Here is a 72089-nt window from a genome sequence, read left to right as displayed (position 1 = left end):
AATTAACTTAATAATACATTTATCAATTTGACAATTCTTTGGATACGATCATTAGAATACTTGTATATTTCATTGTAATAAAAATTATATTATAATTTGACTTATCACACTTACAGTAAAAATCACACTTCAATCTTTCTTATATATATTTGCATATTTTGGCATCTTGACATCGGCAATCATTCTTGCTATAAATTTTAATTCATTTGTAGAAGAGATTTTGTTTTAATCAAAGTTTTCAAAATTCTAAATATTCCTGTTTGAGTAAATATATTGGAGAATTCAAAATTTGTGAGTAATTTCAAGAGGGATTTTAAAATTCAATTTCCTTTTCTAATTTCATCTAGATAGTGGTTTTCAAATTTCCGTATAATTTTATTTGATTAATTCATATAGCCCACCATAAGATAAAAAGCTTAAACTTTAGAAATTATTTTATTTAATTTATAATAAATAATTTTAAATTTTATTTTATTAAAACTATTTGAAAATTTTTACAAATATAATGATATTCATAATGAATTTTTATATTATTTATTTTAATATAATTATTCTTATTTTATAATTTTAAATTTCTAATAATTTAATTTTTCCTTAATCAATTGTTATCAAAACAAAACAATTACAAATTCTAGTATTTTGAATTAATGATTTTGAAATATTAGCATCTTAAAATCCAAGAAAATTTTAAAATTTTCGACACTTTTAATGTCTTCAAAATATTAAAATAAAATTATTAGTTATTACGTATAACATAATATTATTGTGGATTGCCAAAAGAAACTTTTCAATCGTGAAACTATCAAAATACTTTTTATTTTATATTAGTTTGTAACTTACTTTTTGTATTTATTATTAATATTTTTAAAATAATATGTTTTAAATAAAATTGTCATAAAACTATTTTAAAATTTTCTTAACAAAGTATTAAATTTAATTTATTTACTTACTAGATAATATACAATTAATTTATTGTAAATATATACACTAATTTAGGATTTAAGATGTGTTTGATAAAATAAAAATATTAAGTGTTGAAAATATAAATATTAAAATTTTAGGACTGAATTTTATAAGCACTAAATTTTATTATAAAATTGTTTGATACATTAGTAAAAAGTAAATATTTAATATAATTAATTTATTTGATAATTATAATTAATATTATTCATCGTTATACAATTTGCATTCATATTTATAATTATAATTAATAAACAATGTTTATTCTCACAATTTAGCAAGTTTGATTTTTTTTAATTATATTTTATCTAGTTGGTTACAAATTGCAAATCCATCTCTTTAAATACACTAATTAAAATAACAATATAATTAATAATATAAAATTGGTTTTGAATTTCGCCTTAGGCGTGTAGAAATTAAGATCATTAATCTCGAGTGAACTTATGGACCAATCTTATATATTTTAAAATAAATAAATAAAATACTTTTCTCATTTAAGTTTTGTTAAATGGATTAGGCACAATCCTTAGTTAATCCAAATAAAATAATTGATAAGATATTTTTCTTATAATTTTTCTAAATGGAGTAGGTATGATCCCAAGTGAACACCAATTAACTTACTTTTCTATGTTACAAAGTTTAAATAAAATAATTGATAGAATTAGGTTTGATCCTAAATTAACATATTGTTTTTTTTACAATGTTTTAAATAAAATTAAAATAATTGATCAAGTTTTTTTTTTTAAAATGGATTAGGTATGGTCCTAAATTAACACGAGTTAACATACCTTTTTGGTATAAAGTTTAAATAAAACAATTGAACAAATACATTTTCTCAATAAGTTTTATTTTAAAAAAAATGGATTAGGTATGATCCTAAATTAACACTTATTTAAAATATTCTGCTTTTTGGTATAAAGTTGAAGAAAATGGAGGACAAGAAATTACATTAATAGGGTCTGAATAGTGACTATTAACAGTGTCAACAAAAGACCTTATGCTATTGACTAATAATATACAGACTAAAAAAAACAAAAACCAATTTAGAAACTACAAAATAATACCTTGATATAAAATGTCCATCTTACAATTTTCAACAACACACCTCAATAGAATATCGTCTTTCATCAATCCTTTTAAAAGGTATGTCATTTAACATTACGTTTCAGCTGCTCATTTAGATGCTACTCAACCTCATCGGAATGCAGAGAGTCAAATAGGTTGGTCTATTTTCTAGTTAACTTCTAAAATTTCCTGCTTTGCTACCAACAGAAACACTTATTATGGGTCCACATATATGAAGACAATTCATATTTAAAAGGCAAACTTTATAGTAGTGGCTTTACAAGGTAAATTATTGATGCTAAAATTTACATCAAACAATTTCATATACAGAAGAGCTTTTAATTTAACATATCTTGCTTTGGAGAAAATGCCCCAAAATCAAGGATGAAGCCATTCATTCTCTTATTACATGATTTTCAGCTTGCATTGAATCAATGTACTCGCAATATATTTTGTGGCTAATGCTCCTATCTCATCCTTGTGTTCTCCAAATTTTGAAAAAATTTTGTATTCAAGTGGTTCTTTATCTTGTGGTTCAGAGGGGCAAGAAAAGCAAAAAATAAATCACAAAATGACAACATAAAAAATACAGATTCACCTCACTGATTCTTGAATTCGTCGATATTGACCTCTTCTGCAGCACCGCATTCCAGTGCTGCTGGATTAGGAGAATCTGAAGTCAGGTAAGAAGGTTGTTCGTTCTTCCGAGTTTGCAATCCCGAGAAGCGAGCAAGATCAACCCATTGCTGTGCATTCAAGTCAGCAACAAAACTACATTAATGTTCTAGACCTGCATGACTGTTGCTAGAGGACAAGGCTGCTATTATAAATGCCATCTCAATGTGCATTAATCAACTTTACCAAGCAATAGTCCTTGTGGAGACTTGAGAAAAATAAAACTCATATCAAATGGAAGCCATGCAGTTCATGTTCAAATTAAGTAACATAGTTTCACTGGCCACATAATTTAATGTAGTAAGTAACATATGATTACATAGTTTGCAATAATATAGTTCTCAGAATTACGATAATGTTGCTATAACACGACATTATCTAAAGGATCTAACTTAATAATCCTAAAGAAATGAAAGTACCAAATGAAGATAATTCTGACCTGAGTTCCCCAGTAAGAATTGATAGTCCGAACAAAAAAGGAAAGCATATTCACAAGAAAGATTTGAGAAGAAAATTCATCTGAAATTCGATGCTCCACGATTCCAGCAATAATCTGAAAATTTTAGTATACTTTAATTTTATATCAAGCAGATGGTAGGCAAAACTGAAAGTACAAATATGCATCAGTTGGAATGAGAGAGGTCATTGTGAATCTAGCTCTAAACCAGGGGTGCCAAGAGTTGGCCAACAGAAAATGCATCATATTGATCACGTGATTAGATAAATCATCTCGGTAGTTCCCAACATAAAGAAAAGAAAATATTCTTTTGCAATGAATACAACCGATATCATCAATAAATTATTACTAACAAATGCCAAAGTCTATGTTGCTCAAACTCAGGTGTGAATGTTGGACAAGGTCATGTTTCTAAGACAAGTAAATTAAATTTTCCAAGTGTTTTCTTATATTTGGAGAGCTATGCTCCTGCTTCCATGCCTGCTTAATTGTTAGATGAGTCTGACACAATAAATGAACTAGAGGAAAAACAAGAGTCTAAAAATAGGGAGCACGGACAGACATTGGAACGACAGGACAGATACTGCAGCATAGTAGTTTTTAGAAAATTAGGACATGGGCACAACAAGACATGGGAAAAATAACTTTAATACAATGAAATGCAAAAAATGTAAAATTGATACTTTTCAATTACATATTTACATGAAATAGCTTTTAATTTTTAAAAATTATTTTTGAATAAAAAATCTATTAGAACCAAATTGCTCATTGTTTATTCCGCATTTGACAGAAAAAGCAAAAAAAAAAAAAACCATCATGCATCCATCAACATCCAGGCATGTCCAGCTGTGTTTGGCTATGTTTAACTGTGTCTATTTTTCTACTTTTTTGAGGTGTCCTGTGTGTCCAACATGTACTTCGCTGTGTCGGAGTCCAGTCCATGTCAGACGTGAGCATGACAAAGCAAGTCCATTTATAGGCCCAACATATGCCAGAAAGTTTTTTAATGATAAAGCAAGTTCTTGGCATCGCTGAACTTATGTGACAAGCATTCTTACCTGATAACGAAGATTTGCCGATGTCCCTAGAAAGCCTCCATAAACAAGAGCTGTTTTGAGTATAGGTGATCTTTTAACTTGTTGGTTAGAAACCAATTCTGGATTGAAGATTTTTCGAACCGCATACAAAATATTTGAGGAAGCCACAGCTCCAATGCTGGAAATAAATCCAACACTAGCCAGTTTCAGACCACCAACAAGCACAGATGCTAACCTGTGACTGATGTTCCAATCTTTCCCAGCAAGATTCTTCTGAAATGCATTATCAGGTATTGAACCAAGAAGACCTTTTATTGCATCCATGTTGTCAGCTCCATCAGCATTTGAGAGGAATGAGATAGTTGGGGCAGGAAGCCATACGGTAAAGAAATCAACAACTATTCCTCGGGCCGTGTCTGTAATAACATAGTCAAGCTCTTCAAAGAAATTTTCTTTACGCCTCTCATACTGTGCTAAGAGAGTAGTTGTTATCGATATAGCTTCTTCTATAGCTAGTCTATGCAAGAACTTGGGATCAGCTAACAATCTTTCCCTGAATCCCTGCACCAAGATCATATATGGTTAGCTTGAGCACCTTTTGACTTGGACAATGTTGCAAGTGATTTGTTTATTCTTTCCACTTAAAACACATATAAGTATCATCTTCATTGGACTTGTGAATTATACAATAAACCATGACAATATTAATCTACAGATAATGGCATAATTACAATAAATTTCATTTCAAACAATTGAATATACCTGGAAGCGATGAGTGAGCTCTGAAATAAGAGGATATTGCTCCAGATCGAAAAAGTTCTGCAGGACCTCTGGAGATACTAAACCAAGGTCAAGTCCTTTTTGAAGGTCCTGTTGCAAAATTTTCACAATGAATCTTTACGAGCAGAGGTAAGCTTTGTCCTTAGTAATTTGATAAATGATAATTTTATAAAATATAAAATAATATTGGGGGGGAAAAGAAGGAAGAGAAAAGCTTTTAACCAACAAGGATACCATGTCAAAGTACTTAACCTACCATATAAATATTCTAGCAGCAATCAAGAAAATTAGTGGAACTGTGGTTCTTAGATTACAGTCAACCATAACACGAGATACTGCAGAATATGCAGTTACGTTGACAAACATCTAGGGAACTAACTATTATAGGAAAAATGACAATTTTTACTTGTTAGGTGAGTCATTTGCACTTGATAAAATAACCACTCCACACTTTTAAAAAACATAATAAACTAAGCGAAATTTCAGCGAACTTGATTTATAGTTGACTTATTCATATCATTCAATTATCATTAGTTCATTGTCCAATAAATATAAGCAAGTCAGTCACATTTATAATTTCCCTTTACCATCTGTGGATCTATTACAAGTAATGACAAGGTGGTAACTGCCATTCCAAAAGCATTTTTCAAGTATCTTATAGTATGCATATGAAAGATAAGTCATTTAAAAGTTCAAACTCTATTACTTCTAACATTTGCCAACATTCTGGAAGGAGCTGAACTATATTGATTTAGCATCCAAAGAAAAGTCATACTTTTTCCTTAAAAGAGGTGGTAACCGTCCTTAAAAATATATATCAAAAAAGGTATCATTCAAATCGTAGTAATTGTATAAACCTTCACACGTTGATATTTATGAAGTTAAATGTGTGTATCCATGCATGTATTCTATGTGTAAATGTGTGGATCCATGCATGTGTTTCTGTGGATCTTCAGCATAAAAATTTGAAAACATCAAGATTTTCTTTTGAACCAAAACATTTAAAAACATTTAAGTTAAAAATTGGTATTTAGAGGGATGAAACTTAGCACAAATCAACGGAACAACCTTAAGTCAATCCACCGATGCATCCAAAAAATATATATACCAATCAAGTCAAGGAGATAAAACATGCAATACTACCATGAAGGCTTAAGCACAGATAACCTGGGGTAGGGCATCTCGCTGCCTGCCAGCTGCATTCATGACTCGAGCAATTTCAGCACGATCAAAACAATTACGACTGCAAGGTCTGGCTGCAGAATACCACAAGAAATCAGCAACAGGGACGTCTCCCTCTCTTCTTATGTATTGCCTTTCAGGATTAAGAAGTATAGCCACTTGGTTCTTCTTCTGAATCTTTTTTGAAATTCTGGCAGGCACCCCTGTCCCTCTAGAACCAAATTGGACATGGTTTGCACCAGTCACAACTACTAACAAACTTGTGGCTCCTCCATCTGAAACTTCTTTCAAAATAATTTGGGACATGTTATATTCGTCAACCACTCTTGCTTGTGCAGATAAATATGAACTAGGACCGAAGGGAATTGACTGAGTCGGGAAATGATTTTCCATAGACGATCTACGTGAAATAGAACTAAAGCCTGATATGAAACCTGAACCAGCTGGAGGAGAATATGCCTTACGCTCAGCCTTAGAGAGGCCACGAATACCTTCAGCTTGCACAGTCCGTAGGATCTACATCAAATTAAATAGAATACTCCATATTACTATTCTCCTTGTGCACAGCCAAACTGATAGAATGATAACATAATATTGGTAATTTGGTATGAATCTAAAACAGAAAAAAGAAAATTTTCTTTCTCCCTTTCTTATAACATAGGAGACCATAAATATCTAGGATTACATCAGAGGATATCCTCTCCATCCCTATTTAAAATTGAAACCCATAAGTAACCCAACCATAATAAAATAAAAAATAAAAAAAATCAAGTCTTCTGAACATGATGCAACTAATAAGACCTATTACAACAAGCTGACAAGATATTCTAGCCTTTTAGACACCCAAAATGGTGTAAATTAGATCAATCAGCTTTTCTCAACAAATCCAACAGGGTGATGAAGCAATAAGTTAACACCAAAAGGATGATGGCAGAGTTAATGCAAAAAGGATGAGTAGTACAGAATCCCCAGTGACTACATAACAACTTAAATTACCTTTAAAGGAGTTCCACAAGCAACAAGGCGAACTTCATTATCGCGACAATAATTTAAAATGGGTTCATACTCCTGCCACCTTTGAGCTGACCAATGTGAAACATAAGATTTCAGTCCTTCTCCATCTATCCTGTCAACACAGAACTTTCAAAACTATAAGCCTTTTCAACACTTAAATACAGATGTTTCAATTTCTTTGCCGCACTAGATTGTCTCTATTTTTAACAATATACACACCAGGGTTCAAATAATGTGTTATGTGTGTGTAAATAAGTATGATCAACTTTTAAGTTTTTCTACTAATAATATATGTTCAGTAATGCAACTATAATCATTCTGCCCGTACAATTTCGATTCAATCCAATACATCTATCATAATAATGGTTTTTCAACATATATATAACAATTGAAATTTTTACATTCAATAATTAGAAATTTTCAATTTACATGAAATCAGCATGTAAACATTTAACACGAATATGATTGTTGAATTAAACAGATATTAAGTGTGTAAACAATTATGAAATTATGTAAAACTAATTTACTTAGAGATGAAAAGTCATATATGTATTTAGAAAGAGAAGTCAATGCAATAGAAAGTAACCTTTTAGCCATAAACTGATCGAGTTGGTTTTGTAAATCGGAAGGAAAAGCTTCGAGAGCCAAAGCCAACGGCCTCTGGTTCTCAACGCAGCGTTTTTTCAAATTCTTAACAATCTCAAGCTCCAATTCTTTATCGTCTCTAATTGGAACTTGCTCAGCTTCTCCTAAATAAACAATCCTGGCATTCATCAACTTCTCCCACACTTTGCTCTTATCTTTCCCCACCGCCAACGGCTCCCCGATAGCTGTAGCGTCGTATATCCTCGCCGACACAAGCGCCTCCTCTACGACCACCTTAGGCGGAGGCGAAGTCACTGGAGAGGAAGGCAGCGTTATCTCCTCGGCCAAGGACTGGGATTGTTGTAGGAGGAGAGTGCCAGCGGCGGCGAGAAACGGAGTGAGGAGAACGGCGCGTCGAGAGACTGCGGAGGAGCGGCGGCGAGCATCGTGGGGGTTGTCGTGAGGGTGGAGAGAGAGAGTGAGGAGGCGAGTAAAGGAAGGGAGACGGCGTCGTATGAGAAGGTGAGGTGGGGGTGAAGGATTAAAATTAGAGGTGATGATGTGAATGTGGGGTTTCATTTTTCTGATTTGGAGGAGCAGAGAGTGTCGATTAGTCGGAGTGGTACAACAACATTCCATTACATACAAGGCTGGTGAGGAGAGGCTAGGAATCATTTGAGACTTTGGAAGTTTGTGTACGAGAATGAGACTCACACAACTTCCCCAAGTACCCAAACGAATAACCTATGGTGTTTTGAATGCCACGTAGGCTATGCATCTGCTACTCTTCTTTTCCGATATTATATGTCTTATATGGTAAAAGTACAATAGATGAGCTTATATTAAGAGTTAAATTATTTAAAAATTAAGAAAATTAGTCTATACATGTTAAATTGATCCTTATTGTTAAAATTTTTATCATTTATACGGTTAAAAACTAGTGTGTTGACGGAATAACAAAAAAGTGACATGTGGTATGTCACGTGTACCTAATTTTGATGTACGATGATCAATTTTTAACGGTAAAAATAAATAAAATTTTTAACCAATAGACCAATTTACTATTTGATCTGACATACAAGAATTTATTTGCCCTTTTTTTTAGTAGGAGGGCAAAACGTAATCTAATTCCTAATACAAGGGTCTCTATAATACTTTTAACGTCTTATATCTATCTATTAATAAAATATTAAAATAATAAATAACAAATTTTAGTACTCCATTTTAAAATTAAATAAACTTAAAAGGAATAGTAAAATTTGAAAGATTTTAAATTAAAATTAAAAATAAAATAGTAGATATCCTCAAGGTTCAAATTAATTTCATTTTTTCAGAATAAGATATTACATATAACCAGCTACAGATAAACTTACATTTCTTTTATAAATAATAATAATAAGAATAATAATCAAATTGTATAATAAGAGAAATTAACATATAACCTAATAAGCTGAAGTGTCATCTTTGGTATTCTACTTTCTTCAAACCTATTCTCTCTCACTCCTTGCGTTTACTTCTCCGACTCTTTTTCTACTCTTTATCCTTGTTTACTCGTTTTATTCTCTTTTTCCTTCTCTTTATCTTTTTTCTCCACAAAATGTCTTTGCTTTTGTCTTGTCTTGGCCCCGTGATAATAGAAGGCCATGAATAATGTGGTGAGCAACTCAAAATCAATAATCGTATTTCACAAGGTAATAATGTGTTCACGAAAAATTGACAAATTTAAAACCTTGTTTACAGCCAACGTATAGTTGCCGACAAGTAATATAACAAAACATTCGTCCACGAGTATTCTTATAAATGAAACCACCATGTTGAATGTTTTGATATAACAAATAGCCTTTACATTAAATATGGTGAGTGAAGTCTGCTCTCTAGCATGATTTTAGTCTGCCCTTGTTGACACAATTTTGTTTGTTTCATTTTCTAGTGTTTTTTTTTTTTTTTTGGTTTCTTTGATTATCGGTTTCTCGATTGGTGTTTCAATAGAAGATGATTTGGCGAATCTTTGTTTTTCAAACGAGGAAGAGGATGCTTTTTAGAAGGACGTAAAAGTGATGGAATGGGATATGGACTTTTCACTGGTTGGAACTGTTTGACCAATAGCGTGGTTCACTTTCCGTCTCTTCAGTATACCATGACTGATTTATGGCACCCTATTGGAGGTATCGCTATAACTGATATAGGAGAGAAACATTATTTATTTAAGTTTTTTCATGTGGTTGATATGAACAGAGTTTTAGACAGTCTACCGTGGGTTTTAATAACCATTTGTTATTATTAAAACTAAGTAAAAATCACATTTTCGCTATCAAAATTAAAATTAAAAATTGTGAGTAATAAATAAATAGAAAATTAATTAAGCTTTTTTGAAGAAGTCATTGTTACTTAGAAATTTAAACTAAAATATTTTTTATAATTCGCCACCTTTTTAAAAATAGACTAATTTTCTTTAAAATAAATAAATATTTTAAATTGAATGTTTTATAAACTCGATAATACTAAACTATTTTAGTGGTTAATATAATCTCTCAAATTTAAGTGTAACATCTAGAATGTTACAATCCTTACAATTCAAAGAGCTTAAAACTCTTTTCTTTCTTTTCTCTTATGCATGGACGAAGGTAGAAGATGATAATATTGGTTCTTAGTTTTGTCTGTTTCTTCCCACTATCTTTTATCAATTAACTTAATTACTTTAATCAACTTATTTTTAATCAATGGTCTGTCGAAACTATTTTTAATTTTTGAAAAAAAGGGGATCGATTTTAAAACAAGGTATAGAGTCGCCACCAATCTTTTTTTGTTTTGGTGTGATCGGATCATCTAATAAAATATTTTATTTTATTAAAAAAAATTAATTTTGGCCTACGAAATTCGAGAAAATAGGTTCGGGAGTTGGTTACATACGAGGAAAGATTAGCACCCTCGTTACGTCCAGAATTAGTACGAAATTGATTAAATTATGTCATTATGTCCAAGTTTTTATTTTAAAAAAAAATTGAAATATGATTCCTTTTAATACTTTTGGATAATTTGAAATGGACGTTAAAAATCTCTTGTTTCGAAGGGATATAATATCACATCCAGTACGTTAGGACATGATCTTTTAAACCCTCGAGACCATGATCAATTTCCGATTTCTAAAAGTTCATACATTTGAAAATTACAAAAAGGATATTCAATTTATTGGTCCAACGAAAAACCGAAACCCAACACGTTAGGGCACGATTTCTCGAATTTCTAAATGTTGAATATTGCCTTGTTGGGGTTTAGGAAATATGGACGAAATTAAAAGGGATATTCGATTATTTAGACAAACGAAATTGAAACCCAGCACGTTAGGGCACAATTTTTCGAATTTCCAAAAATTAAATATTGCCTTTGTTTTAAAGTTTTAGAAAATGCAGACCAAGTTTTAAAGGGGCATTTAATTATTTGGATAAACAGAAAATCGAAACCCAGCACATTAGGGCACAATTTTCGAAATTTCCAAACATCAAACATCGCCTTTGTTTCAAAGTCAGTTCAAAATTCATTAATTTGACTTGAAATAAAATGGAACAATTAATTTCAAATCGATAGGTTGAAAATTACAATGCGACAATTGTGAATGAAAGACAAAACTATAAACATGGGACAATATACATGAATGATGTATCCTACCAATGAGTAAAAATAGTATAGACGTAAAGACAAAAAGTACAAATTTACAAACATACCATAACAATGAGCTCACATCCAAACATTAATAAACAAAATAGTGAAAACTAGAAATGTAGCCAATTAAAGAAACATATTAAAATAAACTACAGCAAGTTTTCAAACACAAATAGATAAAATTAAGAAAGTAACACCAAAGACTAATTGACAACATGAAATAATAACATATAAAACAATATGAAAACCAAAACACACATGATATACAAAACAGTATGGAAACTAGGAGTCAATACCAAATAATGCAAAAACTATATGAAAAAACTTACAAATGAATAATATATCTTAGAATTTAAAAAAATTGCATATATATAAAAAATAATATATAAATAATTACTAAAAATAAATGTTATAAAAAGAAGAAATTTGAATCAATTAATGCTCAAAATATTTTAAAAGGTGATACATCTATTTGAGGTCGACAATATACATACAATAAAAAATTTAAATAACATATACAATATGAAAGGTTTTAAATAACAAAAATATAAAATAAAATATATTTTATATACATAAGGTTTTAAAATATATATATAAATTGATTTAAAAGAAATTATGTATATAAAGTAACATAGAATTAATAATATATATAGAATAAAAACTAACTTTATCATGAACTACATATGCATAATAATATATAAGAATATTTAAATAAAATATTATACAAAATTTTTAAAACAATACGATAAAAAGCTTTAAAATAAATATTTTATAAAAATACGGGTAAAAACTATTATGATAACTCAAAAGATATATACATTCATATATAAAAAATAAGTATTAAGTGAATCTAAAAATAATGAATTATACATATCAAAAGGACTCAATTAAAATAAAATTAAACTAAAAGGATACTTAATAAATAAAATAAACTATGAAATTAGAAGGACTAAAGCGCAATGCGCGCGAATGTACAGGGACCAAAACTGGAAATATACCAGATCCCAAAACTTTGTTTTTAGGCACGGATTAAATTGCAATAACACGTAAATCTCAAGGAAAAATTAAAAAAAAAACAAATAGGATGCACAGAGGGCCCAATCAGATACCAGCGCGAAATAGAGGGATCAAACGCTCAAATAACCCTCAAAGACCAAACTTGCGGATCCCAGCCATGCACGGGTCGAGTCATCGGGTCGCGACTCTTAAACGGTGCCATTTTGAAGCCATTGGAATTGGCTTAAAACGACTTCGTTTCCTACGTTTTATAAAAAACAAAATTAAAAGAAACCCTAAACTAATACTTAGCCATTTGAAAAAAAAAACAAAACAAACTTAAAACCTTTCCCCCCTCTCATTCGGTCCGCCGTTCAACCACCATTCCACCACCATAATCGGTGGATGATGGCGCGCAATGGCGTTCTATCGCCTCCCGTTTAGAACCAAGCCTCAAAGGCCGTCGATTTCAGCCCCAAAATCCTATCTCAAACTTCGATTTCAATGAAGGAGATGAGGACTCCAATGGCTCATATGTGAAGGTAAGCCCTCTCCTTTTCACTTTTTATTCTCATACGAAAGAACCCTTAAGCAGGAACAAAGAAAAAAATCGAAACACGAGCAAATGAAATTTGAAATAACCTTCTATTTCTTGGTTGCTTTTGTGTTTTTGTATTCAATATGCGTAAAAAAAATACAATGAAGAAGTTCTTGGCTTTATAGCCAATATAGTAGCCCAAATTTGACCGAGCTGAAAACTGAATAAAAGAATTAAATAAATAAGTATTTATTTATTTAAAATGTCCATTAAAAAGTCCTTTTACAAAGTCCCAATTGAAAGCTCATATACATAGCCCAAACTGAGTATTGTTTATGGCCCATTTACAAGAAATACTGGTAGCCCACATGCGAAACTGTTAACCCAATACCCAAAATCCCCAGCAAACCCGTTACACCCTCAGCCTAAACCTACCCTTGACCCAACTCGGTAAAGCCCAAGGGGCCCAAATGATTAACTGGATTAGGAAACCCTAGAGTTTCCAGGAACCTTAGGCGCCGCAATGAAAGTCTGTAAGCTTCGGGCACTCTAAGCGACGCGACCTTTCATCTCGCACAAATTCAATGGCCCAATCGCCGCCACCAAGTGCGTCGTGATCAGACGTCGTGCCACCATCGACGCGCAAGTCACACCAGAATCCAACGTTGGCTCCATCAGCGCGCAGACATCATTGATCGAGCGAGATTCTCGTGGATTACCTGCGAACAAAAGAGGAAACAACGACAGAAAGCCAAGGCAAACATGGAAAGAAATCTTTGATTTCTTTCCTAAACCATAATAGTCTAAGGCTATAAAGCCTTTCTTCAAATCTGTAAAAAGGGGGTACTTACGATACACACATACAGAGAGAAAAATACTACAAAGATTGTACATCAAATATTTTGCAATAATATACCAGAGATATTTCACAAGAAACAAAGGTTATTTTTTTTTCATCTCATATTTCGTTTCTTCTTTCTTTTCTTAGACGAATATACAAACTGTTTTTTTTTTAAAAACTAGTAACATTCACAAGAAAAGAAGTTACCTGTGGAAGGATGAAGGTTTTAAAACCCTCAGACCACCGCGTACAACGGCGCGTGTGGAGGCACTACATTGTAGTCAGAGACCGAAGGCCAGACTACCCTTTCTCTCCTTTTCAGAGAATTTTCAAGTTTTTTTTTTTAAAGTGGGGTACTAAAATGAATTTTGGGTTAAGGTTTTAACATTTATAGTCCTACGAAAACGGTGTCGTTTTGGCTTAATAAACACTAAAACGGCATCGTTTCAACAGAGAGGATCCGCGTGTTGACCCGATTACCCGGGGAGGATCCGCGTGTTTTTGTGAATTGGGTAAATTGCCCAATTGATCCTTCCTTCTTTTTAATATTTACAATTTCATTTTATGTTTATTCAAATTGGCCCTAACTTCTTACATTTAATTCAATTTAGTCCCAATGGCCAGCAGAATTTATTCTGGGAAACGACGTCGTTTCTTAGGATTAGGGCTAATTGCTCAATGAGTCCTCTGAATTTAACGCGTGTTTCAAATCAGGCCCAGAATTTTTTATTATTTTGCAAATTAGCCTTAGATTTTCTAATTAAATTCAATTTTAATCCTTTTATATTTTAATTTACTTTAAATACCTTATATATTTTTATAAATATTAGTTATATATTATTGTTATTATCCAATACATTATTTTATCATATATTTTATCTATAAATTATATTATATTATATATTTTATTTTATATATATTTTTATATATTTTTATAAAATTGTATTACTATTTACTAAATTTGTAAGTGCCAAATAAATTAAAAATATTAATAAATAATAGTATATTATCCTTATTTATAATAATATTCATATTCCGTTTATATATATTACACCTTTTCTTTATATTTTATATATGTATATTATTTATTTTATAAAATTCTTATTAAAATTACTCATATCCTATTTTTTTATAATATACGTATACCATATTATATTTCGTTATAATTATTTATGATTTTTTATTACATACTATATTTTATTATTTAATATTCCTTATAATATCTATCTTTCTTATATTTTTATATATTATTTTATTTTTATCTTTTTACTATTTATTTTACTATATTTTACATGCAAATTACTTATTATATTTTTATTATTTTATATTATATTTCCTTATATTTTATTCATATTATATTATTATATATAACTTATTTTAAACATTTTTAAATTTATATTTTAGGTATTTTTATCAATAATTAGCACTTTATTTTATATTTTGATATATATATTGAACCCTTTTTATATTATGTCAATATATTAGATGTTAGTCTCATAATTTTATTAAATGATTGAATGCTTGACATATTATTATTTTTATTGTATTTTTTTTTTTTTATATATATGTGTCAAATTGTATATCATGCATCATTTTTATTATTAATATGTTTAAATATATGTTGAATTACTGTTTATGTGTTTTTACCTATTCTTCTCAAATATATATCGTGTTTTATGTATACTTTACTTATTTAAAATTTGATATGTTTCTTATATGTATATGTTAGTTAATGTATGATATTCATCTTTGTTGTGCTTTTACTATAACATGTTATCCGTATGTTATGATAATATGCTCCTTCATGCATCGATCTTAAAAAACGAGACTCTAAAGTTTTCAAAAAATAAAGGTAATGCTTGGTGTTTGGAAATTTTGAGAAAAGTAGTGCCCTAACTTACTGGGTTGCAACTTTTCTCATTGAGTTCGAATAGTTAAGCACCCTTCTAAGTTTTTAAGGTTTTTTAAAAGTGTAAGCAACTGTCTCGGAATTTCAAGGCGTTGTGTCCTAACTTACTGGATATGGCGTTTTGTTGTTTCAAGATATAAAGGCTAACTTAGTGTCAAATATTTTAAAAATATTGTGTCCTAACTTATTAGATGTAATATTTTGATTCATTTGATACAAGTGAACCCTAATTTTCAAAATAAAAAATATTAAAAGAGGATTGCATCTTAAAACTTTCAAATTTCCGACATTAAAGACACTTGATAATCAATTAGGTACCAATTTTTGGGCGTTATGAGGGTGCTAACCCTTCCTCGTACGTAACCGACTCCCGAATCCGTTTTCTCGACTTTCGTAGACCAAAATTAATGTTTTAAAACAAAACATTTTATAAGGTGATCCAATCACACCTAAAATGATTGGTGGCGACTCCCATTTTCGTCTTTCTTAAAGTCGATTCTCATTTTCCAAAACTCGATTTAAAAATGGTTTCGACAGCTTGGCGACTCCTCTGGGAAGTAATAAGAGAGTCAAGCCGTGTAATTAATTATCTCTTATCTTAATGTCGGAAATTAAAAATTTTAAAATTTAATCCTCTTTGCATTACGTATGTTTGTATTATTACATGTGTTGCTATATTCTGATACGCATTGCATTTGCATGACCGTTGTGGTCACACCCTTAAGTGGGAGTGAGAAGCTACTCCTTCGTGAGGTTGTCGCTTCCGTGCAGGATAGTGGATCACTTTCGGGATACATCCGTACCTGTGGTTTCGTGAGATTTTCATCTCCGTGTAGCCATAGGGAAATGTATTCCCTTGAACTGAACTCGATTCAAATGAGCCTATAATGGGTGAGAATCGAGGAATCTACTGGTTCGAGTACCTCAAACTTTAGAAACAACCTCATATAGAAAGACCGTAAGAGCCCAACTTTGTTAGAGTTAAACTTTAGATATTACCCTTATAAACTATCGTTGAGATTTATAGATATCATGTGATACTGACTATTTCTTTTCTTTTGTTTGCATGTCATTTTGCATTTACAAAGGTATCGATTCACGGTCAGTTTCTAAGTTAGGAAGTTTTATTATGGAGAACGGACTTCTTGATAGAGTAGAGGGCAACACTAACATCCATAGATGGTCTGAGCAAACTCAACTAGAAAAGGGGGATAGTATAGCTATGGGGTATATGTCGGAGCTGTCAGACTACACTCGCATTAGTGTCACACAGAATAATCTGCAAGAGCTTAAGGAGATTTGGGATCAGTGGGGCAATGAGACTAAATAGTCATTCTACGGTAATTACGGAGATTTACCTCACTTACTTGATATTCAGATTGATGAGCACTTGTTTCGAGCTCTCACTCAGTTTTGGAACCCTTTATACAGTTGTTTTACCTTTGGGGAGGTGGATTTAGTGCCTACTGTGAAGGAGTACACCGCCTTACTTCGGTTTCCTAGATTTTAGTGTGACAGGATTTATTCTCGAGCTGCTTGTGTCCCAGCCTTTGGTAAGAAGCTGATGACCATTACGGGGATGAGTGAGCAGTGGATCATGGCTAGAATCAAGGAAAAGGGTGAGAGTAAATGCATTTCGTGGGGCTCTGAAAGAACTGATCCAGACGCATCCAGACGAGGCGAGGAGGGTAGACATTTTTGCCTTAAGCTTATACGGATTGATGGTTTTCCCTAGGGCCTTGGCGACCACGGATCTCTTCCATCGACTTAGCAAACAGGTCACTTCTGTTCCTGCAATCTTGGCAGAGACATTCAGGTCCTTGAATGCATGTAGGAGGGCCAGTGCGGGCAGGTTTGTTGGTTGTGCTCAGCTACTTTTAGCTTGGTTCTACAGTCACTTCCGATTGATAGACAAAGTGGTTTGTCGGGTCTTCTTCGAGGATTACTCACCGTTGAAATATATAGTAGCCTCATCTAGAAAAGTGGATGTACCGGAAGAGAATTGGAAAGCGCTACTTCAGAACCTTCAGTCAAAAGATGTTGAGTGGAGGGCTCCGTGGATGATTCCTGGTGAGATTCTTTACCGATGCGGCAGTTTTGATTGGGTTCCTCTGTTGGGAATTTGGGGTGCCATTGGTTATGCCCCTTTGCTTGTGTTGAGGCAGCTTGGATTGAGGCAGTTCGTACTAACAACTCATGGGCTGGCTCAAAGTGAGTTTGTGTATAGAGGAGCTAACTACAAGAGAAAAGTCACTGAGATCTCTAGTGCTTGGAATAAGACTTGTCGATTAAAAAGAGTAGTTATTAGCCCTGCTAAGACTCCGGAGTATGTTGAATAGAGAGGCAGAAGGATTAATGATAACATCCCTAAGCTAAGCGTGGAAGGAACTCGACCGATAGAGGAATATTTACAAGTGATGTCCTCGGAGTTAGAAATTATGAAGCAAGAGTTCGAGAGAAAGAACTTGGAGCTTGAAAAGAGGATAGCAAAACTTGAAGAAGAAAAGATGTACTTGAGCTTAGACGTCGACGTTCAAAGGATGGAGGTCGAGAAAGAGAGAAAAGAAAAGAGGAAGATCGAGATAATCTAAAGGAGCATTACAAAAAGGCACAAGTATCCTTGAGGAGAGCAAGAGTAGGAGAGTCTTCAGATCAGTTACAGAAAGAGGTCCAACAGGAAAAAGCTAGAGCTGAGTATTGGGAGTGGAAGTTTCAAGAGATGCAGTCGCAGAATTTGGCATTAGAGGAAGAGAATAAAGGGTTGAAGACCAAGGTAATTGAGCTTGGAAGATCCCTTCGCTGGCATCAAAACCATGATCCTACGGTCGAGTTAAAAGAGCTAAAAAGTAAGGTTGAAGATTTGGAAGTGGCATTGCATGATGGTGAACTTTGGATTGAGCAGCTCAAGGCGCGAGAAGATTATCTAAAGGGAAAGATTCATCAGTCTAGAGGACAGGTCAGAAAAAGGGATCACGTCATTGGTGAAGCCTTAGCCCAGATTCGAGAGGTTGCTGAATATGTGCAAGACTTGGCAATACGAGCTGATGTATTAAGTCTGATGTATGGATCATCGTCGGATATAGGACTAGAGTTAGCCCTTTTATTAGATAGAGTTAAAACTTTGGGCACTAAGGCGAAAGCGTATTTGTAATCCTCTTATATGTAAAGATATTCTTTTTCTAAATAAAGTTTTTTAAATGAAATTGAATCAAAATCGATACCTTTTTGTATTCATGCATTTGCATTACACCATATCATATGCATTCAAAGTTATAGAAAGACCCTAATTAGTTAAAGTTTACTTTCAGAGAGGTAGAAAAGAAAATCTGGAAATCACACATCCTTACGGCACTCGCACTAAAACTAAGAGTATGGATCAAAGGTTCAAACAATTGCAAAAGGATATGCAAGACCATTTGCAAGAACAGTTGGCCAAAATACAGAATGACATGAGAGAACAAATGCTAGAGGTTCAGAGGAATATGATAGCTGAAATGGCTCAGCTGTTAAGGGCCACTGATAAAGGAAAAGCTCCCATGGTAATCACTGAAGAGGAGAATGAGGGTCCTCCTCCGGGTTTTACTCTGCCTCATGTGCCACTGCAAACCGAAGCACCTCCTAGAAGGCCATTTGTCACTGTAAGACCTCAACATGAGCCGGTTAATACTGGAATCCCCGTGAATTTCCCATCTGGGTCGGGAAATAATTTAGGCGATAGCCCGATCAACCCTATCACTCCTGATCTAGATCTGATGGAGAAGGAAAGAATGGCAACCGAATCCTCAAAACAGTTGGAGGATCGTTACAAGTGGTTGGGGGAAAAGTTTAGGGTTTTAGAAGGCGCTGGAAATCATCATGGGATTGATGCCAAAGACGTAAGTTTGGTTCCAGACTTGGTACTTCCTCACAAATTCAAGATGCTGGAGTTTGAAAAGTACAATGGGACTACTTGCCCAGAGGCACACATAACAATGTTTTGTAGGAGAATGACTGGGTATGTGAACAATGATCAACTATTGATCTATTGTTTTCAAGATAGCTTAATAGGAGCAGCGGCTAGGTGGTACAATCAGTTGAGCCATGCAAGAATCAATTCATGGAGAGATTTTACACAAGCCTTCATGCAACAGTACAACCATGTGACTGATATGACGCCAGACAGGATCACACTTCAAAACATGGAGAAAAAGCATAATGAAAGTTTTAGGAAATACGCACAACGATGGAGGGAGATGGCAATGCAAGTACAACCACCACTATTAGAAAAGGAGACCGCCATGTTATTTATCAACACTTTGAAGGCGTCGCTCATCACTCACATGATTGGAAGCACCACGAAAAGTTTCGCGGATATAGTTATGGCAGGAGAGATGATTGAGAACGCTATAAGGGGCGGTAAAATTGAGGGGGAAACGGCTAAAAGATCAGCCCCAAGGAGAAAGGACAACGATGTGAATAACATGAATAGTACGCTGCAGTCGAACAGCAAAGTACTCGAAGATAAGAATCGGGCACAAGACAGAATTCGAAAAGGATGCAATTCACGCCTATCCTTGTGACGTATCGTGAGCTTTATCAAAGCTTATACGATGCACATGCCATTGCTCCATTTCACTTGAAACCGCTACAGCCACCGTACCCTAAATGGTATGATGTAAATACTAAATGCGAATATCATGCGGGAATACCGGGGCATTCAATTGAAAACTGCACCGGATTCAAGAAGGCCGTGGAGAGCCTTATCACGATGAGGGTTATGAAATTCGATAGTACCCCTAATGCTAAAAATCCGTTACCAGATCATGGTAATCAAGGAGTGAATGCCATTAGTGAAACCAGGGAAGAAAGAATCAAAGAAGATGTTGCTAAGGTGAAGACACCCATGAAAGTAATATGGGAGGAAATAGTGAAGAGAGGTATGTTGACCTCTGGAAAAGGTAGAGAAAGAATAGGGAACTATTGTGAATTCCATGGAGAGATGGGTTATATGATCCAAAACTGTGAAGAGTTCAAGGCCATGGTGCAAGGCCTTATGGTTAACAAAGAGCTACAGATTTTTTAGGGTAGTTCTTGCAAAAGACAAATATGTGTGCTGGAAAATGAACGACGAGGAATCAACCGACCAAGAATTATTATTTCCTTGCCGGAGAATGATGAAGTGAGGGCACAAACTGGGCCCAAGGTCGTTATCCATAAACCCAATCCTTTCCCTTACAAGGATGACAAAAGAGTGCCATGGAGCTATGACTGCAGTGGAACAGTACCTGAGGGGGAGAGCATAGCTAGTGCGTCTAGGGGCGTGCAAAATGAAGGTTCCCATACACGAAGTGGGAAGCGTTATGATGGGGGCATCAGAGTGGAGCCCATGAAAACAAAAGATGTTGACGTTGAGAAGAAAGAGGTTGAAGCACCTGTCAAGGAGCCGGTAAAAGAGGAGGAGGCTAAAGAGTTTCTAAAGTTTCTTAAGCATAGCGAGTATAGTGTGGTCGAAAGCGGTTGCGTAGAAGTAGGCGGCCAGCAGATATCAAGATATTAGCCCCTTCTTTGAGTTCTAAGGTGCATCGGGATGTATTGTTGAAGGTACTTAACGAAACATATGTCACCCACGACATATCTGTTAACAAGTTGGACCGGTTGGTGAATAACATCAGTGCTGACAATTTCATCTACTTCAATGATGATGAAATTCCATCTGGGGGCATAGGGTCAACCAAGGCCTTGCACATTACTACTTGGTGTAAGGGATACACGCTTCCAAGTGTACTCATTGATAACGGGTCTGCTTTGAACGTCCTTCCATTATCTACATTAAACAGATTACCCATTGACAGTTCACATATGAAAACGTGTCACAATGTGGTAAGAGCCTTCGATGGAACCGAAAGGAAAGTGATGGGACGAATTGACATCCCTTTGGAAATTGGGCCAAATACATATGAAGTTGATTTCTTGGTAATGGATATCAAGCCCTCCTATAATTGTTTATTGGGGAGACCATGGATACACTCGGCAGGAGCAGTGCCCTCCTCATTGCACCAAAAATTGAAGTTAGTGACAGATGGACGGTTAATAACCATCAATGTGGAGGAAGACATTATAGCAGTAGTCACTAGCAAGGCCCTTTATGTCGATGCGAATGAAGAGGCTATTAAGTGTTCTTTCGCTCTTTAGAAATCATCAATGCAACCTTCATTCTGGAAGGAAGTGAGGTGCTGGTACCCAAAATGTCTAGAGCCACAAGGATGGCCCTGCAAATGATGATGGGAAATGGACCATTGCCAGGAAAGGGACTAGGAAGGCAGTTACAAGGAGGGGTTCAAATCTCAAAATTGATTGAGAAGAAAGATCACTTTTGTTTAGGCTTCAAGCCAGACTATAAGCAGCAGAGGCAAGAGATTGAGAAGCGCCAAGAGAGAAGAAAGGCGCGTTTGAACAGAGGAGAAGTGGAGTGGGAACCGATGACATTCCCATCTATATCCAAATCCTTTAAGTCATGAGGGTTACTGGTAGAAGAAAGTCATCAGATTAATGCTGTACACAATGAGGGATTGGAGCAAGGAAGCCTCGAGGGCATTCACCCTTACGAACCGGGGAGCTCTCTAAAAAATTGGACTGCGGAGGACCTTCCTGTAGTCTTTAGGAATTTTTCAAAATAATTCTCGAAACATGTCTGTTACTCTAGGGCCTAGGAGTCATAAGATTACATTTTTGAAAATAGGCTTATGTTCATCTATTATTATTTAAATAAAACATAACTCTTATCAATTTAAACGAGTGTTGTTTCATTTTTATCAACCAATATTTCTTTAAATTTTGGCAATTCTTATTCTTTTATTCATAGCACATAAACAATCATTCTTAGATTCATTCATTCTTTGTATATTCTTTCATACCCCTACAGGTCCCTAGATATCAATGATATGAGCACTGATACTACAGCTCCTGATTTCTCTTGCGAGCAAGACATGTGTTTAGAGGAACCTCAGGATTTTGAGGATGTTCAAGATTGTGACGTACCTCTTGATCTGTTAAGAATGGTAAAGCAAGAGTAGAAACAAATCATGCCACATGAGAAAGAGGCAATAGAGAATATAGCCCTAGAGGAAGGGAAGTAGTTGAAAATTGGAACACTAATTACCGAGGATATAAGGCATGGTCTGGTTGAGTTGCTTCGAAAGTTCAAGGATATCTTCGCCTGGTCATATCAGGATATGCCCGGATTGAGTAGTGACATTGTTGTACACCGTCTTCCGATAAGACAAGATTGTAAGCCAGTTCAACAGAAGTTACGAAGAATGAGGCCATATATTGTTTTGAAAATAAAGGATGAAGTCAAGAAGCAATTCAATGCAGGATTCTTGCAAGAAGTGAAGTACTCCGAATGGGTAGCTAACATTGTACCAGTTTCTAAGAGAGATGGGAAGGTACGAATGTGTGTAGATTACAGAGATTTAAACAAAGCTAGCCCCAAAGATAATTTCCCTCTGCCAGACATAGACACTTTGGTGGACAACACAGCAGGATATTCGTTGTTCTCCTTCATGGATGGTTTCTCAGGATACAAACAGATAAAGATGCATCTTGAGGACATGGATAAAACCACATTCATAACATTGTGGGGCACTTTTTGTTACAAGGTAATGCCTTTTGGGTTGAAAAATGCAGGGGCAACGTACCAACGGGCCATGGTGAACTTGTTTTACGACATGATGCATAAGGATATTGAGGTGTATGTTGATGATATGATTGCCAAGTTGCATACAGAAAAAGAGCACATTGAGGTCTTGAGAAGATTGTTCTTGAGATTGAGAAAATTCCAGTTAAAGCTTAATCCAGCAAAGTGTACCTTTGGAGCCCAATCGGGAAAGCTATTGGGTTTTGTAGTCAATGAAAAGGAAATAGAAGTTGATTCAGACAAAGTCAAAGCAATACGAGAATTGCCTTCTCCACAAACTCAAAAAGAAGTTTGAGGATTCCTAAGAAGGTTGAATTACATGCTCGGTTCATTTCACAACTAACTGAAAAATGTGATCCTATCTTTCGCCTCCTCAGAAAGCACAATCAAGGTACTTGGGATGGGGAATGCCAGAATACTTTTGAAAAGGCCAAGCAGTATTTGTTGAATGCTTCGATATTATCTCCACCTAGCCTAGATAAACCGTTAATACTGTACTTGTCAGTGTTCAATAATTCTATGGGATGTGTGCTAGGTCAGCATGACGAGTCAGGGAAAAAAGAGAATGCAATTTATTATCTCAGTAAGAAATTCACTGACTGTGAAATGAGGTATCTATCAATTGAAAAGTTGTGCTGTGCACTGATTTAGACAACTCGGAGATTAAGATAATACATACTATACCATACCACTTGGCTCATCTCAAAGCTTGATCCATTGAAATACATGATGGAGTCAACGGCTCTAAATGGGAGAATGACGAGATGGCAAATTTTTCTTTCAGAGTTTGATATAGTCTACATAAGTCAGAAAGCTATAAAAGGAAGTGCAGTAGCAGACTTCTTGGCCAGTAGGGCTCTAGAGGATTATGAGCCATTGAACTTTGATTTTCCAAATGAGGAGTTAATGTGTGTAGCAACGACTGAAGATTCTCCTTGGAAGCTAAATTTTGATGAGGCTTCTGATGTAGTCGAAAATGGAATTGGGGCAGTCTTGGTATCCCCAAATAGCGATCATTACCCGTTCATATGCAAGTTGGACTTTGATTGGATGAACAATATGACTGAGTATGAAGCATGCATCATGGGACTTCAAGTAGCTATAAAGCGAGGTATAAAAACCCTAGAAGTATATGGAGATTCTGCATTGGTAATTTATCAGCTTAGAGATGAATTGGAGATAAGGGACCTTAAATTGATCAGTTATTGAAAGGTAGTTTTGGGGTTACTTGAGGAGTTTGATGACATCACCTTCAATTATCTTCCACGAGACCAAAATCAGATGGCAGATGCTTTAGCAACCTTGGCCTCAATGATTAAGGCGAATAAAGAGGAGGAGATGAGACCAATTCAAATGAGTGTCTACGAGGCTTCAGCTCATTGTTGCAACATTGAGAAGGAAGAAAAGGATGATAACCCTTGGTACCAGGATATATTACGATATGTAAAGATCGTAAATACCCTGAACAGGCCAATGAAAACAAAAAACGAACTTTGAGAAGGTTAGCTTGCAATTATGTCTTGGACGGGGATATCCTGTACAAGAGAAGGAAAGACCAGGTACTTTTGAGATGTTTCGATGCTGTAGAAGCTAAGATAATTTTAGAAGAAGTTCATGAAGGTGTATGTGGGACGCATGCAAATGGGTTTACGATGGTAAGACAAATCATGAGGTTTGGCTATTATTGGGCCACTATGGAAGGGGACTGTATCAACTATACCAAGAAATGCCATAAGTGTCAGATTTATGGGGACAAAATTCATGTACCACCTTCACCTTTGCATGTTATGACTTCTCCATGGCCCTTCTCCATGTGGGGAATGGATGTCATTAGACCAATATCACCGAAAGATTCGAATGGACATCGGTTTATCTTCGTGGTAATTGACTACTTTACAAAATGGGTAGAGGTCGCTTCTTATGCGAATGTTACTAAGTTAGCTGTGAGTCGATTCTTGAAGAAGGAAATCATTTGTCGGTATAGAATGCCTGAGAAGATCATATCCGACAATGCATTGAACTTAAACAATAAAACGATAGTAGAGGTTTGTGACCAGTTCAAGATCAAGCACCACAATTCTTCTCCTTATCGTATAAAAATGAATAGGGCAGTGGAGGCCGCCAACAAGAACATTAAGAAAATAGTGGGGAAGATGACTGAGACTTATAGAGATAGGCATGAGAAATTACCGTTTGCACTCCTGGCCTATCGAACATCTGTCAGAACCTATACTGGGGCAACCCCATTCTCGTTAGTTTATGGGATGGAAGCAGTGCTACCTATTGAAGTAGAAATACCTTCTCTTCGAATTTTGACGGAGATAAGGTTAGATGAAGCTGAATGGGTTCAATCCTGATATGACCAGTTGAACTTGATTGAGGAAAAGAGGCTAAGAGCCATTCGACATGGTCAGATGTATTAGAAGCGAATGATGCGAGCTTATGATAAGAAAGTTCGACCAAGAGAATTCCACGAGGGAGACCCTGTACTGAAAAAGATCCTTCCTATTCAAAAAGACTTTAGGGGGAAATGGATGCCGATTTGGGAAGGGTCGTATGTCTTGAAGAAAGCTTTCTCCGGCGGTGCATTGATCTTAACGGAAATGGATGGGAAGAGTTTACTCAATCCAGTGAATTTGGACTCAGTTAAAAAAATACTTTGTCTAAAGGAGAAGAGAATCCAATGTGAAAACCCGCAAAGGGCGCCTTGAGATTTAAAAAAATAAAAAAAATAAAAAAATGGAGAGGCCAAGGTGAAAACCCACAAAGGGGACCTTGTGACCAAAGGGGTTTTGAGTTGAAAACCCGAAAGGGCAGCTCAAATTTTGAAGAGTACACAGTGATCTTGCTATATTTGATTCAATAAAGAAAGAAGCATGTTGAATATTGGGGCATCAACAAAGTACTATTGGATCCTTTAAATACATGTTGAACTCAAGAAAGACTTCATGGAGCTGGTGTATAGACACTCAAGCGGCGATATCTTGGGCATCTAACTTTTATCTTGTTTGTTATCTTTAGATTCTATTTCTTCTTAAAGATAGGCTTTCAAATTAATTTCTTTTGTATCTTTTTGACAATTCATTCAAATCCAATTATTCTTAAAAGTTTATTCATCTTCCATTATTCTTTAAGTAAGTTGCATTGAAATAATGATAGATGAATTGAATATGTTCACAAACGGAGTTTTGCGCATTACTTTGAAATTTCTAGATAATACAAGAAGCTAAAACAGGACAATTGTTCGAGAAATTTACATAAGTAAGGAATGAAGGAACTCGAGGAATTTCTTTCTTCCAGTCCAAAAGGAAAATGGACAAAACCAACGATTCAATTCTAAGGAAAGATTATATTACAGACATCCTCAGTGGATCATAGCATTTTGAGGAAGGGTACAGGCCTACAGGCTGAGCAAGAATAATACTTTGAGAAAAGAAAAGACAAATGAAGGAATGAGTGGTGACATCTAGGATAGGGGTCATGTTCACAACATTTTGCATTATAACATGTTAAATTAGGAACATTCGACTCACTTCGATCATAGCATCCTAATCATCAGGCATAATCATTCTACAGGTTATCACAGATGACGCATCTTAATCCCCTAAGCAGTAGGGTAATAGGCCACAGCATAGTAGATCTGGCTGAAGCAAGATCCAAGATGGTTTGGCATCCTTGTGCTTACAAGGAACAAATCGAAGACATAGCTGATTTGGCTTTCACATGCTTACGATGAAGCAAATCTAAGATGATTTGGCATCTCTGTATTGTTAGAGAACAAATCAAAGTTTGGCGTCTCTATATTCGACGAAAAGCAGATACATAGCAGATCTGGCCTTCAGATGTTTATACTGAAGCAGATCCAAGATGATTTGGCATCCTTGTGTTTACAAGGAACAAATCGAAGACATAGCTGATTTGGTTTTCGCGTGCTTACGCTGAAGCAAGTCTAAGATGATTTGGCATCTCTGTATTGTCAGAGAACAAATAGAAGTTTGGCGTCTCCATATTCGACGGAGGGCAGACACATAGCAGATCTAACCTTCAGATGATTAGACTAAAGTAGATCCAAGATGGTTTGGTATCCTTGTGCTTACAAGGAACAAATTGAAGACATAGTTGATTTGGTTTTCACGTGCTTACGCTGAAGCAAATCTAAGATGATTTGGCATCTCTGTATTGTTAGAGAACAAATCGAAGTTTGGCGTCTCCATATTCGACGGAGGGAAGACACATAGCAGATCTAACCTTCAGATGATTAGACTGAAGCAGATCCAAGTTGGTTTGGTATCCTTGTGCTTACAAGGAGCAAATCGAAGACATAGCTGATTTGGTTTTCGCGTGCTTACGCTGAATCAAATCTAAGATGATTTGGCATCTCCATATTGTCAGAGAACAAATCGAAGAAGCAGATTTGGCGTCTCTGTGTTTGGCGGAGAGCAGATCGAAGATATCAACATGACAGTCATATGTTTACAAGAAACAGATTGAGGACCATCATCCGATAAGGCTCGGCAAATTTGGTCTTTCTATGAGTCTTTGCTCAATTCCTGTTACACAACAATGAGTAAAGAGGGGCAGCTGTAGTAGCCCAAATTTGACCGGGCTGAAAACTGAATAAAAGAATTAAATAAATAAGTATTTATTTATTTAAAATGTCCATTAAAAAGTCCTTTTACAAAGTCCAAATTGAAAGCTCATATACATAGCCCAAACTGAGTATTGTTTATGGCCCATTTACAAGAAATACCGGTAGCCCACATACGAAACTGTTAACCCAATACCCAAAATCCCCAGCAAACCCATTACACCCTCAACCTAAACCTACCCTTGACCCAACTTGGTAAAGCCCAAGGGGCCCAAATGATTAATTAGATTAGGAAACCCTAGAGTTTCCAGGAACCTTAGGCGCCGCAATGAAATTCTGTAAGCTTCGGGCACACTAAGCGACGCGACCTTTCATCTCGCGCAAATTCAATGGCCCAATCGCCGCCACCAAGCACGTCGTGATCAGACGTCGTGCCACCATCGACGCGCAAGTTACACCAGAATTCGGCGTTGGCTCCATCAGCGCGCAGACATCATTGATCGAGTGAGATTCTCGTGGATTACCTGCGAACAAAAGAGGAAACAACGATAGAAAGCCAAGGCAAACATGGAAAGAAATCTTTGATTTCTTTCCTAAACCATAATAGTCTAAGGCTATAAAGCCTTTTTTCAAATCTGTAAAAAGGGGGTACTTACGATACACACATACAGAGAGAAAAATACTAAAAAGATTGTACATCAAATATTTTGCAATAATATCAGAGATATTTCACAAGAAACAAAGGTGATTTTTTTTTCATCTCATATTTCGTTTCTTCTTTCTTTTCTTAGACGAATATACAAACTATTTTTTTTTTAAAAAAACTAGTAACATTCACAAGAAAAGAAGTTACCTGTGGAAGGACGAAGGTTTTAAAACCCTCAGGCCACCGCGTACGAAGGCGCGTGAGGCGCGTGTGCAGGCACTATACTGTAGTCAGAGACCGAAGGCCAGACTACCCCTTCTCTCCTTTTTAGAGAATTTTCAAGGTTTTTTTTTTTTTTTTTTAAAGTGGGGTACTAAAATGAATTTTGGGTTAAGGTTTTAACATTTATAGTCCTACGAAAACGGTGTCGTTTTGGCTTAGCTTGATAAGCATCAAAACGGCATCGTTTCAACAGAGAGGATCCGCGTGTTGACCCGATTACCTGGGGAGGATCCGTGTGTTTTTGTGAATTGGGTAAATTGCCCAATTGATCCTTCCCTCTTTTTAATATTTACAATTTCATTTTATGTTTATTCAAATTGGCCCTAACTTCTTACATTTAATTCAATTTAGTCCCAATGGCCAACAGAATTTATTCTGGGAAACGACGTCGTTTCTTAGGATTAGGGCTAATTGCCCAGTGAGTCCTCTGAATTTAACGCGCGTTTCAAATCAGGCCCAGAATTTTTTATTATTTTGCAAATTAGCCTTAGATTTTCTAATTAAATTCAATTTTAATCCTTTTTATATTTTAATTTACTTTAAATACCTTATATATTTGTATAAATATTAGTTATATATTATTGTTATTATCTAATACATTATTTTATCATATATTTTATCTATAAATTAAATTATATTATATATTTTATTTTATATATATTTTATACATTTTATAAAATTGTATTACTATTTACTAAATTTTTAAGTGCCAAATAAATTAAAAAATATTAATAAATAATAGTATATTATCCTTATTTATAATAATATTCATATTACGTTTATATATATTACACATTTTCTTTATATTTTATATATGTATATTATTTATTTTATAAAATTCTTATAAAATTACTCATATCCTATTTGTTTTATAATATACGTATACCATATTATATTTCGTTATAATTATTTATGATTTTTTATTACATACTATATTTTATTATTTAATATTTCTTATAATATCTATCTTTCTTATATTTTTATATATTATTTTATTTGTTTTTTACTATTTATTTTACTATATTTTATATGCAAATTACTTATTATATTTTTATTATTTTATATTATATTTCCTTATATTTTATTCATATTATATTATTATATATAACTTATTTTAAACATTTTTAAATTTATATTTTAGGTATTTTTATCAATAATTGCTCACTTTATTTTATATTTTGATATATAAATTGAACCCTTTTTATATTATGTCAATATATTAGATGTTAGTCTCATAATTTTATTAAATGATTGAATGCTTGACATATTATTATTTTTATTGTCTTTTTATTTTATTTTTATATATATGTGTCAAATTGTATATCATGCATCATTTTTATGTTTAATATGTTTAAATATATGTTGAATTACCTGTTTATGTGTTTTTACCTATTCTTCTCGAATATATATCGTGTTTTATGTATACTTTACTTATTTAAAATTTGATATGTTTCTTATATGTATATGTTAGTTAATGTATGATATTCATGCTGTTGTGCTTTTACTATAACATGTTATCCCGTATGTTATGATAATATGCTCCTTCATGCATCGATCTTAAAAAACGAGACTCTAAAGTTTTTAAAAAATAAAGGTAATGCTTGGTGTTTGAAAATTTCGAGAAAAGTAGTGCCCTAACTTACTGGGTTGCAACTTTTCTCATTGAGTTCGAATAATTAAGCACCTTTCTAGTTTTTAAGGTTTTTTAAAAGTGTAAGCAACTGTCTCGGAATTTCAAGGCGTTGTGTCCTAACTTACTGGATATGGCGTTTTGTTGTTTCGAGATATAAAGGCTAACTTAGTGTCAAATATTTTAAAAATATTGTGTCCTAACTTATTGGATGTAATATTTTGATTCATTTGATACAAGTGAACCCTAATTTTCAAAATCAAAAATATTAAAAGAGGATTGCATCTTAAAACTTTCACATTTCCGATATTAAAGACACTTGATAATCAATTAGGTACCAATTTTTGGGCCTTATGAGGGTGCTAACCCTTCCTCATACGTAACCGACTCCTAAATCCGTTTTCTTGACTTTCGTAGACCAAAATTAATGTTTTAAAACAAAACATTTTATAAGGTGATCCAATCACACCTAAAATGATTGGTGGCGACTCCCGTTTTCGTTTTTCTTAAAGTCGATTCTCATTTTTCAAAACTCGATTTAAAAATGGTTTCGACAGTCGAAATCTGAAAGAATAAAAAAAATACAAATTTTTTCCTTCGTGTTTGCTGTCGTTCTCTTATTTGTTTGCAGGTATAGATGTACGGGGCTAACTGTGGTGGTACGTGGCACTCGGCGTGGGGAGTATGGAGGTGTGCTGGAGGTCGTACGGTGCTTGGAGGCTGAAGGTTGTTGCGGAGCATCGAGGGAGACCCTAGGGTTTTTGTGAATGCCACTCTCGGGCCATTTGGGCCTACTTTGTTGTGTAATATTGGGCTAGGATTAATTTGGGTCCTTGTAATTATTTTGGGCCGATGGACTGTCAATATTTGTTGTAAATGGGTTGTAATATTTGGACTATTATAATATTTTTATTATAATTTATTGTTTTTATTTTTTTTTGTTTTGTGTTTATACGGGCCCGAGCCAAAATTGGGCCTTATAGTCTTTATTAATTCTTACTAACTTAGTGAATTTTAATGGCTCAGATCATCTGAAGCCATTAACTTATTTTAAACATGGCTTAATTACCTATAAGGATATGCAATAATCACCAAGCAAGGACATGTACAAAACTTTAATTAAGTCCTTTAATATACTTACCTCAAAAATTAGTCCTTGTACTATTTACATAACTTAATTCATTTAATTACTACTCAGTCCTATTCATTAATCTCACATATGACTTACTAACTTCTCGATTTAAAATTTTAAATTACTCGATTTTCAATAATTCAGCCTTGAACGGGTAAAATACCAATAAAGGCCCATTTCCAAATTTTTTTACGGAAATGGGCCGATTTCTTAATTATTCACCGGAATAGGCCGAAAACGGGGAAATCGCGTCCACGTCAGCTCGAAATCAGGGTATTTGCCAGCAAAGCGCGTCCCTAAGGAAGCGCTTTGTCCACATCAGCAGAAAACGTTTCCCTGACGATGCGATTTGTGCTGATGTGGACAAAGCGCTTCCTCAGGGACGCACTTTGCCCGTGTTTTCAAACGGTAAAAAATTTGACTGTTGGGCCCCCAACAGTAAAAAAAAACTATAAACCCCCCTCCCCTTGATTTTTTACACAAAAAAGTCCTCTTATCCAAATTCTCTCAAATTCTCTCAAATTCTTCAAAAAATTCTCTCAAATTCTCTCAAATTCTTCCAAAAATTCTCTCATATTCTCTCAAATTTTCTCAAAGCTCTCTTTAATTTTTGCAAAAAAACTCTATTTAATTTTTTTTGGAATTAGTTGTATTTTAAATTAAATTTTTGCAATGGAAAGGGAATTAATTCGTCTCGATAATAAACACATCTCCGTCGATCAAATGACAATGGTAAGTGATAATTTTAATATTTCAATAGTATTTAATATTTTTTTAATTTATGCAATTTTAATTAATTTTTCAATACAATTTAATATTTTTTCATTTATGCAATTTTAATTTTATAATTTTTTATAACAGTCTGTAGATCGGGTGTTGCAATGCTATATTTGTAATATGTCTGGTCCTCCATCACCGTTGATAGAGGGTTACCTGCAGGATACGGGTTTTTGGCACGTGGCCACGATAGGCCGGGGGTGCAAGTTGGACCTGAAACTAATCAGTGTATTGATAGAGAGGTGGAGACCCGAGACGTACACTTTCCATATTCCATGCGGAGAGTGTACTATCACTTCGGAAGACGTGGAGTTGCAATTAGGATTGCCGGTGGATGGGTACGCGGTCACTAGGTCTGCTTATTCTGCTGATTGGGGCATCGTATGTTACGAGCTTTTGGGTGCTATTCTGGACAATATCAACGGAGGTCGGATTGAGATGGGCTGGTTACGAGACACATTTCTGGAGCTGGATAATGATTCGACTGAACTAGAAAGAATACGATATGCTCGGGCATACATTCTTGAGATGATCAGAGGTTATCTAATGCCGAACTTGTCACGAAACCGCGTACATCTGATATGGCTGCTGAAACTCGTTGATTTTAGAGCAGCTGGTGAACTTAGTTAGGGGTCTGCCGTGTTAGCAACATTGTACAGGGAGATGTGCCGGGCGACGCGACCGAACAAAGCCAAAATAGGAGGTTACCGAACACTACTGCAATCATGGGCACGGTTTCGCTTTTCATTTTTACGTCATCGAGTATACCAGCCATATACATTCCCACTTATAACGAGGTAAATTTTAAATTAGATTTTACAATTATTACGTAGATTTAAAATATAATTGTATGCTAAAAATTTATTTAATTAGGTGGAACCATTCGGCGAGTTATGTTGGAATACCTACATCTCTTAAAGATATACAGCTTCTATTAGACCAACGGTCGGAAGCACAAGTAAGTTTTAAATAAAATATATATAGATAATAAAATAATTATCTCATATTTAGTATTTAATATTTAGTATTTAGTATTTACTATTTAGTATTATGTATACAACTAATATTTTTATTATATTCATATAGTTTCAATGGACACCATACGAGGATCCGACAATTCGGGTAGTAATTCTGGATGAATTATTTCAAAATCTGAACGTTTGGCACGTGAAGGTCCCATTGGTCAACTATGCTATTGTGGAGATGCACCAGTCAGATCGAGTATTGCGGCAATTTTGCTTCCGACAACCGATTCCTGTGCCACCTGAGGTGCTCGATGATGAGCACAAAATGGACTTACGGTAATTGCATACGATTGGCCGAGATTCCACTCAGCATATATCGAAATGTGAGAGAATCGGTATGATTATATACCTACTCGGGAACCGATCATCGTTCCTGAGTTAGCGTGAGTGCCGGAATAAATGCCATGGTTTAGGATCAATGGGAAGCCATATTCACTTTCCGAAGAAGAGAGGCGACGAAAAATTCGTGTCTAAAGGGAACGACGAGGCCCTTTAAATCCAAGAAGAAGGGATAACGACCCGGGCCCATCAACAATGCCCATACAATCAGCTAGCCCATCAATAGTGCCCACATATTCACCGGGCCTAACACTTCAACCGACGACACCCATATCACAGCCTATTCAGATTATGCCAGGTGCGTATCCTAGCCCTTATATATATCCTAACCCTTATATGTTTCCTTTTTCCAGTCTTATGGCAAGTTGGAATGCATGGCCCAGTTCATCTTCGTTCCCAATTACTCCGAATCAACCGCCAATCTATAAGCCGCCGTCGCACGAGACGTCGTTGGGGAGCTCTTCTTTTTACCAATCCCCATCGCCTTATGGGATTCAAACACCTCCGCCATGGGTAATGCAAACACCTCCGCAGTCATTATTCTATCAAGGTGGCTCATCCTCCCAACACCCACAACTAGATCTCCAGTCGGGTGAACCACAATCCCCGCCAGAGCAATCAGATCCCTCTCTGAAACCTGAACCAAGAGAAATCCAGTGTGTAACTGTCGACGACCCCTATGTGGCACTGATTCCGACCGACACTAACATTGTTTTTTTTAATATACTTGTATAAACTTTTTTATATTCTTTCATTTAATAAAATAAAAGTTGTTTTTAATATTTTAATTATAATTTACTCTTTTATATTTGTAATAAAATAAAAGTTGTTTTTAGTATTTTAATTATAATTTACTATTTTATATTTGTAATAGAATAAAAGTTATTTTGAATAAGGAAATATTTTTAATGTTTTCCATCATTTTAATAAAATGTAAATAATGCAACATAATTTTATTACAACAACTATCAGCTATTTCGATTTGGATATGATCGAGTTGTATGGCCTGGGTTCTTACACCATCCGCACAACTTTTGTTAGTTGGTTGTTTCTCGAATATCCATATTGTTACATATTCTAGTTGAGCAAGGTCGACCCTTTAGTTTACGACGTAAATCTCTGTCCGATAACAACTTAAACAGAGCAAGCGATACAGACGGCCAGTTATGTTCATCTGGGACCGGTGGGAATACGTGTCTCCATACGTTGTACATGTATTCTATATTGTACACTTCGTCGACATAGCTCATGGGATCCAGACGAAGATTTTGACAAGCTGCAATTACATGAGCGCATGGATAACGAAGTGCGTCAAACCTCTCAGAGTTGCAGGTCCTATTTGTCAAGTGTACACGATATTGCCCCGCCAACAATACCTTGGTTCGGTTTGTCAAACTCTGTCACATAAAACCATAGGTTGTCATGATCGTGACACACTGTGTGCATGGTGTTGGCCTGAGCCTTCGCCTTGTTAATTTCTTGCAATACCTTCGCGTACCATACATGGCCTCCCTACATTTCGCCTTTATACCTCACTGCTCGCTTCGAAAATAGTGCTGCTAAACGAAAATATGTCTCTCGCACCACCGATGTTATTGGCAAATGACGCGTTCCTTTTAGAACAAAATTTATGCATTCAGCCAAGTTCAAGGTTATTTGACCATATCGTAGGTCGTTGTCGTATGCTTGTGTCTACTGTTCGAAAGGTATGTTACAGAGGTAGTTATGGCCTTCTTTATTAACTGAACGCAAAACCGCCAACATCTCATGAAAATGGTCCTTATTTATCTCATACCCTGTGAATATAAGATGATAGTAAAAATTACATACCACTCTTCCATTCAGAATAAATTGAATATTACAAAAGAAATTATATTAGTAAAAATTAAATACCCATGTTGGTCACTTGTCGTTGTTCACTTGTAGATCGAAATTGCCCGTAATAGTTTGACGCAACGTGTCTTAGGCAATACCGATGGTGTGTGCGATGCCATAGGCTACCCTGAAGCTCAATTGGGGCTAGTATTCCGGTGCCCCGATCCGATATAACACCGATATCAGGTTGGGGGCAGACATGCCTCCTTAGTCTAGAAAGAAAGAATTCCCAGTCATCAGCTGACTCTCCCAGTGTTATTGCAAATGCAATTGGAAGGATTCTCCCATTGCCATCTTGTGCCACAACTAGCAATAGTTGATGGGTATATCTACCATACATAAATGTACCATCAATTTGTACCAACGCCTTGCAGTATAGAAATGTGTCTGGCATTGCTTAAAGCTCCAGAACAGACGCTTGAACACTTGGCATCCACAGAGCAATCGGTCGTTGTAGTACGCAGGTACCGTTTCAAGGTCTATTATGCAACCTGGGACATATCTCTCCAGCACCTGACACCACTGCCACACTTCATTATATGAAGTATCCCACCCACCATACATCTTTTCCAATGCCTTTTTCTTAGCTATCCAAGCTTTGCGGTAAGAGGGTGTATACCTCAATTGGCTACGAATATTGGCAATTAAGACTGGCACTGAATTCCTGGGATCTACCTTCATCGTCGGTAGTATTAAGTTAGCTAACATATCTAAATCCATCTTTGGATGATCTTGTGAAACACCTGTAAACAAAGTACGTTAAATAATGCAACATTACGTAATAATAATATTATTCAGAAACCCTAGAAGTTTAGTGAAACTATACCGCTAACACATGTATATGGACCTTTGTACTTTTTAATCTCCCACAAGCCTGTCTTTTTCCTCAACGAGGCTCTAATTTTCCATGAACATGTGTTGTCTTTCACTGCACACTTGGCCTCAAACTTATTGGTTTTGGATTTAACCACGTTGTAGTTAACCCCGTCTATAATGCTATGTTGTTTCAATGCACCAAGAAAACTATCTTTATTGGAAAACACCTTACGAACTTCCAGTTCACCCGAACCCAATGATGAACTTGTACGGTCACGCCTTCTGTGTGGTAGATCTGGAAACTCTAACGCATCATCTTGAGATAGATCGACATTATGCATGTGGGCTGGAGGTGAGTACGCCTTGAATTGTGGATCTTATTCTTCTTCATTTGAACCACCTTCAACATCTTTAGGTATGGTTGGAATAGGCTCCGGTTCAGAAAATAATGCAACTTCTGCACCATCGAGCCGGGGCTCTCGAGGTGGATTCATATCGGACTCATCATCCGATCCACTATCATCTGTAACGAACGAGGTTCCCTAGCTAGTGGACGTCGTTGGGAGTAAATAGTCCCTTCTTGTGGACATTTCATAACATCCCCAATCAGATGTTGATTACCAACCACTAGTAGTTGATGTCGTTCCCCAGTATGTATTTTCAGTATCAAACGTTGACCCACCGAGGAGCATGTCCCATGCACTAACGGAGTCTCGGCCAGGGGTTGTGTATTCCATATTGTTACAAAACAAGGACGCTTCCATTTTTTGCCACCTACCAGCAGAGTCTCGGGCAGAGGTCGTGTATTCCTCTTGAATAGCAGTAGATGTTGAAGTCGCAAATGCATCATTTGGCGATGTAAATTGTACATATAAATCGAGGTGAGGTGATCCACTAGCAAGATGAGTCTCCCCCATTGCCTCTAAGCTACGAGGACCTTTAATGTCGAATGAGTCATATCTCACGGGATCAACCGAAGCACAAAATCGATACTTAATAGACAAAACTTTTATTGGCGTCATTCCGAAGATTTTACACCTAATTCTTTTTCGAAGTTCTGTCAAATCTATGTTTTGGTTAAAACCCAGTCGCGCTGTGTTCTCTGACAAAAAAACAACACCGTTCTCGGTGTCATGGACCTTACCATCATAGTAAATAATAGCACTAATACGTCCACTCATCTTCAGTTTTTATTCTATTTTAACCTCAGTTTCTCTTGCTGTAACTTATGCAGCTTGAGAATGAAATTTGGCTCATTTATAGTCTAAGGCCAAATAGAACTACTGTAGAAAAAGAGCATCCACGTGGGAGCTTTTTTCAGTAATTTTGCTGAAAGTGCATACTGCATTAAGCGTTTTTGACACTATTTGTTTAGAAAGGTCATCTCACAATTATTTTTTCAGATACCACTATATCAAAAGAGTGTCCACGTGGGAGCTTTTTTTAGTACTTTTGCTGATAGTGCATCCTGCTTAAAGCATTTTTTACACTATTTTTTTAGAAACGTCTTGTAACACCCCAAACCCAGCCCAGACGTTATGGTCGGATCCGACATGCCACATCGAAGCATTCAAAACATTTTATATTGTTGATCCAGAAAAACTTACTTAGTGTTTTAAAAGATAATTTCATTATAGGTTAAAATGAATGGAAGCTGTGCACCAGGTAGGAAACCAGAAAAGAGGTGGTGAGTCCATCGGACTGCTTAAGTACCAAGCTCCCTTTGGATCCAATCCTAGACATGCATACCACCATTGCCACACCTCAACGTCATGGATATTTCTAGGAAACCGATTTGATTAAGTCATTTTTAGGAAAAGTGATTAATTTTGGAAAATACTTTCATTGCGGAAGCTTTGCTTGTTGTCGTGTTATTTTGAAATCAATTGTTGTTTTTTTTTTAAAACGCGCCCTAAAGCTATCCAATTTCAACAATTAAAATAAGTAATACCTATCTTGGTAATACATATTAAAACCATCAAAAATAATTAAGCGGCCTTATTACATTTAAAACCCAAACCTCAACGTAAATAATAGGATGTCCAGTTCACGGAAGAAAACCAAACTTTGAGCGGGTGGCCACTCCGAATTCCCTCACGACTCCAAGCCCACTATGGTTGGGGATTTCTGCGTGGATGAAAATAAAAGGGTGAGTTTGGGGAAACTCAGTGTAAGGAAAACCCATTCAAAGCCCAAGTCAGCTCAAGCATATTGGGCTTAAGCCCATTCAGTAATAAAGTGGTACTGGACCGAGCCCTTTTCACATTACAATAAAGCGGGCCTTAGCCCTTATTCAGATAATGATGGCCCATAGGCCCATTTCAAAATACATGCAACATCAATAATATATGCAAGCCCATTTGGGAGACTACTCAACCCACCAACCACTACACTCCACTCGTACCAAATTTCTACACTCTATGTGGGGAATAGCTCAACCCACCCATTAACACTCCACAGATTGCGACCTTAACTGCTCGATTATCGAAGAATTGAGGCAAAGCCTCCAAGACGTGGACAAGCCACTTTCAGTACTTCCTCCGTCAATATCCCAATCCCATGCATCAGATAATAACAACATGGCATGCGATAAATAACAACAAATCAAACATGCATTTAGGTCAATTTAACCCTAGGGGTATTTCGGTAATTTATCTACTAGGGGTAAAACTGTAAATTTTCTACTTTTAAAGGTATTTTAGTAATTTATCTATTTTAGGGTTTTTCATGCATATTCCTACTTTTCACGTACTAACAGAATCACGTACCGAGGGTTCTTACCGAATTGGGCCTGTTGGTCCATCATTCCAATTTTAGCCCATTAAGCCCAAAAATATCGAGGGCACAGAAATCATGCACTTTGCAATCCAAATTTTGTAGCTTACCAAAAACATTAATCGATTTACCTCACGAGCATTCGCACACTCGCAAATCTACAAAATACCGGTTTTTGGCATTTTGGCTTTTCGACTTTTGCCGATCCAGACTAAGAAAGAGGGTGTTAGTTACACACCTGTTTGTGACGATATGCTGACGAGATCCACACACGAACCGCCTACAATTGGATTACTAACACGTTAATCTAACTATTCAAATACAAACTACGTATTAACCCCTTACAATATTCGGCCAACCACACCTACAGATCATAGTAAGTTTATAAGAAAACAATAAGCAACTCATTAACAAATTTTTGTCAATGTTTACCACATAATCATAATTTCACTGCAAGCTGTCTTCCTGAGCAACAGTCACTAAATTATTTATAACTGGAGCTACGAAACTCCAAATCAAGTGCCGTTAATTTTCCCTGAAAATAGACTCATATATCTTATATCCATAAAATTTTCAGAATTTTTGGTATGGCCAATAAATACCAGATTTTTCTTAAAGTTTCCCATGTTTCACTGTTTGACTAATCTGACCACTCTTCATTACGAATCAAATTTCTTATTGTACAGAATTAAAAATATGTTCTCGTTTATTCCATTTGAAACTAGACTCATTAAGCTTTAATTACATAATTTATGCAGCTTCTAACTCATCTCCCACAATTTATGGTGATTTTCCAAAGTCACGTTACTGCTGTTGTCCTAAGCAGATTTATTACCAAATTACTCTTTCACACCTAACTTGCATGCTTGTTATTTAAACATGTATATCACCAATCAATCATGACATATCTATGATTTTACTTAAGTATAATCTCCATTTCATCATTTTAAAGCATAACATGTTAGCCGATTTTTCCCCTTAGCATCTAAGGCATATGCATGCTCATTTGTTTGGCTCAACTTCACCTATCTTCCATTTTTCATCAAAAGAACATGAAACAACAACCATTTCCTTCATTTTAATTCATGACTAAATGCTCACAACACAACTAAAAACCAAAATATGCTTCAAGAGTTAAGGTAGAATCAAGAAGAACTCATGAACATCAAGATAGAAGCAAACTACCATGAACTTACCTTCAATTTTCTTCCCCAAGTGACCGAACATTCAAGAGCTTTCTCCTCTCCTTTCTCTTCTCTAACTTTCGGCTATGGTGAACAAAGATGGACAAAACTTTGTTCTTTTCACCCCTTTTTCTTTTAATAAAATTTCATATTTCATCCATTTAATTCTTTAATACAAAAGATATGAAATGCCCATCATGGAACATTTACCTAAGCCATTATCATGGAACATTTACCTAACCCATTATCATGGAATATTTACCTAATCCATTATCATAGAACATTTACCTAACCCATTATCAATTTGTACCATGAATTATGGATATCAAGTGCTCATATTGTCTACAACAACATGCTGGCTGGCCACTTCATGTAAAATGGGAGGTTTGACATGCAAATCCTCCTATTTTGCACTACTATTTATTTGGCCACTACAAATTAGCCTATAACATTTTCAAACATTTTCACATAGATCCTATTTCATAATTTCACTCACAAATGACAAAATCAAAGCATGAAATTTTGCCAACATTCACAGAATTCCCGAAAATTGGGGCATTACACGTCTTCTCAAAATTATTTTCTTAGATACCACTGTAGAAAAAAAGCATCCACGTAGGAGCATTTTTCAGTAATTTTGCTAACAGTGCATCCTGCTTGAAGCGTTTTGGATACTATTTCTTCAGAAACTTCTTAAATTTTTTTCCCAGATACTACTGAAGAAAAAAAACCAAAAAATTATTTTAAATACACTAATACATAATTTATATTGCATATATTTTTTTTCCAACCCTAGACACAAATTTAATTACTTAACCCTAAACTCGAATTTAATTGATTTTTTAATTAATATTTAATTTAATTAATTAATCTTACACCCTAATTTAATTAATTAATCTTACACCCTAATTTGATTAACTAAACCCTTACAAAAACCATAAACCCTAAAAAACCCTAACCCTAAACTATAAAAACCCTAACCTACCCTAACCCTAACCCTAAAAAACCCTAATCCCAACAGATAAAAAACACGGGCAAAGCGCGTCCCTGAGGAAGCGCTTTGTCCACATCAGCACAAATCGCGTCCTCAAGGAAACGTTTTCTGTTCATGTGGATAAAACGCTTCCTCAGGGACGTGCTTTGCTAGCAAATACCCTAACTTCACGCTGACGTGGACACAATTTCCCTATTTTCGGCCTATTCCAGTAAATAATTAAGAAATCGACCCATTTCTATAAAAAAAAGTTGGAAATGGGCCTTTATTGGTATTTTACCCGCCTTGAACCATATTTTTTCGACACTTATGAAAATTGTGTGGTTACAAATTGAGTCTTTTTGGACCCACCACTAAAGCTATTGTTGCATCTCTGGGTTCTTAATTTTAGTGCTATTATAGGTTTCTTTTATATATATATATATATATATTGTGAATTGAATATTGAGAATTTGGTTAAATTTGTCGAAAATTGAGATAACAATCTTTTTTGGTGTAATTTATACGGAGGATGTTATGGTTTATACTTATAAATCTTGATGTACTGTGCCTAGGAGAGAAGCTTGTTAAGTTCTTCATGGGATTGTGATTTGTTGCATTTGTCATTATCTTTAGAGGAATGAAAAGATAATGTTTTTAACAAGCACCAAGTAACCTAAATTTGTCACACCCATGATAGAGTTTGGTATATCAGCTGTCATTTTTCTTTAACATGTGTTTGAGAACTAAATTTATAGAATTTATAAATGCAGATGGTTAAATTTATTGAATTATTTAGAATTAAGGTGAATTTGATAGAATGTGAATGTTTTGAGGACTAATTATGTTATTATATAGTCAGTTCACTCTATGAAAGCCACCTCCTATAATGATATGTCGCTATGACAACTAAGTTTCTTATACAACTGATTTTTTATGATTTATTTTAACCTTCTATAACAACTTTCACATATAAAAGCAACAACCTTAGTTATCAAATATATCTTTTATTAAGTTAGTTCTCTATAACAACATGTTGTCAAAATTTTTAAGTAAAATTATAACTATTTCATATAAGCAAACCTGTTAATTGTAATTTATTAAATAAAAATAATCTTAATTAAAATATTATTTCAATAAAATGTTTAAATTTTACATGAAAAAAGCTATTAATCATATTTTATTAAATGAAATAATCTTCAATTAGTGGAATTAAAGATATCAATGCAAGATTAAGTTCCTTAATCAAATATTCTACTATAAATTTAAAACATCATAAACTTATAAATTTATTACTTGAACTTAATAACTCATGATAAATTAATTAATTCAATTTTATAACTCCGACCGATTAATTGAACTTGTTAGATTTATGAACTTTATAATTAGTCATGTGAAAAATGTAAAGTAAAATATGCATAAAAGCAATAATGCATGTACGTGCTATACATCTTTTAATTTTGTTAATTTAATTCTCACTTTTATTCTTTTTCGAACATAATTTTTTCTTCATTTGATGGAATTGGTTTACAACAATTATCTCTCTATATTGTTATATGTATATAACCACCACGTCTCTATAATAGGCAAAATCTTGACAAAAAAATGAGGTTGTTATGGAGAAGATGACTATAGCAAATAAAAAAAGGTCACCTCACCATTTATGTCAACAAATTAATTAGGATGACCAAAATAGAAACGAATGATAATGTTAATTACAAAATTAAAATTTTTTGTAGTTCAGTAATCAAAACAAAAACACACTAATAATTGAGTGAGTAATTGTTAGAGCTAACAAACAGGCGGGATCGAATCAGGCTTACTCCGGGCTCGAATTTTCATAGACTCGAATTTTTCTGGCTAGGGTTTTCTTGTGCTCAAATTTTGTTGGATTCGGGCTCGGATCGAGTCGGGCAGACTTCGACGGATTCAAATAATTTTGAATTTTATAAGTTATAAATATTTTAATTTTAAATGTATTAATTCATTTTAATTTTATACTGTAACACCCCAAACCCAATTTAGACGTTGCGGTCGAATTTTGAAGCTTACATTGTTACGTATAACATTGCCCTTTAATTTTCTTGAAAACTTAATTTTAAATCAAGAATAAATAAAATTGATTAGTCTATCAAAAACATAAGTATTCAGATAAACGTATGACATCACTTTGACGAAAACATTATTTTACTGATTTCATTAAAAAAAACCCATTCGTTTAACATCATTTTTAATTTCAGAACCTTGCAGCGGAAAACACTTAAGAGTTCTTAACTTGTAAAAACTTAATATTTCATCAATTATGTCTTGTTAAAAATGCCAGTTATAAGTAGTACGTTTGCAAGATAAATTTCAAACCAAAATTAAAGTCCCAAAACAAATCAAAATGTCTGTAAAGTCAAAAATTAAATCCAAACATACTTAAAAAAAATGTCTAAACAGAGCTATGGAATCGCCGCCAGATCTTAATTCTAAAGTTCACCTAAAAAGTGTCAAAAACAAACGAGTAAAAATTTTAGTGTGTGGCTTGGCCCACATACACAATTTTACTTATAACATAAATAAATGCAATTATCCAAACAAAATTTCATAATTCAGAAACATATAACATATCAGAACAAATCCTACCCTTATCCGCTACACACCATCTCCGACCAACCAATCACACTAATTAGGACTTTATGAGTCCATCCATCCAATCATATCAGTAAGTGGTGGTATGCCATTCATAAATAGGAAGTTAAGCTGCCAGACACATATTGTGGTTTAACTACTATAATTTATAATAAAAATGCCAGAATAAACTTCCTCCATCATATCAAACCCACCCCAATGCACATGCAAAATCATATTAACATACTTATAAATCAAATGAATTGAGTGGCATGTGTACCTAAACATACTTTTACGGATCATATCATATCTCATAACTTATACAAAATTAAGCCTACTCAACATGCTTTCTAAGCACACTCATGTATAACATTGATAAACCGTAATTTATACATATTTTTATCCCATGCTTAGCGCATTTACGGATGATTTCTCCCTAGATTTGGTGAATTAGATGCTCCTAATCCTTTAATTTCATGTTTTATACTTAAGTGAGCATAGGAGAGTAAAAAGAGCGAGAAACGAGCCGAAAACGGAGAAAATGGACCCACATGGGAAAACAAAAGGGCCTGGACTTTCTCACACGAGCGTGTCACACGGCCGTGTCAATTTGGCAGGATCGAAGCATGACTTACACGGGTAGACCACATGCCCGTGCCTATTTAATAGCCTTGACCACGGGCTAGAGTAATCACACACGGGCGTGTCCCTGCCAAGCCCAAGTTTAGTCCTATTCAGAAAAGGCCAATTTTTAGGGCTCTTAGGCATTCAAAAGCCTATTTAAACACTCGAGGAGGCACTTAGGAAGGGGACACAGAGTAGGGAAGCAAGGAATTACTCAGGGAAAGCTGATTGATCCATCTCAAGAGCCGGATTCATCATCAAGACTGGAGATCTCCCTTCATGTTCCTTCAGGAGTTTTGGGTTTTCTTATGTTTTGTTATCTTTATGCTTTTGAGATGTTTTCTTTCATAAATATGAACTAAACCCCCTAAATACTTAAGGGGAATGAAACCTAAGACAGATCTTATTATTATTATCTGAATTGTATGATAAACATTTGACTTGTTCTTGATTATGTGTTCTTAATTCTTGTTTTAATATTCCAGGATATTGATTCAAGTTAACGCTCTTATTCAGAGGAGGAATAGACCCTGTCTAAGAGTAAAATTGTCATAATTAAGCGGAGTTAATTGCGCACCTAGAGATAGGGTGACAAGATTTTACCGGATTAGGGTGAAACCTAATAAGAGAATCTATAGATTGAGTTAATGCAATTCTAGGGTGTTAATTAGAAAGAGATTTCAATTATTCAACCTAAGGTTAGATGTTATTAGTCTCAAGAGAGATAATAATATAACTTAGGGATTTTTACGGATCAAGTCAAATGAATAAATCGTCTAATTTATAGTCAAATAACAACTGAAGTCTAGGTGGATTTTTCCTTAGGTATTGTCTCAATCAATCGAATTTTCCCAAAAGTATTTTCCCGAGTTTTCTTTCTGTGCATTCTTAGTTAGTAATTAGATTAGATAACCAAACCTCTTAATTTTAGGCTAGATAATAAAAAGGAAGTAAATACTAGTACTCGTAATTCCTTTGGGTTCAACAATCCGGTCTTGCTGAACTATACTACTATTCGATAGGTACACTTGCCTTAATCGTGATAATAAGTTAGTCTTAAGAACGTTTCATTTATAAATCTTTAAAACCTGTTACGAATATCACGCATCAAGTTTTTGGCACCGTTTCCGGGGAATTAGAATATTAGGAACACTCAATTTTTATTACTTTGGCCATTTTACTTTTATTGCAATTTAAATTTTTATTTTATTTTCTAATTCTTCATTTATTTTCTTCTGAAAGGTTTTTCTAGTTTATGACCAGAAGAAACCCTTCAGGACCACTACTTTTTGATGGTGAGATCGACCGCACAGTTCGCAGAAACCAGATGGAAATAAGGCGAAGCCTAAGATACACGAAAGACTAGCAAGAGGACGATACTTCAACCACAACTGAGGAGATGGCTGAAAACCAAGAAAATCCGCTACCTCCTGCGATTGCTGCTGATCCAGTGAATCAGAATTCTACTCTACGCACTATGTGTGATTATGCTAAACCTAATTTAACAGGAACTGAGTCAAGTATAGTTAGACCTGCTATTGCTGTAAATAATTTTGAACTGAAACCTAACACAATTCAAATGATACAACAGTTTATTCAGTTTGATGGTTTGCAGGACGAGGATCCCAACGCTCACTTGGCAAATTTCCTAGAATTTTGCGATACCTTTAAAATTAATGGCGTTTTTGATTAAGCCATTCACTTTCGGTTTTTTCCCTTTTCGTTAAGGAATAAGGCTAAACAATGGTTGAACTCGTTACCACAAGGGTCAATAACTACTTGGGAACAGATGACCGAAAAGTTTTTATTAAAATATTTTCCACTAGCTAAAATAGCCAAATTACATAATGATATCTCTTCTTTTGTGCAGATGGATTTAGAAACATTCTACGATGCATGGGAGAGATACAAGGACCTTTTGAGAAGATGCCCTCACCATGGGTTACCGCTTTGGCTACAAGTTCAAACGTTTCATAATGGCCTGAATCCTTTGACTCGGCAGATGATTGATGCATCCGCTGGAGGAACTATCAATAATAAGACACCTGAGGCGGCTTACGAATTTGTTAAGGAGATGTCACTGAATAACTATCAGTGGTAAGTTATGAGAATAAAGCCAACGAAAGCAGCCGGTGTTTTCAACCTCGACGCAGTTACTACACTATCTAACCGAGTAGAACTCTTAAATAAAAAGATTGACGGTTTGTGTGGTTCTACTCAGGTACATCCAGTGATGAGGTGCGATTCGAATGGAGGAGCATACACAGAATATCAACCCTTCAACCCTAGCATCGAGGAGGAACAAGTCCAATATATGGGTAACAATAACTCTAGACCCCAAAATAACAGTATAGTAACACTTATAATGCTGGTTGGAGGAACCATCCCGATTTTTTTGGGGCGGTCAAGGAAATCAAAGGCCATAACATCCTCCGAGTTTCCAACAACCACTCTACCAACAAGAGAAAAAGCCAAACCTTGAGGAGATGCTAACAAAATTCATCTCAGTGTCAGAAACTCGTTTTCAGAATACCGAGACAGCACTTAAAAATCAACAAGCATCAATCTAGGGGCTTGAAACTCAGATTGGGCAGCTCGCCAAGTTGATTTCTGAATGACCACAAGGTAGTCTACCAAGCAACACTGAATCTAACAAAATGGAGCAACTCAATGCGATTGCAATTCAAGATGAGGAAGGGTTAGTTGCAAAACTAAGGCCAGAAACGGTGGTAAGCAAAGGTAAGAATGAGGTAGGCCACAATGACCTAAATGGTAAGCAAAGGTAAGAATGAGGTAGGCCACAATGACCTAAAACCAGTAAGTAAATAATACAAACCTCACGTGCCATACCTAAAAGTGACAAGTAAAGACTGCACAGAAGAATAATTCGATAAATTCCTTAAATTATTAAAAAAAGTTACATAGTAATTTACCGTTTATTGAAGTTCTTTCGTAGATGCCAAACGTAGTCAAATTCTTAAAGGAGCTTTTAACAAATAAACGAAAGTTGGATGAGGCGTCGCATGTGGAGTTGAATGCAGTTTGCTTAGCCATATTACAGAATAAGCTACCCAACAAATTGAAGGGTCCAGGGAGTTTTATGATTCCTTGTTTAATTGGTAGTTTAGATTTTCATCGTGCATTGGCTGACTTAGGGGCAAGAATTAATGTTATGCCTTATAAAAGTTTGAACAACTAGGTCTTAGGAAACCCAAACAAACTAGGATGAGCATTCAATTGGCTGATAAAACCATTAGATTTCCTAGGGGTATCATTGAAGATGTTCTTGTTAAGATCGATAAATTTATATACCCAGTAGACTTTGTTATTCTAGACATGGAAGAGGATAGTAACGCACCTTTAATTTTAGGAAAACCCTTTTTAGCGACTGCTAGAACCATTATTGATGTTGGCACAGGAGAACTTACACTTCATGTGAGAGACGAAACAATCACCCTTCAAGCTCGTAATTTGAGTAACACATCAAAAATTGAAGGTGGTTGTATAAATTATTCTACTAGTACTGATCATGTGGTGAAACCCTTTGTGCAGGAAACAGTTATGAAGAACGCATATGAGCTATCTTCAACCAACAACAAAGGACCTACCTATGAAGAACGAAGGCTACAAATCGAGGAGTTAGATAAATGGTAGACACAAAAACTGAGAACACCCAATAAACTGAAACCAAGCTAAGACGAGCTCAATACCTCACCAAATCAACTTAATGTTAGAGGCAAAGTACTGTTAGATGCAACAGATCCTCGCATTACCACTTCTAAACCTAATAAAGAAATTCCTCTTACGGTACTCAGTATTTTCCCATATGGTACAGTCGAGGTAATTCATCCCAAATTCAGTACTTTTAAGGTAAACAATACTCGTCTTAAATCTTATATTGATAAAGTTGATAGCAGAGATGAGGAGTGTAAACTCCTCGCACCACCTTGACCATGCAGAAGAGAGGTAAGTCCAGCTTAAGACTATAAATAAGCGCTTCTCGGGAAGCAACCTGAGCATTAACAATAATGACTTATTTAAATTCTAGTTTTTCACATCTAACCTATTAACTAAGTCTTGAAACACAGGGTTTTCCCATCCACACAGCCAGGCACACCGGCGTACCTTAGGCCGTGCTCACACTATAGGTGGAGACACGACCGTGCGATACGGTCGTGTGAAAATAAGGTAAGATTTTTCCCCAACACGGGATACAATAAGTTGCCACGGCCGTGCGATATGATCGTGGATGAAACTGCCAAAACAACATGGGCATGAGACACGCCCATACCTTGAAACCATTTTTGAAACTGATAATGTAACACGGATGTGCGACATGGCCGTGCCCTCCACCCGTGGTTGACACTGTCAAAACAAACACGGGCGTGAAAGAAGTGAAGGAAGCAAGACACGGCCGTGCGATACGACCATGCCCATTCACACCCCAAGCAACACGGGTGTGGACCGAATGTCAGACGTTCCCAAATTCAAAATTCGTGACATACACGGGCAAAAAAATTAGGGCATACGGGCGTGTCCCACAGCTGTGTGCCCTAAAATCTATATAAACCCCTCACTATTCATCATCTCCCTCCCCAAAAATCCCTAACCCTAGCAGCTGCAACTCCACAGGCTCTACCCCCACGCCCGTGCGCTGCCTACAACACTAATTTCGACGCCCGAAGTTTTTCATTTTTGAGTTTGTTTACTCTTTTCTCTCTATTTTCTCTAAATATGTTGCTTATTTCATGATTCCTTTGCTATATTGAACTATTTTTGAATATTCATAGTTAGAATAGTAAAATACTAATGCTTGTTTAATAAATTTTTTTATCATTTTAGTTACTCCATTATGCTATACTCTTCTATTTTTCCTTGTTTCCATGAAATTTATGTCTACTCACTTGCATTCATTCATTATTTCCATAATCCTCTAACTTGATATATTTAGTTGTTTTAGTTTTTATCGTTTCGTACGTAAATCTCATAAAATATTCATATTTAGCCTTGATTTTCATACTATTCTTGGGGCATATTGATTGAGCTTTGATTTTTCAATGCAGGTACAATGTCGTCCTCACGTGGTAAGAAGACCATTTTTCCTGCCTCGAAGAAGAGGAAAGGAGCAATGTCACCCTCGGGTCCTAGTACGGAGATTAGGCACCCATTCCTCCAGGTTCCCTTGGGACCCTAAGAGGAATTATATCAGATATTACAGGCCCGACCCCTAGGTGTGAGCCGCTGCATTAACTTGGCCGCACTCGAGCAGATTTAATTGGCTGACGCGGTCTGAGCCCTCCTAACGACTGACCTGTGGGGGCTCTTCTTTGAGATCGTCGAGTCGACGTATCTCGAGTTTACATTGGAACTCTACTCGACGTTCTATCTTCAGACTGTCATGACTAACTTCAACGATCTTGGAACAGTCCAGTTCCGCCTCGGTGGTCTAGTATGCCAGTTGAGCGTACCCGAGTTTTGGATTGCACTAAGGTTGTACACGGAGGAGTTTATGGACGACAATGACCTCGACACCCTCCACCGCCACATCCACTACTCCTCCTTGAAATGTTGGAGGGACCTCGTCCTTGCCTCGGCTACCTACGATCCTAGCCGCTCCAAGGCATCGGCTCTCCCTCCTTCCTTGAGGTATCTACACGCTATCTTGGCTCACACTCTGACAAGTAGACGAGGGAGTACCGGTGTCGTCACCACCCATAACGCCTATTTCTTACGAAGCATGGCGAACGGGCACGTCATCGACCTCGTCTATTTTATTGTCTTCGCCATTCGCCACCAGATAGAGCGGCACAGGAGAGGGGTCATCTCTATCGGGCCTTATGTAACTCGATTGGCTCAGCACTTCAGGCTCCTCAACACAGCAGCCCAATCATCCTCCCTCACTCTCATTAGCCAGATGTCCCTACAGGGCATCTCGAGCATGCTAAGTATGAGGATGATCGAGAAACGACGGGGCACATACCCTCCTTAGTACCGCCTCGCCTAGTCCATCGAAGAGGAGGACCCAAAGGACATTCCTGATGATGTCCCTCCACGTCACGAGGATCCACCAACTCAACCACCCCCCTCTCGTCCAGTTCATGCTGCAGCTTCATACGCTGACATCTCTGAGTGCCTTACTCGATTCGAGCAACAGTGTTTTCAGCGCTTCGATAATATTGATGCTACTCTACAGCAGATTTGTCAGCACTTCCACATCTCATCGCCATCCCCACCTCACTAACCTCTAGCGATGAAGATGTTTAAAAACTTTTATTTATTATTTTATGTTTTTACTTTTATTCTATTTTAAGACTACTTTTTATTTTTCTTTAAGCTTATTTTTATTAGGTTTTATAATTATTATTTTACAATTTTAAATTTTGGCTATTTCATTACGAGTAATTATGCTTCCGTATATTTCCTAAAAAGTTCCTGATTCTATCACAGTTATAAAGAGCTCTAAAACTCATCATAGCATAGGAACTAAAAGCTCCACCAGGAAAAGTTCTCCATGACTGTCATGTCCTGCTCGACCACGATAATAGCTACCACCATATATAATATTCTTCAGGACTTATGGACTAATGAACCTCTACCACCATCGGAGTATCATCCTCCACTCTCACGCTGATTATTCTTCAAAACTCCAGTTCAAGGAATTCATTCATCATTCAGGAAGTTTCACTTCTCTCCCTATCTTATGATTATAAATCTATCTTTTTTAATATATCTATTTTTGAACATTGAGGGCAATGTACATCTTAAGTGTTGGGGGTCTTTTATATCATCATTAGAAATCCCTGAATTGTATCTTATTCTCACGTGAATCACTCATGTCACTATTATAATGAATTTTAATTAATTTATGATTTTTATTGATATGTCTTGAATTAAAACATAGGCATTTATGCATTAAGTGTTTAAACTTTAAGACATTAGGGAATCAAGCATGATAAGTTGATTTTTGAAGAATTAAAAACTTTTAGGTTTTTTTTCCCAAGTTTAGGTATTATCTTGAGTTGAAATTCACAGGTTTAAACATCAAAAAGCACCCATAACCCATTATTGTTGAAATCCGCTAATTCGATCCCTATTTTTGTCGAGATTTGATTTGAACTAATTGCTTAGCTATGTTTTGTTCTTCTATGTATTTGACTTGTTCTTAAAAAAAAACAACAACAATACTTACATACATATTAGTAGTAATTCGCCATTTTTTAAGCTTGCGTGTTAATTCCATACTCTGAAAAGAAGCTCACTTGTATTCAACTGATGACTAGTCATTTTTTTAGCTAGGTAATTTTTCAATTCAATCTCGATTCTAACCTTTTCTTTCAGCTTGTGACCACACCCCCTAACCAAAGCCATGTTACAACCCTCTAAAGACCTTTTTGATTGAGGTATCATCTCAATATATAGTGGTGGAGATCTGATTTTCAAGCAAGCCTATGGTAATAACTTCTCATATTGACTAATGAGTGCTTTAATTGATATCCTTAAACACCTTGAGTGATTTGAGTGAATCTTTAGTGAGGATGTTAAACTCTGTGATATTTTGATCAAGGTAATAACTTAGATGAAGGGAGACACCTATATTTTCATGATAAAATGCTCAAATTAGAATGTCTGAAACTTTGATGTACTTTTAGTTGGATTTTCAATGTATAAATACTTATGGATTATTTTGAGATATTATTGATAAGGATTATAAATTGAGAAGAATTTATTTTGATCGTGAGTTGAGGATTTTGCTTGAGGACAAGCAAATGCTTAAGTGTGGGGGTATTTGATAAACCGTAATTTATACATATTTTTATCCCATGCTTAGCACATTTACGGATGATTTCTCCTTAGATTTGGTGAACTCGATGCTCTTAATCCTTTAATTTCATGTTTTATACTTAGGTGAGCATAGGAGAGTAAAAAGAGCAAGAAACGGGCCGAAAACAGAAAAAATAGACCCACATGGGAAAACAACAGGGCCTGGGCTACCTCACACGAGCGTGTCACACGGCCGTGTCAATTTGGCAGGATCGAAGCATGACTTACACAGGTAGACCACATGTCCGTGCCTATTTAATAGCCTTGACCACGGGCTAGAGTAATCACACACGGGCGTGTCCCTGCCGAGCCCAAGTTTAGTCCTATTCAGAAAAGGTCAATTTTTAGGGCTCTTAGGCATTCAAAAGCCTATTTAAACACTTGAGGAGGCACTTAGGAAGGGGACACAGAGTAGGGAAGCAATGAATTACTCAGGGAAAGCCGATTGATCCATCTCAAGAGCCGGATTCATCATCAAGACTAGAGATCTCCCTTCAAGTTCCTTCAGGAGTTTTGGGTTTTCTTATGTTTTGTTATCTTTCTACTTTTGAGATGTTTTCTTTCATAATGAACTAAACCCCCTAAATACCTAAGGGGAATGAAACCTAAGACAGATCTTGTTATTACTATATGAATTGTATGATAAACATTTGACTTGTTCTTGATTATGTGTTCTTAATTCTTGTTTTAATATTCCAGGATATTGATTCAAGTTAACGCTCTTATTCAGAGGAGGAACAGACCCTGTCTAAGAGTAAAATTGTCATAATTAAGCGGAGTTGATTGCGCGTCTAGAGATAGGGTGACAAGATTTTGCCGGATTAGGGTGAAACCTAATAAGGGAATCCATAGATTGAGTTAATGCAATTCTAGGGTGTTAATTAGAAAGAGATTTCAATTATTCAACCTAGGGTTAGACATTATTAGTCTCGAGAGAGATAATAATATAACTTAGGGATTTCTACGGATCAAGTCAAATGAATAAATCGTCTAATTCAGAGTCAAATAACAAGTGAAGTCTAGGTGGATTTTTTCTTAAGTATTGTCTCAATCAATCAAATTTTCCCGATAGTATTTTCCCGAGTTTTCTTTCTGTGCATTCTTAGTTAGTAATTAGTTTAGATAACCAAGCCTCTTAATTTTTAGGCTAGATAATAAAAAGGAAGTAAATACTAGTACTTGTAGTTCCTTTGGGTTCGACAATTCGGTCTTGTTGAACTATACTACTTTTCGATAGGTACACTTGCCTTAATCATGATAATAAGTTAGTCTCAAGAATGTTTCATTTATAAATATTTAAAACCTGTTACGAATATCACACATCAAACATACCGAATTTTATACTTTTATAAGCCTATAAAATGCCCACGGAGTAATTTTAGAGTCCCTTAGTCGGCCCCTAATCAGGCCTTCAAATTGGCAAAAAAGGGCCCACACACCCGTGTGGTCCACATAGCCTACCTATTCGGGTCGTGTAATCAAACACGACCGTGTGCTCAAACGGCCTGACACACAGCCAACCACACAGTCGTGTGATGCATATGGTTTGTCACATGGCCTGTCACGTGGCCGTGTGACTTTGGGCAGTTTCGAGAATAGCCTTTTTTTTGGGTTTTTTCCGAGTTTTAGCCGAGTTTTCGTGTTAGTTTCACACATCTAATGAAAATTTTGATTAACCACACAACCGGGAACTCAGGAATCCTACAATCAAACAGTAAATCGCACAAACTAACCTTCAAGAATCCACCCAAGATAACATCCATTTATTAAAAATTCAATACCTAAAGCTATGTTGAGCACTTACTTATCAGAAAACAGAGTCAAAATCAGCAATTACTCCGCTGGAGAATTTCGATTCTCACGCCCTTCGCCTAATCAAAAACCACGAGATCACTTATCATCGTGTAGAACAAGAATTAAACACTAATCAATTCAAACATTGCTCAAGAACGAGTTAAAATTTGATATTAGAAAAATGGATCAATGTTGCTTACCTTTACTCGAATTTACTATTGCAAATGAAGAATAAAAAAGATAGTCACATAACAACCTTAATGGCAGCAAGGTAAGAAGCAAATCAAGAAGAAAGATTGGATGAAAATTCAAGAAAAACAAAAGAAAAGAAAGAAGAGGGAAAAGAAGAAATGTGAGGGGAAACAAAAGAGAGAAAACGTGAAGGGGAGTGGGGAAGGAAAAAACTGAACAGTGTAGTTGGTGAATGAATTTAGAGATTTTGATAATTTTAACAAAACAAAAATAATAATTTAAACAAATCCTAACCTACCAGATTTTTATAGAATTTCAATCTGACCCAACTACCAACCAATGGCAAGGAACAAAAAGAATTCCTATTCTACAAACACAGGACCAAAGGGTTAGATTTAATCAAATGATCTGGGATAGGAATTGAGCCAAAAATTAATAAAATTTCAAAAGAAATGACTTAAACCTAAAACCTCAAATGCATAATCACAACACTCAACCACTAAACTAAATTAAATTGTTTGATATAATTTAACATTCCAAATAAGGAAATTTGGGGTGTTACATGTACGATGACAACGCAATTTAAATTTGCCTAATAAAAAGAATAAATTGTATATATTTAATAAAATTATTTTATATAAAATAATTATAATGCTTATTGTATATAAAATTTATTATTTTATGATATTATATGAATTGACGAAAATACCTTTTATTGTTCATTATTATATTATATTGACAACTAAATAAAATTTTGTATTTCTTATTAAATTTATAAACCTAATATTTATACTAAAATATTTATTCAAAACTCAAATATATAGTAAACTCAAACCCAAATAATATACTCATTATTACTCAAACTCAAAATAAACTAATTATAGCCCAATCTCAAGTTCAAAATAGAAAGAAATTAAACCCAATACCCAAATACAATTTATAAAAGTTAAATCTCAATTCAAAATATAATTTAATACAAACAATATTTTATTAAGATATTAAATTTTAATAATATTTTTGTATTGCTCGTTATAATTATAAACATATATTTTAATATACTAAATTACACATAACTATTTATGTTATATCTTTTATTATAATCTATAATATAATAATAGTTATATATATCAATACTTATAGAATATATTATTTCACTATATAATACTATATCACATACTATAATAGTAGAGTAGTACATAATATAATAATTATTATCATAAATTATTGTTTATTGTTACACTAGTTGAAGTATGCTCTAAGTCTCAATACCTTTCGTACATTTAAAAGTTAGCCCTCCTACTATAGTATATAATATTATATTATATCATATAGTATATAATATATGTCAAAACCATTTTTTGAAATCAACTTTATTTTGAAAAGAAAAAGGCGAAGATGGAGTCGTCACCAATCACTTTCAGGAGATGTGATCGGGTCACTTTGAAATTTGATCGTTTTAATAAGAGATTTAATTTGTTAAAACAATGTTTTTTGGTCTACAAAATCCAGAAAATAGGTTCAGGAGTCAATTACGCACGAGGAATGATTAGCACCCTTGTTATGCCAAAAATTGGTACCTAACTAATTACTTGATGTCTTTAATGTCGAGAAATTGAAATTTTGAAAAGAGTTTAAGACACGACCCTACTTTGCATAATATTATTTTTAATCAAAACGTATGTCAAAGGGTATCTTATCTCGAGGTAACAAAAGGTCATATCTCATAAGTTAGGACACGACATCTTGAATCCTCGAAAATAAGCATGTTTTTTATTTTATTATTTAATTAAATCTCATATATTTTAATTTTAAAAGGATATTCGGTCATCTAGGTTCAACGAGAAAGTTGAAACCCCGTAAGTTAGGGCACGACTTTTTCGAATTTTCAAATACGGAACATTGCCCTATTTTTTAAAATTTTAATTTTTTTTAATAATAATAAATGTAATATTTAAATTATGTGTATTTTTTTTATTTGGGTATAGTATAAAGACGCCAATTATATTTAAACATAATGCATGATGTAGTGATGATGACTATATGGATAGAATATTGGAATGATAAAATATAAATAAATAAAGGTATACTGTAATAATAATAACATAATCATAATAAATAAATAGATAAAGTAACTTAAAAATAAACGAAAAACACATGCTTGAAAAGACACGATTTGAAAATACCAAAAATAATAAAAGGAATAATAAAATAACAAAATAAAATAAAATAAAATAATGAGATAATAATGACAATATAACAATATGTACAAATATGAACAATATGAATTTTAAAATAAAAAGCAAGGTAAAAAATAAATAGATAAATAAATATATAATAATAAAATCACATGAAAAGGTGAAATTAAATAAATAAAGGATTTAATTGAAATTTAAATGAAACTAGGGTATAAATTGCAAATAATAAAAATAGGCTAATAAGGATTAAAATGTAACACGCTAAAAAGGACAGGGACTGGAAAGGAAAATATCCCTTATCTTTATGCGCATCGTTTCTCAGGTGGACCAAAATAAAACAGAAATGAAATTATATGGTAAAATTTGTAAATATATAAAAATAGATAGAACTGAATTGAAAAATAAATAAAAGGCAGAAGGGTTGGGACCACAAATAACCCATTGATCATGAAAACACACAGATCTTAGTTACTTTCAGGTTGGGTCTCGGTTTGAGTCAAAACGACACCGTTTTGATGTATGCAAATCGGCCCAAAACGGCACCGTTTTATACCATCTATTTAAGCCAACAATCTTCCAAAAAATTTTCATTTCTACTTTTAAAATTTAAAAAAATCTGAGAGCCCTTTTTTTCTCTCAACTTCCCTTCATCTGGCCTAGGGATCCACCGTCAATCCGCCGCGGCCACCAGTCGTCGGTGACTACAGCCGCTGTTCTCGATGGCCAAATTTCACGAAAAGGGCCTACTTTGGCTGTTTCATTTCCCTCGGCATCGATCTGAGGCTAAAATTCTGAAACAACCCACCAAAATTCAGAAAATGAAAAACAAACAAAGGTACCTTTCGGTTCCCAATCACCCCCGAAGAGATTTTCGGCGAACCACCACAGATTCAGCCACCTTTTAGACCAGAGAAATTTCTGACAACGACAGTTAAGGTAAAACCTTTCGTATATATATATTTTTATTTATATCTCTCTATATATACGATATGTTTTAAAAAAATAAAAAATATGCAAAGGCGACATAAATACCTTTCTTAAAAACTATTATGAGTTTTTAATATTTCTTCTGATTGACTTTTTTTTGCGTATATTTTTCTGTCAAAATTACAAACTGGGGTATTGACCTTTATAGCCATGAGTTACACTGTTTGTTACTATTCTTTTGTATTTTCTCTATTGTTTCTGCTATCTATACTAATGTTCTTGCCACTGTTTTGTTTCTGTCTTTTTTCTTTCTCTTTTTTTGTAGGTGACGGAGTCAACGGAAAGTAGAGGCAGACCCTTGCTCTTTTGGTGAAATGGTGGCCAAGGCATGTCAGTCTCAGGGCGAGGAGTTTTGGGCGGTGTGTACGTGAAAACTGGAGTGCAGCGCTAGAAACCCTAGGGTTTCTGGCTAGCTTCTGTAAAATAATTTGGGCCACTAGGCCTTTTGTTTTTGGTTTGGGCCATTTGGGCCTCCCTTTTTTTGTAATTGGACTGTTATTGTTTGGACTTGAAAATTTTTTATTTTATTTGGTTTAGTTTGGGCTTGGGCAAAAATGGCCTATTATAGCTGCCCCTCTTTACTCGTTGACGTGTAACGGGAATGGAGCAAAGACTTCAAAAAGGGCCAATTTTGTCTGGTCTTGCCGAATCTTGACTTCTTTGGTGTTTCTCTTTTCCGAGTAGTCTCATTCTAACCCACTGCAACTTTAGAGGTATCTTGTCGTTTGAATCTGCTCTATTGCAACTTCAAGGAGATAAAATTAGTAGCTTCAATCTGTTCCACTACAACTTTAGGGAGATAAGGTTCACTTTAATCTGCTCCACTGCAATTTTAAGGAGATAAGATTCGTAACTTCAATCTGCTCTATTGCAACTTCAGAGAGATAAGATCTGTAACTTGTCGCTTTAATCTGTTCCACTGTAACTTTAGGGAAATAAGATTCGCTATATTCAATCTGCTCCACTGTAACTTTAAGGAGATAAGATTTTTAACTTGTAGCTTTAATCTGTTCTACTGTAACTTTAGGGAGATAAGATTCGCTGTATTCAATCTGCTCAACTGCAACTTCAGGGAGATAAAATTTGTAACATGTAGCTTCAATCTGTTCCACTGTAACTTCAGGGAATAAGATTAACTATATTCAATCTACTTCACTGCAACTTCAAGGAGATAAGGTTTGTGACTTATAGCTTCAATCTGTTCCACTGCAACTTCAGGGGAATAAGATTAGCTATATTCAATCTCCTCTACTGCAACTTTAGGGAGATAAGATTTGTGGCTTTAATCAGTTCCACTGCAACTTTAGGGAGATAAAATTTGCCATGGTGACCTCAATCCGTCCAACTACAATTTTAGGGGTATAGGATTTGTAGTTTCACTAATCTGTTACACCGTTTTCTAGGTAATATGACCTATATAATCCATTTTATGGGCCTATATTTATGCCAAGCGATTAGGATGTTATGATTAGAATGAATCAAATGCTCCCAACTAGATATATATAAATGATATTTGCATACAGAATGCCATTTTTGGTGAATGATTCCCTTTTTAATGCATAAGTTGACATTGTTTCTCGTTTATCAAGGTTCTATCATTGACGTATTACCCTGCCTTATTATTTAGCTAGTATTTTTGACAAAAAACCTGAAGAAATAATCACAATTTAGCTATTCTTTCCCAAATATTTCTAACTCTTAACTTTAGTTAGTTTTGACTAGTGGTCCTATTTCAGGTCATTGTAGTATTTAGAAAACCTTTCAGAGCAATATGCAGAAATAATTTACTTGAATATTATTAGTCCATTAATCTTAATTTCAATGTAAAAATGCTTGAAAAAGATTGTACCAATGGACAAGATCGAAACTTATTAGAAGAAAAGCTCAAAATAAATGAATTAATTAAAAGAGCAAATGTTGCTAAAATAGAAAATGAATAAGATGAAAAATAGGTGCCCCAGATATCATAGCATGAGCTTCTCTGCACAAACTTTTCAATAACCCTTTTAAGCCTGATATATGTTTAAGAGGTCCAGAGTGCTTTGTTGATGCCCCAAGATGTAACGTTCTTCCTTCTGAGAAGACCTGGCCATCACATGTTCAATCTTCGATCAAAATTTGAGTTGTCCTTTCTTGGGTTTTTAACTCAAAACCCTTTCATCTCAAGGCGCCTTTTGCAATTTTTCACCTGAGCCTCTCTATTTCATCTTTTTTTTTTAGGTGAAGTATCTTTTGACTGAATCTGAATTTACAGGGTTATGCAGGTTTTTGCCAGCCATCTTGGTCAAAATCAGTACTTCTCTAGAAAATGCCATCTTTACCATATAAGGTCCTTTCTAGTTTGGCATCCACTTTCCTCTGAAGTCCTTTTGTATGAGAATGATCTTTTTTAATATTAGGTCTACATCATGGAATTCTTTGGGGTAAACCTTTTATGTCATAACTCGCATCATTAGTTTTTGGTACATCTGACCATGACAGATAGCCCTTAGCCTCTTTTCTTCGATCAAGTTCAACTGATCAAGATTGGATCTATTCTGCTTCATCTAACTTCAGTTCTGACAAAATTCAAAGGGAAGGAATCTTGACTTCAATAGGAAAAATCGCCTCTATTCAATAAACCAAAAAGAAAGGCGTTGCCTGATGAAGGTTCTGACAGACATTTGATAAGCATTGAGGGCGAATGGTAACTTCTCATGCTAATCTTTATAAGTCACAGTCATTTTCCCTACGATCTTCTTAATGTTCTTATTGGCTACCTCAACTACACCATTGATTTTTGGGCAATATAGTGATGAGTTGTGATGTTTGATTTTGAACTGACCGCAAACTTCTAATATCGTGTTGTTGTTCAAATTCAATGCATTGTCAAATATGATCCTTTCTGGCATTCTATACTGACATATGATTTCTTTCTTCAAGAATTTGCTAACTGTCATCTTTGTAACATTGGCATAAGAAGCGGCTTCTACCCACTTAGTGAAGTAGTCGATGACCACCAAGATAAATCGATGTCTATTGGAAGCTTTTGGCGAGATAGGCCCAATGACATCCATGCCTCACATAGAAAAAGGCCATGAAGAAGTCATAACATGAAGAGGTGAAGGAGGCACATGAATTTTGTCTCATAAATTTGGCACTTATGACATCTCTTAGCATAACTTATGCAATCTCCTTCCATGGTGGACCAATAATATCCAAATCTCATTATTTGCCTGTCCATTGTAAAACCATTAGCATGTGTTCCGCAGACACCTTCATAGACTTCTTCCAAGGTTTTCTTAGCCTTAACAGCGTCTACACATCTTAGTAGCATCTTATATTTTCTTCTTTTGTATAAGATCTCCCCATTTAAGACATAGCCACTGGCTAGTCTTCTCAAAGTCTTTTTATCATTCTCAGTTGCTTGGTCAGGGTATTCACGATTCTTCACATATCGTAGTATATCGTGGTACCAAAGGTAATCATTCTTTTCTTCTTCCTCGATGTTGTAATAATGACTCGAAGCCTCATCAATACTCATCTGGATAGGTTTTACATCCTCTTAGTTGTTCACTTTAATCATGGAAGCTAAGGTAGCCAGGGTGTCAGCCATTTGATTGTTATCTCGCGGAAGATAGCAGAAAGTGATGTTATCAAACTCTTTAATTAACTCTAGGACCAGCCTTCTATACTCGATCAACTTGGGATCTCTTGTCTCCTATTCACCTTTAAGTTGATAGATCACTAATATGGAATCCCCATATACCTCTAGTACTTTGATCTTGCGTTCTATGGCTTCACGGATACCTATGATGCATGCTTCGAATTCTACCATATGGTTCGTACAATCAAAATCCAATTTACTAGTAAAGGGATAATGATCTCCATTTAGGGATACCAAGACTGCCCCGATTCTATTACTCATAGCATTGGAAGCCCCATCAAAGTTTAGTATTCAGAGTTGTTCTTCTTGGGCACCTTCTTCGGTAGTCACAACATACATCAAATCTTCATTTGAAAAATCGAAATTCAAAGGCTCGTAATCTTCTAGAGCTCTGCTTGCTAAAAAATCTACTATTGCACTCCATTTTACTGACTTCTGGTTCACGTAGACTACATCAAATTCAAAAAGTAGAATTTTCCATAAGGCCATCTTTCCATTTAGAGCAATCGACTCTATCATTTACTTTAGAGAGTCCGTTTTTGAGATCAGCCAACTTGTGTAGTACAACATGTACTGTCTCAATCTTCGGGTTATTCAGATTAATGTACAACACAACTTCTCAATTGGCGAATATCTTGTTTCACATTCAGTGAACTTCTTGCTGATGTAGTATATCACTCTTTCTTTCCTACCTGACTCATCATGTTGGCCCAACACGCATCCCATAGAATTCTCAAATACTGCTAAGTACAATATCAGTGGCTTATCTAAACTAGGTGGCATCAGTACTGAAGCATTAGACAGGTAATCTTTCACCTAGTCAAAATTTTTTTTGGCATTATTCGTCCTATACACCTGGATTATGTTTCTTAAGGAGACGAAATCTGGGGTCATATTTCTTAGTTAGTTGTGAAATAAACCGGGTGATGTAATTTAATCTCTTTAAAAAACCTCAAACCTCTTTTTGAGTGTGCGGTGGAGGAAACTCCTATATAGCTCTGAATTTATCTGGGTTGATCTCTATCCCCTTTTTGCTGACTACAAAACCCAACAATTTTTCTGACCTGGCCCCAAAGGTACATTTTGCTGGATTGTGCTTTAGCTGGAATTTTCTCAACATCAAAAATAACTTCCTTAAGACTTGTATATGTTCTTCTTCTGTTCGGGACTTTGCGATCATATCATTAACATAAACTTCAATTTCCTTATGCATCATATCATGAAACAAGATTACCATGGCTCTTTGATACGTCGCTCCTACATTTTTCAGTCCAAATGTCATCACTTTGTAGTAAAATACTCCTCACATCGTTACAAATATCGTCCTTTTGATATCTTCAGGATGCATTTTGATTTGGTTGTATCTGGAGAAACTATTCTTGAAGGAGAACAGTGAGTAACTTGTCGTATTGTCTACTAAGGTGTTGATGTGAGGGAATGAGAAATTCTGTTTTGGCTGGCCTTGTTTAAATCCCTATAGTCTACACACATTCGTACTTTCTCATCTTTTTTAGGGATAGGGACAATATTGACTACCCATTCTGAGTATTTAACCTCTTGTGAGAAACCAGCGTCGAATTGCTTCTTGACCTCTTCTTTAATTTTCAGCAAGACGTCGGGCCTCATCCTTCAGAACTTCTGTTGAACTGGCTTGCACTCTTCCTTTATAGGGAGCTGATGTATTATTATATCAGTACTTAGCCCAGGCATATCTTGATATGACCATACGAAGACATCTTTGAATTCTTCGAGTAACTTAATGAGATCTCGCTTTATCTCTACAGTGATATAAGCTCCGATCTTCACATCTTTCTCTTCTCCTAAACTCACAATTTCTACTGACCCTTTGTAAGGTAGGATTTGTTTCTCATCTTGTTCTATCATCCTTAACAAATTAGGAGATAGGTTATAATCTCGATCATCTTCAAAATCATGAGATTCTTTTAGACACACATCTTACTCAAAAGGAGACTCTGAGTCGATAGCAGCGTCGTTCATATCATTGATATCTAGAGATCTGTTATAAGAATGAAGGAAAACCCAAAGAAAAATGAATCTCAAAATAATTATTTGTGTGGTATGAGTATGACTGAAATGGAAAAAAAAGAATATTTGCCCAAAATGAGACACAAAGATGCATTTTATTGAAATAAAGATATTGGACATATGCCTCTTTCACAAAAGGATTCTTATTGCTTCAAAGCTTAGAGTAATAAGTGTGTTTTGAACATTACTCTGAATTAGCTCTAAAAATTATAGGAATCTTTTCTGCAGTCCAATTGTTCAGAACAGTTCTAGGTATGTAAGGGCAAATGTCTGATAAATTCTCTTCCCCGGTTCCTTCTTTGTATATGGCATTGAAGCTCAGATTTCTCAACATTTCTTCTGTAGTTTCTTTTCTTGACATCTTCCGTTCAGGGTAAATAGTTCCTCTTGAAACAAATATTCTGGATATATGAGGAAAGGTCATCGGTTCCCACTTGACCTCTCCCCCACTTAGTTGCGCTTTTCTCCTTTCTTGCTTCTCCTCCAACTTTTTCTTTTTTTGCCTCGCATCTAGCTTATATCCTAAGCCAAAGTGGTCTTATTTATCCATCAGAATTGGTTCCTCGACCTTTCATTGTAGGTATTTTTAAGCCCTTTCCCGAGAAAGGTTCCTTTCCCAACCGTCAGCTGTAGGCCCATCCTTGTAGTTTTGGATATTTTAGGCATTGGGATCTTGTTCTCTTCAACAATGAAGGTTGCATTCACAAATTCCAGTGATCGAAAGAAACTTTCTATTGCCTCATCATCCGCTCCTATGTATGGTGCATCACTGGTTACGGAAGCAATAATGTCTTCTTCAGTATTTATCACTGCCCCAGCTGAGTGAATCCAAGGCTCCACAACAAGAAATTATAAGAGGGCTTAATATTCATCACCAAGAAGTTTACCTCATATGTGTTCGAACCAATTAAAAGAGGTATCTCAATCTTTCCCATCACCCTCCTTTCTGTACCATTGAATGCTCTCACTATGCTTTGGCACGTCTTCATATGAGAGCTATCTACTGGTAACCTATTCAATATGGATAGAGACAAGACGTTCAGTACAGATCCATTGTTGATTAGCACTCTAAAAACGTATATCTTTTGCAGCGGTTAGTGATATGTAGAGCCTTAGTGGATTCCATGCTCTATGGCGGTATTTTTGTCCTCATTAAAAAAGACAAAATTATTTGCACTTATACTGTTAACCAGATGGCCTAGCTTGTTTACAGAGATATTATCAGCGGCTTAAGTTTCATTTAACACTTTCATCAACACGCTACGATGTGTCTCTAAGCTCAAGAGTAAAGTTAGTACGATATGCAGCTGGTTATTTGTGTAACTGTCCTACAACACTATACTCGCTATGCTTTAAGAATTTCAAGAATTCCTTAGCCTCTTTTCAAGTTACTGGCTAATTAACAGGTGATTCAAGTTTAGTCATTTTTTCCTTCTTATGTTCGACCACCAAGGCTTTTCATTTAACGAACTCAATTCTTGTATTTGTAGAATCATAACACCTCCCACTGCGCGTGTAGAAACCCATATCCTATCCTAATCCTGTCTTAAAATGTTAACTGGGTTCTCCTCTCTCGAGATCATCACGTTCTAGTCATAATTTTATAGAATTATTTTGATTTCCTTGTAAGGAAAACCCAAGGGTTTCTGAATTATGACCCTCGGCGCAAATTGTGCTCCAACTTCATTGCTTCTTGGTTGTGAAATTATCACCACCAGATGGTTGACTTTGTAGACCCTCTCTGTCGATCCTTCCTTTGAAGTACATACATCTCCTCCTTATCAGCCCTTGACATCTTCATAAAATTTGATTTCTTTATTATCCATCAGACTTTACACTAGAGCCCTGAACTCAAAGCACTATTGGATCTCATGACCCTCTTTAGCGTGGAACTCATAGTAACTCCTCATCCCTTTAGGTCCCTCCTCTAAATTTTAAACGATTAATCCTACATCTATTATCTTTTTCCAAACCCATTTTAGTGGGGTTTTTACTTCTACCATTGCGTTTACCTATTAATCTGAATGACTGGGTAACAAATTTTCTGCCACATTAGGTCCTGATGGATCATCGAACCTTACGGTCCCCATCTTGATGAATCTTTTAATTAACTTTTTGAATGTAGTGCAATTCTCAATTGAGTGCCTTGTTATTCCTGCCTGGTACGCGCATTGAGCATCTGCATCATATCATTTTGGGAATGGAGGTTGCATGAATTTTAAGTAAAACAGGGATACCACATGCGCATCGAACAAACTCTGATACAACTCCCCAAAATGTCATCAAGATAGGTGTGAACTGAAGTTTTTCTATGTTTGGCCTTGAGTTAGATTCTTGCCCTGATGGGCCTTAATGGTTGGTTGTTACGGTTCTTGATTGGCTTACAGTGATCGATTTTAAATAACCTTTATTGTACACGTTCGTGTTATTCACTTCATTTTCCTTTTTTCTCTAGGTTGATCTTTTGGCATTTGCCCCTACGTCTATTTTCCCATTCCTTACTGTGTTTTCAATCATCTCACCAGACATTACTATATCTGAGAAGCTTTTGGTAGTGCTTTCCAACATACAATTAATGAACGAGGCTTTCAGACTATTTATGAAAAGCATTGTCGTTTCTTTCTCTAGAAAATGTGGTTGAACTTGCGTTGCGACATCTCTCCATCTCTGAGCGTACTGCTTGAAGCTTTCACTCTGCTTCTTTTCTATGTTTTGCAGTGTAATCCTGTCGGCGTCATGTCAGTCACATGGCTGTATTATTTTATGAAAGCTTGTGCCAAGTCTTTCTATGAGCTAATTTTGGCACAGCTTAGTTGGTTGAACCACTTAGCAGACGACTTGACTAAACTATCCTAGAAGTAGTAACAATTGGTCATTATTAACGTATCCCATCATTCTTTGGCAGAACATTGTGATATGGGCTTCAGGACAACTAATCCTATTATATTTTTCGAACTCTGGAGTTTTGAATTTTAGTGGGAGTACTATATCTAGGACTAATCTCAAATCCTTAGCATCAACCCCGCAAAGATAGTCAGCATTCTCCATAACTCTAAATTTCTCCTCTAACCACTTGCACCGATCTTTCAGCTGTTTCGACAACTCAACTTTTACTCTATCCATTTCAGCCATGTCATCCAAATCGGGCATAACTAGATTATCCCCGGGATTGGAACCTGAACCCGTCGGGTAATTAACTGGTGCTGGGGTACCAGCTTGATATGGTTAAGGCCTTATGGTGACGGGTACCCTTCGTGGATATGTATCTAGTTAGGCTTGGACATTTACTAGGGTAAAGCCTGGGGGTAGGTAGGGTCTTCATTATCATCCTCCAAGCTAACTACAGTGCTTTTTCCTTTTTCGATCCCTCCAGCCAGCAACTGTGTCAACGGGCTTATCATATTTTGTTGGGATTCTTGTATTTGATCCCTCATGTTTTGCTATACTTTAGCTAATTGTTCCTGCAGCTACGCATGCAATTGATCTTGCATGTCCTTTTGAATATGTTCTAATCTCTCTAATCTTTAATCCATTGCTTTGGTTTTGCTGCGGGTGCCATAACGATACTTAGTTGGTAGATTATTGTTGGTTTCCAGGGTAGCTGCCATAATTTTGATTAATTAGAGTCTTTTTATGGAATTTAATGCATATGATGAAATGTAATACTGATGAATGAAATGAATGCAAAAAGAGGCATTGATTCTAATTCAATTCTATTAGAACAACTTTACTAGAAAACAAATCTCTTTACATAAAACGAATATTTTACATATACAACCTTGCCTTAATACTCAAAGCCTTGACTTTCCTAAGGATCCAAACTAATTCTAGGCCCCGATCTGATTCTGATTCATATTTTAAGATTAGCATGTCGGCTTGAACCGCTAGGGTTTGCAAATGGTTGGCTATTTCCTATACTTAAGTCACAGCTTCACCCATATGTGATATCTATCCCTAATCTGAGTTTGAGAGCATTGGAGTTGATATTTCCAGTGTTCATTGTTCGTTTTGAGAAGTTCAACTCGAAGTTCACAATTCAGCAGTACAGCCTCGAGCTCTCCTATCTTTCCCTTCAACTCTTCAATCTTATTTAAGCTTGCTTTTAACTCGATTTTGGAGTTGCGATTACAAATTGATGTAGTGTCCTTTCTAATTCTGCTACCCGAGTTCTTAATCCCACCTTTTCATTTTGGCTTTCTAACAAACTCATTTCTAGAGCACTTTCTCCAACTCGAGCATCTTGGAATTTCTTTTCCCACTGATCTGCTCTAATCTTTTCTTTTTTTATTTTTTTTCGCCATTATTCTGATGTTTTACCCAACCCAACAGTCTCTATCGACAAACGCAGCTTCTTATAATCTATTTTCAAACTATCCAAGTCTTCCTCAGCCTTGTTCTTTTCTTTTCTCATTTTCTCGGCTTCTAAATTTTGGACGTTGACATCTAATCCTAGTTGTATCTTTTCCTCTTCCAACTATTCTATCTTTCCCCCAACTCCGAACTCCTTTTTTCAAAGTATTGCTTTATGATTTCCAACTCAGACGGGACCACTTGTAAGTACTCTTCTATCGGCCGAGTATTTTTTGACTTGACACAGGGACATTGTCATTGACTCTTTTACCCCACCACCAATCGTATTCGGGGGTCGTCATGGGATTTGCTACAAATATTTTCATTCTGTGGGTTTGGTTCCAAGTGTTCTATATTTTACGAACTTTCTTCCTGTAATTATCACATTTGTATACAAACCCACACTAAGTCAACCCTTGTGTTGCTGGTATAAACTGCCTTAACCTATATTGCCTCAATACAAGTAGATGGGCATATCCAATAGCTCCTCAAATCCTAAGTAGAGGAACTCAGTCGAAGTCTCCACATCGGTACAAAATCTTATCAGGGATCATCCAAGGGGCTCTCCATTCAACTTCTTTGTCTTGGAGACTCTAGAGAATCGTCATCTACTTTTCCTTCAAAACGTCATTTCGTTTTGGTGTAGCCACGAATTCTTTCAATGGAGAGTAGTTCTCAGATAATACTCGATAATAGACCTTTTCTACTTTCCAAAAGTGGCTGTGAAACCAGACTAGCAAGAGTTGTACATACCCGATAAATATTCCTTCACCCGCTCTCCGGCATGCACTCCAAGATCTGAAAGTTTCAGCCAAAATTGTTGGGACGGGCATGATCCTTTTGTCAAGCCGGTCAAATAGATCTGAAACTACCTCATCTATTTGTCCTAGCGTTTTGGAGAAAATAACCAATCCGTAAATACTCAAAGCAAAGATATCGACCCTTTTCTTTGTATCTGGATTTACCAAGATCAAATCCCATAAACTTTTTCAAGGGATAAATTTACTATATCCCTTTTGCTTAGTCTGGGCTACGACCCATTGCTCACTCATCCTCGTGATGCTCATTAGCTTTTTTAAGAAAGCCGGGACGTTGACGGCTCTAAAATAAGCTTTGTCAACTTGAATTCTTGGCCAACGAAGCAAAGTTGTGTACTCTTCCACGGTAGGCACCAAATCTACCTTCCTAAAAGTAAAGCAGCTGTAGGCGGGATTCCAATATTAAGTCAAAGCTTGAAAAAGTGCTTATCACCTTGACATTGAGTAAATAAGGCAGATCACCATAGTTACAGTAGAATAGCTACTTGGTTTCGTCATCCCATTGGTCTCATGCTTCTTTCAACTGTTAGAGAATATTCTGAGTCACACTGATGCAAGTGAAATCCCACAATTCTGACACGTACCCTTCCGTCAGACTATCACCCTTCTCTTATTGCATCTTCTCGGACCATATCTGGATAGCCTTATTTGTCTTCCACTTTATGAAGAAATCCCTTTTCCATGACAAGCTCATTATTTAGCAACTAAATGTGAATCAACACCTTTGTCTATGATGAAAATGCAATGCAACCACAGTTAAAACAAAACAAAACAAGTCAGTACATTTCATACAAAGCTAAAATTTAAAGCAAGCAAGAAATAATAAATAGAGCACCTATTTACGTGACCACTAGGGTTTTGGGTGTGGTTCTGCCTAGGGTGAGTTCTTAGGGCTCATTATATGCGGTTTGGTTCTAAAGTAAGGGTACTTGAACCAGCAGATTCCTCGATCCTCACCCATTATAGGCTTATATGGATCGAGTTCAATTTAGAGGAATACATTTCCTTATGGCTATACGGAGATGAAGATCTCACGAAAACATAAGTACAGATGTATCCCGAAAGCGATCCACTATCATATACGGAGGTGAAGACCTCACGAAGGAATAGTTTCTCACTCCCACTTAAGAAGGCCAAAATCTAACAATTATGCAATGCAATATGCGGCAAACACACAAAAAGACTTTCGAACCAATAAAATAGATATACTAAATCACTATACAACCTGAAATATCAAAACATGAAGGATGAAATGCAACAAAGGGATCATAAATTTAAACCAAATTATCAATTTTCGACAAAAAGACCAAAAGTAATCAACTCGCAGCTTGACTCTCTTATTGTTCCCTAGTGAAGTCGCCTAGCTGTCGAAACCTTTTTTTGAAATCGACTTTATTTTGAAAAACAAAACGAAGTTGAAGTAGCCACCATAACTTTCGGGAGGTGTGATCGGGTTACCTCAAAATTTGATCGTTTTAATAAGAGATTTAATTTGTTAAAAGAATATTTTTCAGTCTACAAAATCCAGAAAATAGGTTCGAGAGTCAGTTACGGATGAGGAAGGATTAGCACCCTCCTTACACCCAAAATTGGTACCTAATTAATTACTTGATGCCTTTAATGTCAATAAATTAAAATTTTGAAAAGAGTTTGAGACACGACCCCACTTTGCATAATATTATTTTTAATCAAAACGTATGTAAAAGGGTCTCTTATCTCGAGGTAACAAAAGATCATATTTCGTAAGTTAGGACACGACATCTTGAATCCTCGAAAATAAACTTGCTTTTTATTTTATTATTTAATTAAATCTCATATATTTTAATTTTAAAAGGATTTTCGGTCATCTAGGTTCAACAAGAAAGTTGAAACCCTATAAATTAGGGCATAACTTTCTCGAATTTCCAAATATGGAACATTGCCCTATTTTTTTAAAAATTTCCTTTTTTGAATAATAAAAATGTAATATTTAAAACGATATGTATTTATCTTAGTTGGGATATAGTATAAAGATCATCAATTACATTCAAACATAATGCATGATGTAGTGGTAATGACTATATGGATAGAATATTGGAATGATAAAATATAAATAAATAAAGGTGTACTTTAATAATAATAACATAATCATAATAAATAAATAGATAAAGTAACTTAAAAAAATAAACGAAAAATACATGATTGAAAAGACACAACTTAAAAATGCCAAAAATAATAAAAGGAATAATAAAATAACACAATAAAATAAAATAAAATAAAATAAAAAATGAGATAATAGTGACAATATAACAATATGTACAAATATGAACAATATGAATTTTAAAATAAAAAGCAAGGCAATAATAATAAATAGATAAATAAAAAATAAAAAATCCTATGAAAAGGTGAAATTAAATAAATAAAGGATTTAATTGAAATTTAAATGAAACTAGGGGTATAAATTGCAAATAATAAAAATAGGCTAATAAGGATTAAAACGTAACGCGCTAAAAAGGACAGGGATTGAAAAGGAAAATATCCCTTGTCCTTATGCGCATCGTTTCTTAGGTGGACCAAAATAAAAAAAGAAATAAAATTATATGGTAAATTTTGTAAATATATAAAAATAGATAGGACAAGATTGAAAAATAAATAAAAGGTGGAAGGGTCGGGACCGCAGATAACCCATTGGTTGCAAAAACACGCGAATCTTAGCTACTTTCGGGTCGAGTCTCGGGTTTGAGTCAAATCGATATTTTGACGTCTGCAAATTGGTCCAAAACGGCGTCGTTTTATACCACCTATTTAAGCCAACAATCTTCCAAAAAAATTTCATTTTTGCCTTTAAAATTAAAAAAATAAAATCTAAGAGCCCTTTTTTTCTCTCAACTTCCCTTTGTCTGGCCTAGGGATCCACCGTCAATCCGCTGCAGCCACTGGCCGTCAGTGACAGCGACCGCCGTTCTCAATGGCCAGATTTCGTGAAAAGGGCCTATTTTGGCTGTTTCATTTCCCTTGGCCTTGATCTGAGGCTAAAATACCCAAACAACCCACCAAAATTCAAAAAAACAAAAAAAAGGGACCTTTAGGTTCCCAGTCACCTCCGATGAGGTTTTCGGCGAACCACCACAGATTCGGCCACCTTCCAAACCAGAGAAATCTCCAGCGACCGCGGTTAAGCTAAAACCTTTCTTATATATATATATGATATGTTTTAAAAGAAAATAAATATGCAAAGGTGAAACAAATACCTTTCTTAAAAACTATTATGAGTTTTTAATATTTCTTCTGATTGACTTTTTTTTTTTGCATATATTTTTCTGTCAAAATTACAAACTGGGGTATTGGCCTTTATAGCAATGAGTTACACTGTTTGTTACTATTTTTTTGTATTTTCTCTATTGTTTCGTGCTATCTATGCTACTGTTCTTGCCATTATTTTGTTTCTGTTTTTTTTTTCTTTCTATTTTCTTGCGGGTGACGAAGTCAACGAAGAGGAGAGGCAGGCCCTTTGCTCTTTTGGTGAAATGGCAGCCAAGGCATGTCAGTCTCAGGACGAGAAGCTTTGGGTGGTGTGCACATAAAAACGGGAGAGTGGCGCTAGAAAC

The 72089-nt window shown here is 35.3% G+C and overlaps 1 protein-coding gene and 1 non-coding gene across 2 annotated transcripts; both read right to left on the bottom strand.

Moving 5' to 3' along the window:
• Positions 1 to 2256: 2256 nt before the first annotated feature.
• Positions 2257 to 8547, bottom strand: LOC108457032 (protein RETICULATA-RELATED 5, chloroplastic-like). Its single transcript, XM_017755837.2, has 7 exons — positions 7757 to 8547; positions 7153 to 7282; positions 6142 to 6672; positions 4957 to 5064; positions 4216 to 4755; positions 3140 to 3253; positions 2257 to 2771 (listed from the first exon to the last, which is right to left on the bottom strand). The coding sequence occupies exons 1-7, from the start codon at positions 8428 to 8430 to the stop codon at positions 2625 to 2627; spliced, it is 2244 nt and encodes a 747-aa protein (XP_017611326.1). The 5' UTR covers positions 8431 to 8547; the 3' UTR covers positions 2257 to 2624.
• A 37944-nt stretch (positions 8548 to 46491) lies between these two features.
• Positions 46492 to 46597, bottom strand: LOC128295824 (small nucleolar RNA R71). Its single transcript, XR_008286373.1, has one exon. It is a non-coding gene; the product is annotated as a small nucleolar RNA R71 (small nucleolar RNA).
• Between the last annotated feature and the right edge of the window lie 25492 nt (positions 46598 to 72089).

Source organism: Gossypium arboreum, chromosome 7 (genome assembly GCF_025698485.1).
Source record: "Gossypium arboreum isolate Shixiya-1 chromosome 7, ASM2569848v2, whole genome shotgun sequence".
Classification (NCBI taxonomy): Eukaryota; Viridiplantae; Streptophyta; class Magnoliopsida; order Malvales; family Malvaceae; genus Gossypium; species Gossypium arboreum.
Note: the sequence above shows the minus strand (reverse complement) of the source record. Positions and strands in the feature narration are given on the sequence as shown.

Coding starts and splice junctions, on each gene's coding strand:
- LOC108457032 (XM_017755837.2), bottom strand. CDS start 8,430: ATGATTCCTAGCCTCTCCTCACCAGCCTTGTATGTAATGGAATGTTGT. Junction 7,283..7,756: donor GATCAGTTTATGGCTAAAAG/GTTACTTTCTAT, acceptor CTGTGTTGACAG/GATAGATGGAGAAGGACTGA. Junction 6,673..7,152: donor CTTGTGGAACTCCTTTAAAG/GTAATTTAAGTT, acceptor AATTTGATGTAG/ATCCTACGGACTGTGCAAGC.